At 38.7% G+C, this 72089-nt stretch overlaps 1 protein-coding gene and 1 non-coding gene across 2 annotated transcripts; one reads left to right on the top strand and one right to left on the bottom strand.

Moving 5' to 3' along the window:
• Positions 1 to 21806: 21806 nt before the first annotated feature.
• HSD17B5 (aldo-keto reductase family 1 member C3) lies at positions 21807 to 35281 on the bottom strand. Its single transcript, XM_045399485.2, has 9 exons — positions 35129 to 35281; positions 33164 to 33331; positions 32202 to 32318; positions 30863 to 30940; positions 30296 to 30418; positions 27535 to 27644; positions 27099 to 27264; positions 23818 to 23900; positions 21807 to 22032 (listed from the first exon to the last, which is right to left on the bottom strand). The coding sequence occupies exons 1-9, from the start codon at positions 35210 to 35212 to the stop codon at positions 21990 to 21992; spliced, it is 972 nt and encodes a 323-aa protein (XP_045255420.2). The 5' UTR covers positions 35213 to 35281; the 3' UTR covers positions 21807 to 21989.
• An 819-nt stretch (positions 35282 to 36100) lies between these two features.
• On the top strand, positions 36101 to 36235 carry LOC123566988 (U8 small nucleolar RNA). The gene has a single exon (XR_006689700.2). It is a non-coding gene; the product is annotated as a U8 small nucleolar RNA (small nucleolar RNA).
• The last annotated feature ends 35854 nt before the right edge of the window (positions 36236 to 72089 follow it).

Below are 72089 nucleotides of genomic sequence, written 5' to 3'. Positions count from 1 at the left end.
TCCAAGGTTCTAGGATTCACAGAAAGGCACTCATGTGATGAGGGCAAAACAAGTTATGTCACTGCTTGCAGTGGAGATATTAACAGTAATAGACTGGAGATAATGTATTAAAAAGGAAAAGCACAGCAGCACATCATAAGAACTCAAACATTTTTAGATATATCATCATTTATATCTTTTTTAGAAGAAAATAAAAAATAAAATAGGGAATCATGAAAAGGAAAGGGACAGTAGTAAACATAGGTAATTCTCACCATCAATTAATTATTTAATATTAACAATTTGTTTATTCATCACTATATTTTGTGTGGTTTCCACTTGAAGATTGCCCTTAGCATATTGTGGAGTTTAGGATATGGAATTCCATATCATATATGACATGTCTGAATCAAAATATTTTCCATATGGTAAACAGCTAGTCAGTAACGACTGCATCTTTTGAAAGGATGTGTGGTTGTTGCCAATATCAGTTAACGCTCAAAATTTTTGATTAGGCTGAACATATAGCTGACTTGCTTCTATTCAAAATAATGCAGAATGAGTTCTTGTTTTCATTGAGAATTTGAAATAGAAAAGGTCTGTTGCTCTGTTGACAGATATGGAGGAATATGTTTGAATGATTGACGCTGTGTAGTTTATGTGACAAATTCCAGGCAATAGAATATAATTTGAATAATTTATTGGTTTGAAAAAAGCCATATTAAAAAGTTATGTTCATAAAAGTAAGAAAGACAGATTCTACAACTTTCCAGAAAATAAACTTCTTAACGTTCACACGAATGGCTATTTCATAGAAATCGCTTCACTACCACTGTAGTGGTAGGGTCATTTCATCCATATTCTGCACTATTCTTTCTCTTTTCAGTCTTTCGGGCTACCCTAATTATCCATTTTTCAGATGAGTATTGACATGGAGGGCATTGCATGATGTATAGGAGAAGGCCCTGCCTGTGGATGGTGATGCCGAGGACGTCTCTGTGCTGGTGGCTGGGCACACCACTTATGTCCTGAATCCATCCTGCTTAGCAACTTCAATTAGCTAGATATAAATCCATAGGCCAGAAAGCAAAGACAATACATTTTTATGATCTTCAAATAATTGAATGTTTTTTCCTAAAGATTCTTTTCGTACTCCTTTTTCTGTTACTTGTGTGTTTGTTTTCCCTTTAGTTCACTAGGGCAAAAAAAAGGATTTGCATACAAGTTTAGGGTAGGGAGTGGATGATGATGACAACCATTGTATAGACATTTTTGAGGTGAGAGTGGGTGGAGTTTTTAGCCTCTAGAGGAGGAGCAAGTGACGGGTATTTGTCAGTCTGTGTTTAGCTCTTTTAGAAAGGAGAAAACACACAGCATAGAGTCTGGAAGGTGAGCCATATTGACAGTATGACCTTCCAGCGTCACAAGCATAGAGTCTGGAAGGTCAGCCATATTGACAGTATAACCTTCCAGCATCACAAGAATCAGAGATCCAGGAACCTGGGGAGGAAGCATCCCTATGAAATGACATTCAGGCAGGTGGGAGGGCACCCTCCCAGGATAATTAGAAGTCAGGTATGGTGGAGGTTAGGAGAAGGGAATTGAGCACATCTCTGCTTGGGAAATACAAACACACGTTCTTTTGTCAATTATGTCTTGGGCATAAAAGGAAACGTCCTACATTGTTTTAACAAACTCAGAGCTGAGAGCCAGGCTTGACCTCCTCTGTGTGCCCAGTATCAGCAGTGACCTTGTTGGGCTGTGGTGGAGCAGAACATCAAAGACGCCACTGACTGGCCACATTCTCCTGAATATCAACTCCACATACAGCAGATATTATTAGGTTCTAAAAATATACTATTAATTTGTTATACTCAGGCTTTTGAAATATTTCATACTTTAAAAAGCACACTTAACACATATAAACTGCAAAATATTCCAAAGCCATTGCATATTTTTTATCAAATTAATTTCGAAATGGTAAATAATGGCCGGGCGCGGTGGCTCAAGCCTGTAATCCCAGCACTTTGGGAGGCCGAGACGGGCGGATCACGAGGTCAGGAGATCGAGACCATCCTGGCTAACACGGTGAAACCCCGTCTCTACTAAAAAAAAGTACAAAAAACTAGCCGGGCGAGGTGGCGGGTGCCTGTAGTCCCAGCTACTCCAGAGGCTGAGGCAGGAGAGTGGCGTGAACCCAGGAGGCGGAGCTTGCAGTGAGCTGAGATCTGGCCACTGCACCGCAGCCTGGGTTACAGAGCGAAAAAAAAAAAAAAAAAAAAAAAAAAAGAAATGGTAAATAACATGTCTAATACATTCTCCAAAATTTCAAACATTTCTTGAAAACAGTATATTGTAAAACAACATGATGCTTTCAGACTTTGGTAACTTTTAGGAATACCTCTTACAAAGGTGTGTAACTATTTGTATAGTTTTTAGGGATATGAATTTAATCAGGTAGTCAAAAGGACATACATTTTCATTTAGACAACTTTTTTGAAAACCTAGGACAATGCCATGAGCCTAGGACAATGCCACTGTTCAAAGCAATTTGAGACTGACACGTGTTTATGACCTGGGGTTGCTTTCTAACACTTTTACCCTGCACTGTTCTTACTGTGGTGGTAACTTTAATCTCATCAAAGGGGCTTCCTTAAGCCATATCTTTTAGCTGAGACGTATCCTACCAAGTTTCATAGTCCACATCAGTTCCTGAAATTATTCATTTATTACAATTGGAAGAGGCCATAAGCTTTGGAGGATTCTTGGGCAATCTTTGGACTGTTTCCTGTCTTCACTCATTTCCTTGAAGATGTCAACTATTATGGCTTTAAATACAACCTCTAGGCCAATAAACCACAAATCAATATCTGTAACTCAGCTTCTCTTCCAAAACTCCAGAATGAAACATCATATTGTTTGCATCTCCACATTAGTGTCTAATGTGCATGCACACTTAACAAGATTGAAGCAGGAAGAAATTGGAATCCTGAACAGAACAGTAACAAGTTCTGAAATTGAATCAGGAATTTTAAAAACCTACCAAACAGAAAAAGCCCTGGGCCAGATGGATTCACAGCTGAATTCTATCAGATGTGTAAAGAAAAGCTGGTACTAATCCTACAGAAATTATTCCAAAAAAATCAAGAAGGAATGACCCCTTCCTAACTCGTTCTATGAGGCCAGTAACATTCTGATTCAGAACCTGGCAGAGGAACAATGAAAAATTAAAATTTCAGTCCAATATCCCTGATGAATATAGACCAAGATATCCTCAATAAAATACTAGCAAATTGAGTCCAGCAGCATAACAAGAAGTTCATCCACCATGACAAACTAGGCTTTATTCCTGGGATACAAGTTTGGTTCAATATACACAAATCATTAAATGTGATTCATCACATAAACAGAACTAAAAACAAAAACCAGATGATTATCTCAGTAGACGCAGAAAAGGCTTACAATAAAATTCAACATCTCTTTATATTAAACACCCTCAACAAACAAATATTCACAGGAACATGCCTCAACATAGTAAGAGCCATCTATGACAAACCTACAGCCAACATCACATTGAATTGGTAAAAACTAGAAGCATTCCCCATGAGAATCAGAACAAGACAAAGAAGTACACTCTCACCACGCGTATTCAACATAACACTGGCAGTCTTAGCCAGAGCAAGCCTGCGAGAGAAAAAAACAAAAGGCATCTAAATGGGAAGAGAGGAAGGCAAGCCATCTGTATTAACACATGATAGATATGATTCTATACCAAGAAAATCCATCTCTGCCCAAAGGTTCTGGAAACTTAAACACAACTTTAGTAAAGTTTCAATATACAAAATCAATGTACAAAATATCAGTAGCAGTTCTATACACAAGGTCCAAGCTGAGAGCTAAATCAAGAATACAATCTGGCCAGCGGCAGTGACTCAAACTTCTAATCCCAGCACTTTGGGAGGCCAATGCAGGTGGATCACTTGAGTTGTGTAGTTCAAGACTGGCCTGGCTGACATGGCAAAACCCTGGCTATACAAAAATATTTAAAAAATAGCCAAGCATGGTGGTGCAGGCCTATAGTCCCAGCTTCTTGGGAGGCTGAGGTGGGAGAATCACTGGAGCCTGGGTGGTTGCAGTGAGCCGAGATCGCACCACTGCTGCACTCCAGCCTAGGTCACAGAGACACCATCTTAGGAAAAAAAGAATAAAATTTCATTCACAATAGCCGAAAAATGAACAAAATACCCAGGGATACAGCTAATGAGGTAAGTGAAAGATCTCTGATGAGCATTACCAAACACAGCTGAAAGAAATCAGAGATGACACAAACAAACAGAAAAAATTCCTAGCTCATGGATAGGAAGATTCAACATTGTTAAAATGGCAATACTGCCCAAATAAGTTTACAGATTTAATGCTATTCCTGTCAAACTATCAACACCATTTTAAAAGAATTAGAAAAAAAAAAACTATTCCAAAATGTATATGGAACAAAAAAATGAGCCCGAATAGCCAAAGAACCCCTAAGGGGGAAAAAATGAACAAAGTCCGAGATATCACACTACCTGACTTCAGTCTATAATACAAGGCTACTACAACCAACACAGCCTGGTATTGGAACAAAAACAGACATATAGGCCAATGGAATAGGTTACAGAACCCAGAAATAAAGCTGTACAACTGTAACCATCTGATCTTCAACAAAGTTGAGAATATCAAATAGTGGGGAAAGGACTCCGTATTCACAAATGCTGCTGGGATAACTGCCTAGCCATATACAGAAGAGTGAAACTCAACTTCTTCCTTTCACCATATATAAAAATCAACTCAAGATGGATTAAAGACTTAAATATAAGACCCAAAACTACACAAAGCCCAGAAGAAATCCTAATACCTATCATGCTGGACATAGGCCTTGGCAAAGATTTAATGATGCACTCTCCAAAAGTAACTGCAAAAAAAAAAAAAAAAAAAAAATAGACAAGTGGGACCTAATTAAATTAAAGGGCTTATGCACAGCAAAAGAAGCTTGCAACAGAGTAAACAGACAACCTACAGGAAGTGAAAAAATATTTGCAAACTATGCATCTGACAAAGGTCTAATATCCAGAATCTATAAGGAACTTAAAAGTCAGAAAATAACAGATGTTGGCAAAGTTATGGAGAAAAGGGAACACTTCTACAATGCTGGTGGGAATGTAAATTTGTTTAGCCACTGTGGAAAGCAGCCTGGGGATTTCTCAAATAACTTAGAACTACCACTCAACTCAGGAATCCCATTACTTGATATGTACCCAAAGGAATATAAATTGTTCTACCAAAAAGACACATGCACCTATGTGTTCACTGCAGCCCTATTTGTAATCACAGAGACATGGAATCAACCAAAATTCCCATTTACAGTGGACCAAACAAATAAAATGTGGTACATATACATGAAGAAATACTATACATTCATAAAAAAATGAAATAATGCCCTTTGCAGCATCATGAATGCAGCTGGAAGCCATTATCTTAAGCAAATTAACATAGGGACAGAAAACCAAATATTACATGTTCTCACTTATAAGTGGGAGCTAAACATTGAGTACATATAGACATAAGGAGAGGAACAATACTCAATGGGGCCTATTTAGGGTGGATGGTGGAAGGAGGGTAAGGGTAAAAAAATCATCGAATACTTGAGCTCCATATCTGGGTGACAAAATCATTTGTTCACCAAACCCCAGTGACACACAATTTACCCAGGTAAAAAACCTGCACATGTATACTTTGAACCTAAAATAAAAGTTGAAATATTAACTTGTTGTATCAATATGCCAAGCGATGGGATTCAAAGGTATTTCAGAAGGTGCATAGAAAACTGATCAATCAGAAATATTTAGTACGTATGTCAATGTAGTATTACATATTCATTTAAAGCACTATTTAAATTTGCATGTGGTTATTGGCTCATTCTCATACATTTGGCCTTGGAATGTCAAATGTCATACAGGTGGAATGTCACCCTTACCTCACCAGAGTAAACACCTGAAGTTCTGCAAGTCCAAGGACATTGTTCCAGTTGCCTCCAGTGCTCTGGCTTCCCACAGAGACCCAAAGTGGTGGTAAGAGCATCAGAGTTAGCCTATGGCAGGAATTCTACTGATTATGAAAAATTCATATTAAACCTTGTGGGAAAGAGAGTTTCTGGGGTGACAGATGAGTTGGTGATGACAGGTGAGACGTCCATGGGGAGCCATAGGTGTCCTCTCAGGAGAAAAGTCTTCTTATTGCCTTCATGTCTTTATATCATGAGAGCATAACCACTCAGTGGCATTCCACAGGTTTCTCAGGGAGATAACACTTCCTTGAAGCAGTGGAGTATAATCAAACATCTTGGCTCCTGAAACCCTCTCCCACCCATTTCAGTCCCGATAAGTTAAAGATCTTAAGTAGTTTAGACACACGCCTTTGCTCAAGGAAATTCACAGAAACCGCCACTGCTATACATCTTACTGAATGACTCACGAGTTCTCCTTCACTGATTAATCCTTTCCCTCATCCCTTCCTACTCCTCCCATCTGAAACTCTCTTTCCCACAAAACTAAGTAGTTAAATTCTATTCTGGACAAAACGACAAAAAAGTAAAAACAACAGTGTAGTTGGTTTTCATGAAACACCTCTGAGCTTCAATGTCACCAACAGTCTTTCTTTCCTGTATCATCTAAATGTCTACTTACTCCCAACTCCACTCCAACTATGATTTTTAAAGTGATTTTAATGTAAAATTTGCATAAACTGTAATGCTGTACAATTTTGACAAATGGATGTACTCTATAACCCACACCCCTAACATGCTAAAGAAACTTTCTTTTTATTTCTTCTTCTTCTTCTTTTTTTTTTTTTTTTTTTTGAGAAAATATCTCACTCTCTGGTTCAGACTAGAGTGCAGTGGCACAATTACAGCTCACTGCAGCCTCAACCTTTCAGGCTCAAATGATCCTCCTGCCTCAGCCTCCCAAGTAGCTGGGGCCACAGGTGCATGCCACCACACCTCAGTCATTTTTAAATTTTATTTTATTTGTTGTAGAGACAGATCTTACTATGTCAGAAACCTTCTGTCACTCAAAAAAGTTATTTTTTCATTTCTTCTGAGACAATAATTCACCTCTAGGTGGCTATTTTTTTTTTTCATCTTAGATTAGTTTTGTCTGCTCTGAAATTTCATGTGAAAGATAATGTATATTATATTTCATTGGGCTTCTTTTGCTCACCATGTCTGTGAGATACATTATGTAGTTGCAATATCTGTAGTTCTTTTATTGCTGGGTAGTATTTCATTATATGGACAACTATACTACAAATTATCCATTCACCTGTTGATGGACAATTGTTTCCAGTTTGCTGTAATTATGAATGACTTTCTATGAAGATTTATGAAACTGTTTATAACCATACTACATTGTACCAGTTTCTCTCAATTCTCTGGAGGATTTCAGGAAAAGGGATAGCACACACTATATTTTCCATCCCCCATCCTTAACATCTGTGTGTATGTGTGTGTATGGATGTATTTTTTGGGCTGCATTGTGACAGTTCACATCTCTTGGAGGAGCCAATCTTGAAAGCCATTGCCAAGAAATGCAGTTGAAGCCCAGGTCAGGTCACCCAGCTTAGCAGGGTTGTTGGTTCTAGCCAAGAGCTGCTCTGAGAAGAGAATGCAAGGTGACCTTCAGGTATGGGTCCAGTGGTGTTGCTCCACATTGAGCCATGGGTGCTGTCCTGGTGACCTCTCTTGCATGGGAGTCTACACTGTGTCCCATTCATTCTCATGCTTCTCTCTGCTGTGTGCTAGGGATGGGGGCAGCTTGCAAAGGTGAGAAGAGACAGCACTTGACTCAGAGTCCCAACGTTTGTCACCTCTGTGCCTGGCTTTGCCACTTACTAAGTATGTGACACTAAGCAAATTTCAACTCTGTCATTTTAATCCATTTTAGGAGTTCTTCTACGTGGTAATGAATTTAAGGGCCCTGGTTTCTCCCATTCACCTTCTCTGCCCAACAAACTCCTATTTGTATTTTAAGATCAAACCCAAATAGGATAAGCTGCTTTGTTAAACCACTCAAACCACCTACCACATTTTTTTTCACCACAGTAATACATGAAATGACTCTGCTTAGTGAGATTTTTTTCTTATTGCACATTGTTTGCTAATATGTCAGTGTGCTCTCTGGATGGTGAGACTCCAAATGCAATGACTCTTTCTGGCTCATCCTGGCTCATCTTTTGTCACCTTTCTCCTGGTAGCGAGGAAACTAGGTATAAGTTCATAGCCTTACCAAATTAACATATACAATAAGTAAAGTTATTTCCTAAGCCTCTCCCCATATACACTCTGGGCCTTATATCAATCACAGGTCTTCAACTTATGTTGTTTAGAATCCCATAGGAATTTTGAAAAACTATGTAAGCTATTTTTCATTTTGAGATGACAGTTATAAATTTTATCACGAGTTTCATATTTACAAAATATGACATTTTAGACATATTCTTTATAATGTATTTACTTCAAAACGTTATAGATCAAGTATATTAAATTGTGGAAAAATACAATAGGTAAATCTAAATCTCATTGTTAAACCACACAGATTACATTTTAGTTTTCAATTAAACACATGTTAATAATCCCTGCTCCCATGACAACCATATCACTTCTGAAGCACTTTTTTTTTTTTTAGATGGAGTCTTGCTTTGTCGCCCAGGCTGGAGTGCTAAAGTACATTTTTTAAAAGAATAGTGGATAAACTGGTGGGTGGATATATATAAAATGAATGGACAGATATATACACACACACACACACACACACGTACACACACATATATACACACACACACACACACACATATATATAGAGAGAGAGATGATCATGATAATGGATGTATGGATAGATAGATTATAGATAGATAGATAATAGATAGGCAGATGATCTGAGTCTTTCAAGAAATTGTCTCCTGGATCACATAATTAACTTAATATTTTTTTACCAAATATCTCTCTGTTTTGCTATTAAAGGACTTCCCAACAGGGGCTATGTGTTGACAAATGAAAACCAACCTAGACTTAAGTAAGAGAAATTTATTCAAAGGGCAGAACTCTGAGCATAACATCTATGTGTTTCAAAGATCAATCAGAAAACATTTTTATGAGGACAAGCAAACACAGCTGCAAATAGACAGTATTCAGGGATCCTGAGGTGAGCAAGTAGAACAGTTGATCAGGAAATGCTTTTTCTGGGGCAAACAGATTCTTCAGTGGGATTGTTCCGTGTTTCAAGGCTTGCTCAGTCTAAGGCTGAATCAAGTTCCCAGGGAAGTGGGGAAACAAGAGCCTGACCAAGTGTGGTCAAGTCCAGGTGGCAGGTATTGTGTCCACACTTTCTTTTCCATTTTAAAACAAGTGATTTCCTTTTTCTGTCTCAAGCAATTCTCTAGAAATATTTTAGATTGATGAGCGCACATCTTTCTTTTGAGAAGTGGTGCAGAGTAGAAGAGGGGTGGGATGGAGAAGAGGCATAGCTCAGGTGGAAGAGGTCCCAGGCCAGGTGCACCTGGAAGCTGATGAGGATGGAAATGCCTTCCCTAATGCCATCCTTGCCTTTGCCCCTTGCAAAGTCCTTGGATTTCTAGGTAGAAGCTGCTGTCCTGGGGAAGGGTTAATGTGAGTATTGCCTGCCTTTCAGGTTTTTGTCTTTGAGTTGACTCCAGAAGACATGAAAAGCCATTGATGGCCTCAACAGAAATCTCTGACATGCTAAGTTACAATTGTAAGTGATGCTTGCAGATTCTTTCACAGACTGTTTTCTGCAGGACACACAGAAACAGAGGAACACATCTTTTCTACATCAGCAAGACAGGCCTGAATTCAGGCATGGGGTGAAACAGGAGCTTCACTGTAGCCCTCAGACCATAGGTTTCCTGCAGGGCTCAATTTCTGTCCCAACAGGAATGTCGGTCTGTGAGTAACACTGCCTATGTCTGCACCATTGTGAATCCACTTTTTTTTTTTTTTTTTTTTTTTGAGACGGAGTCTCGCTCTGTCACCCAGGCTGGAGTGCAGTGGCCGGATCTCAGCTCACTGCAAGCTCCGCCTCCCGGGCTTACGCCATTCTCCGGCCTCAGCCTCCCGAGTAGCTGGGACTACAGGCGCCCGCCACCTCGCCCGGCTAGTTTTTTGTATTTCTTAATAGAGACGGGGTTTCACCGTGTTAGCCAGGATGGTCTCGATCTCCTGACCTCGTGATCCACCCGTCTCGGCCTCCCAAAGTGCTGGGATTACAGGCTTGAGCCACCGCGCCCGGCCGAATCCACTTTTTTTAATGCCCTCACTGCCTGTGCCTGGGTCTTACATTTTGGATCCTCTTACCCATTAGACTAGAAGGCACAGGGCTATCTTAATTTATGTTAACAAAGAAAAATTAATACAATATTAACAAATATGTAATAGTGACTAAAACCTGGTCCACCTTCGTGTCTCCATCGAGGCAACATAAGACATAATTTTAATATTTTTATGGAGACAGGCCCAGGTAGGTAAATGTGCATAGGTCCTAGGGAAGTCACAGTGGGCCCTGCTTCCACGTCCTCCCCTGAGGGTCCAGTGGCATTTCTCTTAATGCGGCATTACCTTTTCAGGACACCCTTTATATCTCCCAAATTTATGTCTTCATTGGCTTTCTTTGCCTGTCATAACTCTCACTTCCTCAGATATATAAATCTCAGCAATCTGAATGATAAACGAATTATGAAACTAATAGACCCTCAGTGCTAGCGACTGAGGTGTCTCCTGTGGCCTCTACCAAGATAAGATCCTCTGGTGTTTCTCTGGATCCTCAAGGCAAGACTCTTACTCCAGTGTCATCTTTGTCCACCTGAAGCCCATCTCTGGGGAACCTAATATCCTTTGACTTTGGTTTGTTCACAAACATGACGTTCCATTGGATAAACTGTGGCAGGATCTCAGGATTGAGGAAAAAGAAGAAGAATCAAACACAAAGAAGTTTGGAGGGGAGTGTAGAAATAGGGGAAAAATGAAATTATTTTATGTGTGTTTGAACCCGACAGAGATTTTATATGCAAAAATCAAAGCCTCTATGTCTTTTCATGCTTTGCTTTAAAAAAAGAAAAAACAACACTTGGATTATTGTAGAGCATATTAACTTAAAATTCTATTTATAATCCCTTGATTCATTATATTACTTATACATTACATATATAATATAGAATATCTTAATTAGCATGACTTGGAAATATATGCTCATTTTGCTGCTTACCAATGTACTAGCATCATATTTTCCACTTTTACACTCCAAACTGGTAGAATAATTACCAACAAATAAAATACAAATATGACTATTTCAGAAATAGGGGAAAAATTTTAGTTATGAGAATATAAATTCAGTCCCCCCAAAAAATATGTGAATAGTCTCTTTTCTTTTGGTGAAACCATACCAGGATTCTGAAAGAAGACACTTTCGAATGAACAAAAATGTGGGAAGTGACTTTTATATACTGAAAAGCTTTAAGTAGAAATCTGTGGTTTCCCTCATGAGAGTGTTTAGCCTTGTCTTACTCATCCCTGTGACCCTATTCAATATCACAGCTCCTGGCACACTCACTGCTGAGAAGGTACTCATTATTGACATACAATTGGAAAGGACAAATTATAAAAATGAAAAAAAAAAAAACCCACAAGTAAAGGAAAACAAATACTACTACTACTTACTGAATAACAAGAATTCTTTTTTTGTTTTTTTTGTTTTTTTTTTTGAGACGGAGTCTTGTTCTGTCCCCCAGGCTGGAGCTCAGTGGCCCGATCTCGGCTCACTGCAAGCTCCGCCTCCCGGGTTCACGCCATTCTCCTGCCTCAGCCTCCCGAGTAGCTGGGACCACAGGCGCCGCCACCTCGCCCGGCTAGTTTTTTGTATTTTTAGTAGAGACGGGGTTTCACCATGTTAGCCGGGATGGTCTCGATCTCCTGACCTCGTGATCCACCCATCTTGGCCTCCCAAAGTGCTGGGATTACAGGCTTGAGCCACCGCGCCCGGCCAAGAATTCTTATAATTAACCAAACGGTAATCGCTTTTTGCCCAGACCAGCTTGGTCGTGGAGACTCTAACCCAGCAGCACTAGAGGAATTAAAGACACACAAACAGCAATATAGAGTGCAGAGTGGGAATCAGGGGGCTGACAGCCTTCAGCGCTGAGAGCCACAGACAGAGTTTTACCCATGTATTTATTGACAACAAGCCAGTGATAAGCATTGTTTCTATAGATTATAGATTAAAATGGGAAACAAAGGGATGGGCTCTGGCTAGTTATCTGCAGCAGGAACATGTCCTTAAGGCACAGATTGCTCATGCTATTGTTTGTTGTTTAAGAAGGCCTTAAGTGGTTTTCTGCCCAGGGTGGGCCAGCTGTTACTTGCCCTCATTCCGGTAAACCAGCAACCTTCAGTGTGGGCGTCATCGCCATCACGAGCCCGTCACAGTGCTGCAGAGATTTTGTTTATGGCCAGTTTTGGGGCCTGTCTATGGTCAGATTTGGAGGCGTGTTCCCAACAACTTTTTGCATGTCTGGATATTAGAGATACGTGTTATCCCCTCCTTAGATTAGACTATGTGTGCTGGGGTACAAGTAGGAACATAATTATAAATTATGGGATGGTAGCAAATCCTCACTGCACCTTCAGAAAAGCACTTGCATTCACAGAGTGGGAAAAGAATTATAAATTAATATTATTTTTTCTATTTCAATGCTGCTAATCACCTTTGTTATCTGTTTTCTGAAGAATATTCACCATGATCTATTTAGTGATACTAGCAGAATTTCTTCCTTTTAGGCATCTTGGAGAGGATGTCTGTATTTGGTGAGGGGATTAGAAAGTAGAATCTATAGTTTCTGTTTGCCTGCCTTTCACTTCTTCACTTTATGAAGTAAAGATTTGAATATGAGGATGTTTGTTTTTCTAATTATTAAAAAATGTGCACAAATAACATAAATATTTAGAAAATAGAAGAGAAAGGATAGAGAACAAAAATAATGTCTAATTCTTCCATTCCAGAATACTTTACATTTGGTGTATTTTTCTTCATAATTTTCCTATGCAAATATTCTTGTTTTGTGTGTTTTTACAATCGTGAAATCTTCAACACGCAGATTATGTACTTTTATATGTAACAGAAGTAACAACTATTTTTCCAAGCTATCAAATATTCAAAAATTTCAAAATTATATTTTACTGATTTTAAAGCAGTGCATCTCATTAATTTATTAAGGTTCTTAATCATCTACCCATATTCTGGCATTTTGTTAGTTCTTGCATATTGTGCCATTCATTTATTCATCTAGCAAAACTTTATTGAATATTCATTGTGTGCCAAACAGTGTTTTATCAATAAATAAAGTAGGCAAAAATGAAATAAAAATTTAAATGCCTTGAGTTTATAGTCTGGTAGAGGATGTAGATTATGAATGAAACAAACCCTGTAAGGAGTGTGTAATTGGTCAAAATTGGTAAATGCCTATTGAGAGACCATTCTGAAAGGTCTCTCACATTTCTGCACATTTGATAAGTAGGGAACATTGTCTTCCCTGCATTCCACACTTTTTTTTTTTTAAAGAAATTCATAGAGTGAACAGTGTTGGCATATAGAGATAGTACTTCTTTCCAAGGAAATGGAAGGCATGTTTACTGTCCAGTAATAGAAAGAAAAGAAAATATCTCCCTCCAGTCAAATGGCAGTTATAGGGGCCAAGGGAAGACTTCCCCTTTGCTCTCTGATGTTTCACTAAAAAATCAATTGATGAAAGGCAGATTAATAAGAGAACCAACATACACTTCTATTAATGCCAGGACTCAGCAAACAATGCCCCAAATAAAGGCTTCAGAAGCAAAAGTTTTTCTCTGAACTTCTCTCGCCCTCTTATATCTCAATCCTCTTTCTCCCTAAACTAGCTACAGAAACTAAAATCTTTCTTCCCCAAAGTAGGTCGTAGGAATCAGAATCCATTTTTCCCAAAGCCAGCCATAAAAACGAAACATACTACTCTAACTTTCCCTCCATCTTTCTGTGTGAATTATGGCCATAAACATAATTATCTGACCTATCTTGTTTGACTGTAGATCATAAGACTCCCATTTCACAGAAGGCCCTGCCCCACGGCCAGAAGGAAGGAATGCTACTTAGGTCAAGAAGAATCTAGACACATAGGCTGTACAAGACATAAAGTCAACAGAAATTGCCTTGAAGCTTTAAATTTAATGTCTGCTTTGCTGGAATTCTGATTTCCATGAGTCCTATTTCCCCTGTCCCTACCCCTGCCTTTTTTTGGTTAACTTCCCTTTCGAAAAAGGAATGTTTACTCACAACGGATAACATGGTTGTACTTTGAAAGTAAATAACTTTTTTTGACTTCATAGGCTCATAACTGGCAGGAAGTTGCATTGAGTCTGATATGAATTTTTGTACTTTGGAATTTTAAGTTGCTGCTAGACCAAGTCACAACCTTTGGGAACTATTGGGATGAAATGGCTACATTTTGCATGTAAGAAGAACATGAGGTTATGGATTGGGGGCAGAATGCTATGGTTGGCATATTTGACCCTCCTAACCATATGCTGAATTTTCAATGTAGGAGGTGGGGCCTAGTGAAGTCATTATAGTCATGGGGGTAGATCTTTCATGAATGGCTTGGTGCTCTCCCTGCAGTGGTAAGTGAATTCTAGCTTTATTACTTTTTTCATAGCTGCTTGTTAAAAAGAGCCTGGCACCTTACTTTCCTCTCTTGCTTTCCTCTCTCACTCGTGAACTCAGCACATGTTGGCTCTCCTTTCCTTTCTGCCATGAGGAGAAGCAGCCTGAAGCCCTCACCAAAGGCCTAAGAGATGCCAATGCTATACTTCTTGTACAGCCACCAGACTGTGAGCCAGGAAACCTCTTCTTTATAAATACTCAGCTTCAGGTATTCCTTTATAGCAAAACAATGGACTAAGACAGTTTCCAATTTCTCTACACACCTAGAACTAGCATGACCTGAGTGGGTGATCTTAATACCTGATCATCACAGACATACCATTTGTGACAAAGCTTTCCCAACTGGAGACAGTCTGGAGGGTATCAATCCTACCCAAGGTCCTGGCTTGCTTCAGGAATCCTCAACTGGGGGTGGCTATGTTTCTTCCCATATCTCCATGAACCAGTATCTTCTATAGTTGAAGACCGCCCTGGAGCCAAATGTACAAATAGGTTTTGTTATCTGAGGGCAGCTCATCTGCTCCCTCATTGTTTGCTCCTGAACCCTCATTTTGGCTCAGGAAGCTAACATTTAAAAGTGGTTAAGCAGTGAATTAAATGTGGCTATTTTGTAGACTGGTATTTAGGAAGCATCTTTTAACCCTTTTCCTGTTTAAAAAAAAAAAAAAAGCTCACTGCCAGTGCTCATTTAATTTTACATAAACACACTTTTTGAGGCTGAAGCAAATCTGACTTATTTTCAAAGTAAAAATAAAATATAAAAACTATTCTTGGAGTTATTTCTAAAGAGAACTAACATCAGAATTGTCGGAATCATCAGAATCATCTATTTTGGAAAGATTGGATTCATCTAATGAATCTTTGGCCAACAACTGCAGGAGAATGATGTTATCATGCATAGGAATGCTACGTTTTCTAGAATTTAACATTTCCAGCGATCAAGAATGACTATATTTTGTAAGTCATTCACAGATAGTTCTGCACGATATGCAGACGCCACCCAAAAGTGGACAGCTGCAGCACTTCAGCCTCTTTGTAGGACATCCCTGAAAGACAGCAGTGAAGGGAAATTTTCCCAGTGGGCAGAACTTCAAGCAGTGCACCTGATTGTGCTGCATGGAAGGAGAAATGACCAGGTGTGTGATTATATAGTGATTCATGGCCTGTATCCAATGTTTTAGCTGGACGGTTAGGGGCTTGGAAGAAACATGATTAGAAAGTTGGTGACAGTCCTGTGCAGGGATGGGGCAAAGTTCTCCATAAGGCTGTGTATGCCCTGAATCAGCGTCCAATGTATTGGTACTGTTTCTCTCATAGCCAGGATTCATGGTCCAGATATCAAGGAAGTGGAAGTGGCACCATTCAACATTACCCCTAGTGATCCACTAGCAAATTTTTTGTTTCCTGTTCTCGTGACATCACTTTCTGCTGGTCTAGAGATCTTAGTTCTAGAGGGAAGAACGCTGCCACCAGGAGACACAACGACGATTCCATTAAACTGGAAATGAAGATAGTCATCTGGACACTTTGGGCTCCTCCTACCGTTAAGTCAAGGGGTAAGAAGGGAGTTACAGTGTTGGCTGGGGTGATTGACCCAGGCTATCAAGATGAAATCAGTCTACTATTTCACAACAGAGGTAAGGAAGAGTATGCATGGAATATGGGAGTTCCATTAGGGCGTTGCTTAGTATTACCATGCCATGTGATTAAGGTCAATGGGAAATTACAATAGTCCAGTCCAGCAGGACTACAAGTGACCCAGACCCTTCAAAAATGAAGGTTTGATTCATTCCATCAGGAAAAAAACATGACCCGTTGAGGTGCTTGCATATCAGGTATACAAAGATATACATAATGGGTAGTAGAAGAAGGTAGTCATCAATACCAGCTACGACCATGTGACCAGCTGCAGAAACGAGGACTGTAATTGTCATGAGTATTTCCTCCTCCTTTTGTTAAAAACATATTTGTGTATGTATATGTCTGTACTAAAACAAATCTTCATTTTATTTGCTTTCTCCTTCATCATGTGACATAAGATTTATTGACTTCACATCAGCATTTAAGTATTGTTAACTTTATGTAACAGGATTTGGGGTGGGGATTGGTGCATTTCCGGTTGTAGGAAGGATACTTGCATTATGTTAGGTGTAATTATGATCTCATTATTGTATTTATTTGAATATTATGTATGATTTCAGGAGATGGGTTCAAGTTAACGAAAGGTGGATTTGGGATGGTTAATTCTGAGTGTCAACTTCATTGGATTGAAGAATACAAAGTATTGATCCTGGGTGTGTTTCTGAGGGTGTGGCCAAAAGAGATGAACATTTGAGTCAGTGGGCTGGGAAAGGCAGACCCACCCTTAATCTGGGTGGGCACAATCTGATCAGCTGCCAGCATGGCTAGAATATAAGAAGGCAGAAAAACATGAAAGGAGAGACTGGCCTAGCCTCACAGTCTACATCTTTCTCCTGTGCTGGATGCTTCCTTCCCTTGAACATCATACTCCAAGTTCTTCAGTTTTGGAACTCGGACTGGTTCTCTTGCTCCTCAGCCTGCAGATGGCCTATTGTGGGACCTTGTGATCATGTGAGTTCATACTTAGTAAACTCCCATATATATATATATATTCCACTAGTTCTGATCCCCTGGAGAATCCTAATACACTATTCTAGATGCCATTAAGAACATTCATGATTCATGAAAAGAGGGCAAAATATACAATAGAACAGGAGTTTGGAAGATGTTGATTCCAGCCCTCATAGATGGATGACTTTGAGGAATTCAAGACCAGTGGGGAAAGCAATTGCAGATGTGGTGAAAATAGCAAGAGAACTAGAATTAGAATTGAAGACTGAATATTACTGAATGGTTGCAATCTCATATAATTTTCACAAATGAGAAGTGACTTTTTATGGATGAACAAAGAAAGTGGTTTGGCGAAATGGATTTCACTTCTGATGAAGATGCTATGAAGAATGTTGAAATGAAAACAAAGGATTTAGAATATGACATAAAGATCGCTGATAAGATCATGACAAGGTTTGAGAGAATTATCTATACACTACGATGTCTGCCCAAGGACAAAATTACCTAACAAAGCCTTTCTCAAGAAGATAGCCCAGGCATTACATGACACATGACTGTCGTTAGTGACAGGAAAAGAGTTACTTTTGCCATTTTTAATTTTTTTCTCCATGTCTATAGCTTTTGTCCTTCATATCCATCATTGCTACCATTTTGTGAGATTGCGTAATTTTTAAATGACATTAGGATTCCCTTCTCACTTCCTCTTGAGTATATTCTACAGTCATTCCCTTTGTAGTTGCTGTGGGGATGACATACAACTTCATAGAGTTATAACAATTTACATTGAATCAACATCAACTTCCATTTCATATAAAAACTCTCCTTTTCCCAGGTTTTTTCCCCACTTCACATTATTTTTGTCACTCATTAGAACATTATATATTGTGTCCATATTAACATAGAATTATACTCATTTCTGTGTTTTATTTTAAATTCTGAAGAAAAATAGAATACAAACCAAAATTTCAAAAATACATATTTTCGCATTTTGCCATATATTTATTTATCACTCTATATGGCTTTAAGTTACTGTCTACTTCCTTTTATTCAGCCTGAAGTATACCTTCCAGCATTTCTTGTAGAGAAAACAGGACTGGTAGTTTCTGTAGAATTTTGTCACATTCCAAGGGTTCCTGAAGCCAGGCATTGAATTTTATGAAATTTTGAGTAACTGTCTTTTTTATTTTTTATACTTTAAGTTCTAGGGTACATGTGCATAACGTGCAGGTTTGTTACATATGTATACTTGTGCCATGTTGGTGTGCTGCACCCATCAACTCGTCATTTACATCAGGTATAACTCCCAGTGCAATCCCTCCCCGCTCCCCGCTCCTCGTGATAGGCCCCAGTGTGTGATGTTCCCCTTCCCGAGTCCAAGTGATCTCATTGTTCAGTTCCCACCTATGAGTGAGAACATGCGGTGTTTGGTTTTCTGTTCTTGCGATAGTTTGCTGAGAATGATGGTTTCCAGCTGCATCCATGTCCCTACAAAGGACACAAACTCATCCTTTTTTATGTCTGCATAGTATTCCATGGTGTATATGTGCCACATTGACTGGAGTAACTTTCTTTTAAAAATAAGAAGTGGAAATGGAGGGTGAAGAATTGGAATAAGCCTCTAACAAATTTAGTATTTACAAATAACCACCCTAATAATTATTTAACATCTTAAAAAAAGAAATGTTATGCGTGCTAAAGAAATTAAAAATTTCCTATGGCCTTATATGCTTGACTACTAAGTTGAAAAAAAGTCCATCTTTCTTTAATAACTATATAAATCAACTTTATTAGATGTGAAATCATCATTAGTTAAAGTAAGAAAGTTGACTTGGAACAGTATGACAATGGTTTACATCAATTGTATTTGAGGCATACCAAGGGTGAATGTTAGACACTAGTATAGGGATGTAGAGTAGACAATTTCATGTTCCATTCAGGAGTCTGGGGGAAAAAGCAGAGCTAAAGATACTGTTTGGGGGTTTCTCAGTCTATATGTGGTATGTAAAGCGAGAAAATATGTAAGGTTATCAATGGAATGACAATAGACAAAAAATCACCCAAAAATTGGCATAGGGAACTCCAAAGTGTAAGTCCTTTTCCAATTTTCCCGAATAAATAATTTAAGAAAAGATTGTGGTTCCTGTAAAACTTGATGGGATGCCTATCAGCTGAGAGACATGGCTTGAGAAAGCCTCTTTGATGGGGTTAAGGTGGCCAACAGCGTAAGAACAGTTGAGAGTGAATGTGTTAGAAAGTGTGCCCAGGTCAAAAGCACTGTTCTTCTCAAAATGCTGTAACCAGTAGGCCATGACATTGTCCCAAGTTTTCCAAAGAGTCATCTGAAATAAAAATTTGCATCCTCATGATTAGCTGATGAACTTTATACCCCTAAAAACTGCAAAATAGTTACATGTCTTTGTAAGAGGTGGTCCTAAAAGTTACCAAAGTTTATAAACAACATGCTATTTACCACATAATGTTTTCAAAAGATGTTTGAGATTTTTGAAAATTGGATTTATTAGATGTGTTACCTACCATTTTAATATTAATTTGGCAGTAATATGTAATGACTTTGGGATATTTTGTGTTTCATATTTGATAGTATAACTTATTTTATGTATAAAACATAAATATATACAAATGTATATATAAATATATGTAAATGTATATATACAATATATACAAATATATTATATATACATATATAATATATACGTATATATACATATATAATATATACAAATATATAATATATTGTATATATACATATATATTGTATATATACAAATATATAATATATTGTATATATACATATATATTGTATATATACAAATATATACATATGTATATGTATGCAAATATATACATATATACATGTATATATATTTGTATATATGTATATATATTTGTATATTTGTATAGCATATATTTAGAATATAATAAAATCTGCTAAATAAAGAGTCGGTGTTCAGAGGAATTAGTTCATTGTTTCTTTGATGTCCTGCCCCTCCACAGTCCCCCAAGGTCACTGGTGTTACAGGGCACACATAGGGGGTCAAGGCTGGACTCTCAGCTCTGGGGTTTTTAAAAACATTGTTGAAAGTTTTATTGACAACGTATGATTATCAAAAAAAGTGCCAATATTTTCCAAGCAGAGATGTGCCTGACTCCCTTCTCCTAACTTTCCCCGTAGCTTCTTTCAATTATTTCTCCTTGGTGGGTGCCCTTCCACCTCCCTGACCACCCCTCTCACAGGGATGCGTCCTTCCCAGGCTCCAGGAGCTCTGATCCTTGTGTTGCTATAGGGAGCCTGTGGATTGCTGGTCATCCTGTCAATATTGCTCACCTTCCAGAGTTCATGCTGTGTGTGTTCTTCCTAAAAGAGCTAGAGAGGCACTAACTGGTCCACACCTGTCACCTGCTCCTTCTCTAGAGGCTGAAAGCTCTACTGCAGTCCCACTACAGTATGTCTATAAATGGTTATTATTTCCCCACTCCCACTCCTAACTTAAAGGCAAATCATAGTTTTTGGTCCTACTGAGCCAGAAGAAAACACACACACACACACACACACACACACACACACACACACTTTCTTTTTTTTATTTTTATTTTTATTTTATTTTTATTTTTTTTTAATTAATTTATTATTATTATACTTTAAGTTGTAGGGTACATGTGCATAACGTGCAGGTTTGTTACATATGTATACTTGTGCCATGTTGGTGTGCTGCACCCATCAACTCGTCATTTACATCAGGTATAACTCCCAATGCAATCCCTCCCCCCTCCCCCCTCCCCATGATAGGCCCCAGTGTGTGATGTTCCCCTTCCTGAGTCCAAGTGATCTCATTGTTCAGTTCCCACCTATGAGTGAGAACATGCGGTGTTTGGTTTTCTGTTCTTGTGATAGATTGCTAAGAATGATGGTTTCCAGCTGCATCCATGTCCCTACAAAGGACACAAACTCATCCTTTTTTATGTCTGCATAGTATTCCATGGTGTATATGTGCCACATTTTCTTAATCCAATCTGTCACTGATGGACATTTGGGTTGATTCCAAGTCTTTGCTATTGTGAATAGTGCTGCAATAAACATACGTGTGCATGTGTCTTTATAGCAGCATAATTTATAATCCTTTGGGTATATACCCAGTAATGGGATGGCTGGGTCATATGGTACATCTAGTTCTAGATCCTTGAGGAATCGCCATACTGTTTTCCATAATGGTTGAACTAGTTTACAATCCCACCAACAGTGTAAAAGTGTTCCTATTTCTCCACATCCTCTCCAGCACCTGTTGTTTCCTGACTTTTTAATGATCGCCATTCTAACTGGTGTGAGATGGTATCTCATTGTGGTTTTGATTTGCATTTCTCTGATGGCCACTTTCTTAACAGAACAGAGTAGGTAAAGAATCTGTGGGAAAAAAAATTCAATTATTTCAACATGATAAAAATTTATTGTCTTTCTGGCCTGTGGATTTAGCTCTGGTTGACTGAAGTCGCTAAGCAGAATGGATTTAAGTAGAGGCGATGGGTCCAGTCACCAGCATACAGACATCCTCTGCATCACCATCCACACGCACGGCTTCTGGTAGACTTCAGGCAAAGCCCTCCATGTTAATATTCATCTGAATATGGATAATTAGGGTGGCTAGCGAGACTGAAAAGAGAATAATGTATAATATGAATGCAATGACTCCATTACTAGGGGAGTAGTAAAGTGATTTCTAGGAAGCTGTCATTAGTGTGAATGTGAAGAAGTTTATTTTCTGACTAGTTGTAGAATCTGCCTTTCTTCCCTTTATGAACATGGCTTCATAATATATGTATTTTCAAAATAATAAATTAATCATATTCCCTTCTCTGGAAGTTAACACGTAAAACACACAAAGTCAAATATTCAAGCATATTCCTGTACATCTGTCAGCAGAGCAAAGAGATACTCTGATTATATTTTCTTTACTTATTACCTCTCCAGCCTACTGTATGCAGTATATTTTGTAAGATTCAGAAATGGAAATTGTTGTATATGATATGAAGTCTAATATCCAAGGAGCTACAATGCATTAAAAAATTCTTATATAGAAATAACATGAAATATAAAGTAACAGATAAATGCCATCTTATTACATTTTTAATTGATAAGAATTACTGATGCTCGCTATTCTTCCTTTCTTTTATATCATTTCCTTTGTTATTCTTTATTTTCCTCTAAACCAAAAAAAATTAACAATCTACCAATTTTTAAGCACTTATGAAGGGCCATAGTGCTTAGGCTTTTTCAAACACTATCTCACCCTATCACTTGTTAAAATCTCCACTGCCAGCAGTTACATAGCTTCCTGCTTTTTTTTTTTTTTTTTTGAGATGGAGCCTCACTGTGTCACTCAGGCTGGAGTGCAGTGGTGTGATCTCAGCTCACTGCTACATCCTCTGCCTCCTGGGTTCAAGCGATTCTCCTGCCTCAGCCTTCCAAGTAGCTGGGATTACAGGTAAGTGTCACCATGCCTGGCTAATTTTTGTATATTTAGTAGAGACAGGGTTTCACCATGTTGGCCAGGCTGGTCTCAAACTCCTGACCTCAGTCAATCCACCCACCTCGGCCTCGCAAAGTGCGAGGATTATAGGCATGAGCCACTGTGCCCGGCCATAACTTCCTGCTTTTCCCTCATACATGAATGACCGTCTGTGAATCCTAGAACCTTAGACCATGAAGGAGTAGTAAAGATCTTTTATTGGCTACAAATTATATACAACAATGGAGCTTCTGCCTCCACACTTTTTTTTTGGTTTTAATTTTTAAAAAATTCTCTGCCTTGAGATCTCCATATTGCAGGAAGTCAAGGACAAGCGCTCCTATTCACTCCCTAAGGAAGCCTTTCTGGAGGCAAAAGCAGAGTTTCGGGCATGAACAAACATGCAAGGAGAAGGAGGAAAAACATTTGAAATAATAACAGATGCTGAATTGACAGGATCTAGCAAGCAATTCCATATGAAGGAGGTGGGAATTGGCACCTGGACCACAAAGTTGATGGAAATGGTTTTGGTTTGATAAGGAGCTGAGCAGGTTTGGGAGAATGTGATATGAGCACAGATTTGGAAACATCTCATGAGGTGACATGGGCAGTATCCACAGCATGTCCAGTGGTAGAAACACCAGGCCTGCACGGAAGGTGCAGATTTGGCAATGATGTGGGCTGCTCTGAAAAGTGCCATGGAATCAGGAGAGCAGAGGCACAGGTTGACCCACGCTGATCTCTGTCCACTCAGACTGCCAGAGAACAGAGCTCTGGAGTGAATCCAGCAGGAGAGTTCCAGAAAGCTCCTGTCTCACTTCTGACTCACATTGGCCTCCGTCCCTCTGGTATGGAGGTCACGCTCAACACCCATCCTACGTTTCTTCTCCAAAACTAAATTAGGTCACTCATTTACAAAGGAAACTTACCTATCACTGTTAAAATATCGGAGATTTCTGTTTAGGCCATCTATGGCTTTCATGTCCTCTGAAGTCAACTGGAATTCAAAAACCTATCACAGAAATAAAAAATTTTGATTATTTTTAGATTGCATAATTGCCAATTGTGAACCCACAAGTGTATTAGACAGTTGGGTGCAGAGACAATACTTAAAATATTGGTAAGTTTTAAACAGTTATAGAAGTCATCTCTAAACACTCAGGTGGTCAATGAATATCACATGAAAAATAAGCAGAAATCCATTCCTAGTTATTATATATTGAAACTGCACAACACTACAGACAAAGAGAAAATCTCAACAGAAAATGGAGAGGACACAGAGCTGACATTGTGCACACATGATAGGGTCATATACTTAGAAGACCCATAAGAATCTAGAGGCAAATTTTTAAATAACGTAAGATTATGTAGTAAGTTTGATAGACATTGTTGAATTTCTATATCTCTTTAATAAACAGGTATAATGCAAACAACATTTGTTTTCAACATAATTCAAGGCAGGAATTGTCTAAATACTAACAATTTCACGTTTAAAGGAAACAGATACAGGCTTGAAGTGTATCTCACTCTCTAAATTTGAGAGACTTTAAATATCAAGAAGATGTCACTAATTGCTAACACATTGAATTGAATAAATCTATAAATTGAATAAATCACTCTGTAATAGTGATACAGAGAATGAGAGAGAGAGAATAAAAAGCATTAACAAGTTAACAATTAATGAGTCCAGGTTAAAGGTGTTCACTACATTTTTCTTTTAACATTTTTATACATTAGAAAATCCACAAAAAAGGAAAACACTATCAAGAGATTCTAATAATTTTCAGTATTCTATGGATAAATATTTGAAAATATATACATATGGTTTAATGGAGAATGTTACAAAATTAATGAAATATATATTAAAAGGCCATTTAAATAGCTGGAAATTCATCATGGGTTGAAAGTCTCAATATTGTCACAAAGTCAGTTCTTTTCACATTGAGCTGCGGTTTCATTACAATATCAACCAAAGACTAAAGTATGTACTCTTTCATGGATGCTGATGTTTCAAAATTTCATAAAACAGAATAGTCAAGAATAATCAAAATATTATCAAATAAAATAAAGCGTTAGAATAAAAGTTGTACCATTCTGGTAGCAAGACCTTTCACTATTTAGACAGTACAGAAAAGTAAGTCAATTGAAGACAAAAGAGAGGCAGGATATTATTTGTGAATGTTTCATTTATGGTAGAGGTAAAAAATCAAGACGTGTGAGCAAATGTGAATGCTTTTCAATAATTGTTGGTGGGACGCTTTGATATCAATTTAGAAATTCCATGTGCATATTTGGATTTTTATTTTACATTGAAAAAGAAATTCATTTGAATTTACAACTAATTTATAAGTAAAGAGAAATACCAATTTTGCAAGATAACATTAAAAGATTGTCACGTTCCCAATATAAGAAAAGATATGCCACTCATCAACCACAGGAAAGAGGCATGAATAATTTAACTACACGAAATGTAGCGACGTTTGTCCATGAAAACGTAACGACATTTTACTTCAATAATACATCTATATCTCTAAAGGAGTAATACCTGAAATATATATATGTACATAGAGTATGTGTAATCTATCGTATATATCTTATTAAACTATAATATATGTATCATTCCATCATATAGATTAACCTATCACATATATAGTAATCCATCATATATTAATCAGTCATATATATGAGATAGATTAATAAGAAATACTCCCTCCAGTCACATGTCCCTGTATCCACTTGCTTGGTTATATGAATTTCTAGTGCCTTCCAGTAAGTGGTGGTGTCTATTTACCCATCCCTTGAGTCTGGCCTGTCCTGTAACTTGCATTAGTGGGTAAGATTTGCCAGAAGCAATGGTGTGGCAACCCTGAGCCTAGACATGAAAAGGCTTTTGCACATGTCCACTCACTGCCTTGGGATCATGCCATGCGGTGAGGTGAAGTCTGGACTGGATGGCTGGAGGTTGAACTATATGGAGGAGAAAATGGCACCCAGACAAATGTCCCATTGACATCTTGAAGCAGAGCTATGTGGTTGTCCTGCAAACACGTGAGAGAGAGCCCAGCCAAGAACAGAACTTGACTAAGTTCAGGCTGAGGCCATGCTAATTTTCTAACTAGAGAATCCTGAGCAAATAAGTGGTTTTCATCTTAAACCCCTATGTTGAGGGTGATTTGTTTAACAACTCTATTTAATAGTATAATTATGGTCTCCTAGACTTAAAAAAAAGACAAACAACTAATAGTCAAAGACTTAAACAGGCAGTACACAAACAGAAAACTTCAAGTGATGAAATATGTGACATTTTAACTGAGTGTACAAAGAAATGGAAATAAAAATTCCACAATGATTGGTAGACTAAAGAACACCTAATGCAACTCCTCATTTCAGAACATGAAGAGGAGGCCAGGAGAGGTGGCTCACGCCTGTAATACCACTTTGGGAGGCCAGGGCAGGTGGGTCGCCTGAGGTCAGGAGTTTGGAACCAGCCTGGCCAACATGGCGAAACACCGTCTCTACTAAAGTTACAAAAATTAGCCAGGCGTGGTGGTAGGCGCCTGTAATCCCAGCTACTCGGGAGGCTGAGGCAGGAGAATCATCCTGCTTGGGAGACAGAGAGATACTCTGTCTCAAAAAACCCCCCAAACCCCCATCCTGGCCAACACAGTGAAACCCCATATCTACTAAAAAAAACAAAAAACAAAAAACAAAAAACCAAAAAATTAGCCGGGCATGGTGGCGGGCGCCTGTAGTCCCAGCTACTCGGGAGGCTGAGGCAGGAGAATGGCGTGAACCTGGGAGGTGGAGGTTGCAGTGAGCCGAGATCGCGCCACCGCACTCCAGCCTGGGCGACAGAGCGAGACTCCGTCTCAAAACAAACAAACAAACAACAACAACAACAACAAACACCAAAACCAAACAACAACATGAAAAAATGATGTTCCTGGTGCAGGGATGCAGAGTAGATTGTCAACTTAATGCTGAAATTAAAAAAATCTCCATTTTTTTTTTTGGTTCCATCCTAATTCTCTCTACCTGTGCTGCATCTGCCGTGGTAGAGTAGAAGAAACCCTTATGATGCACACAAAGCGTTCATGTAGGAAATACAGGGAAATGGGGCTGGCCCAAGGGTGTCCTGAGAGCCTTACAAGAACCACACATGTGAACGACACTGTGCAGCAGCCCTGAGGGCCACAGCCCGGCTCCTCACCTGCACGTTCTCTCTGATCCGCTGCTCATTGTAGCTCTTGGCCAGGACCACAACCCCACGCTGCAGCTGGTAGCGCAGGGCAATCAGGGCTGGGGTTCGCTTGTGCTTTTTTGCCAAGGCACAAAGGACTGGGTCCTCCAAGAGAACCGGGGAGTTCTGGTCCACCCTGGAAGGAAAGGCGGAAATGCTGAAGCCCTGAGGCTGGGGATAGAGTTTGTTAAGCGGTTCCCTAAACAGACTACGTTGTCCACTCTGCACCAGAGCTGCTCAAGCGAGGCCCCCAAGCACCACCATTAGCATCATCTGAGATCTCATCAGAAATGCAGTTCTCTCCTCTCTCTGAGCCACTTGAGACTACAGGAAACGGAGGATGCTCTGCCTAAAACATTTTCTGCAAAATGGAGGTTTATGTAAAGGTCCCATTGTGTTTTATTACCATCGTTTGTCTCGCTGAGATCCCAGAGCACTATAGGCAACCAGAACAGTATCTTTTGACTTGCAGAAATCTAGCAATTTACTCTGGTTGAAATACGGATGACATTCTACCTGCAGTTGACCAAAAGAGAGAAGCATCAATTTATATGAAATAATTGTGTTAATATAAAAAAGGTGAAAGTGAAGAAGCTGAATAATAATCAGTATAGTATTATATCTGAGCTAAGGATATTATTGTCAAGTAATAATCTTTTTCATAGAAATACATTTTATATCCATATCTCCTAAAAGTATAAATAGAAATGCCATTTCTGAACAGAAGTTCATCTATGAAGCAGATCCTGGCTTCCAAAGACCTTTGATAACTAGAAGGAGATGTAACAAATTCCATATCTGGGATACAGTAAGATTCTTAGAGCCTTTGGCATCAGATTGTGCCAGAAAGCAAGAATTTGGTCAAGGACTCATGGGGGCAAGTCTGAAAGACAAAAGCACTACTTTCAAAGAAATGTCACTGGTGATGTTTAGATAGATTTCAGCATCAAGAAAAAAATTTACCCATTGGGTAAGAATAAGCACTAACAAAAATTAATAAAATTAATTAAAAATCTTAAGGAAAAATGTCCAAGTCCATAGTACTGAGGGAGATAATGAGAGAGCAAGAAAGAACAAAATAATTTGCCTCTACCATTGGTGGTTATTACAGTAATTTCTTTATCAGGAAATTGATATTTAGAGGAAAGTATTAAACTTGTACTTTGTCTTTGAGGAATATTTGTTCTTCATTTTGATTTGGTGAAAGATTTTTTTTCATAGTAAAACGTCACATACGAATAGTTAAATAAGTTTTTAAAATTGAAAATGATTATCTAAAAACTCCAAAAAATAATAAATACAATAATAACCATAAAATACAAAAATATTAGTGATATGTACACAATCGTATGTAAACATTTGTCATGGAATATGACTTCTTCTGTCGAGAATTATCACCCAGTGGATTATTAGTAATTGCTGAATGGAAAACATATGATTATAAAGAACAGATCATCTCACAACTCATTTCCATCCTGTTTTAAAAGGGAGTGCCATAAAAGACATTTCCATTAAACAATGGGAATTCAAATATAGACTGGATGTTAAACGACATGAGGGCATTGCAGTTAGTTTTCTTAGATACAATAATTATACTGTAACTGGAAGAATATCTTCAGTTCTGTGACATAATATTTAGGCCTGTAGAGGTGAATTGTCATCTTTCCAATTTATTTTGAAGAGGTTTTGAAAATATTATATGTATTTATGCAGATATACCCACATAAATATTTGCCATAAATATTTGGCAATGTGGCAAAGTGTTAACAATTTTGAATATAAATGATAATGTTGAATGGTGGATTATTTTTATCAAATTTTCTGAAAGTTTGAAAATTGTCATAAAAAAATTGAAGGAATAATATTAAAACCGCATTAATTTTCTTAATGTTTCTATTTTAATATAATGGAACTGTATCATTATGCCACGTTCACAAATTTTATATACTTCATATTTCAATTGTAGATCTTTACTCATTGGCTCTAGGTTGTATAAAAGTAAGAATACAAAAGTGTAAATTAGTAAAAAGGTAGAGTGACTTTACTTTTGAATTTTTTTGTGACATTTGGGGGAAGTCAATTTGATCAAGGAGCCCTGGAATCAACAATAACACAGGGGGAAAAAAAGGACTTATTCCTAAGCTATGAAAAAACCATGCATAGGATAGATGTGTTTAAACAATTGATTGGATGACAGACCCCAAAGAGAAGTAGCAGACTAAGATACAGGCAATGATAGGTCTGGTCTATGTTCTGCTAAAGTTCCTCAGTGTTGATTTCATCCACTGTGAACAGTTATTTCCATAAACAGGTAATTTTTCTTTCTTTTTTTTTTTTGAGACGGAGTGTCACTCTTGTTGCCCAGGCTGGAGTGCAATAGCATGACCTTGGCTCACCACAATCTCTGCCTCCCAGCTTCAAGCGATTCTCCTGCCTCAGCCTCCCAAGTACCTAGGATTACAGGTATGTGCCACCACACCTAGCTGATTTTTTGTATTTTTAGTAGAGAAGGGATTTCTCCATGTGGGTCAGGCAGGTCTCGAACTCCCAACCTCAGGTGATTCGCCTGCCTTGGCCTCCCAAAGTGCTGGGATTACAGGCGTGAGCCACCGCGCCCAGCCTAATTTTTCGCTTTCTGACATGGATGACCTTCATTGTCTGCAGCCAATTTTTAGTATATTTATGCCCCTGGTCAAGAATTCTTGAAATATCAAGAAGAGGCATTCAGGCATCCAAATTCCATGTAAACCCCTAGTACCTCTCTTCTCTTATTCTAACTCTATTTATGTACAGCTCATTTCATCTTTTCATAGCTTCATATCTATACACCATTCCCTCCAAATCACCTTCACCCTGGTCATCTTTCATAGCTTAGAGGTAAGTCCACCTTTCCTTGAGTTCTAATTGATGATTCCAGGCCTCCTTGATCAAATGGACCTCCCCTAAATATTACACACCATTCGACATTGAACTCATTCCAATTTTTCCCTAATACTTTTCTAAGCAGGGTACAAATAAGAAATCTTCATGCCTTTCTTGACAGAAGCTTTGCTCTCTAGAATCTTCTGCTTCACAAAGATAAGTGGGACAAAACAAACAGATATTTGGCAATAGGACAGGAAGAGGGGCATGAAGAACCGAAAGGAGAGGAGGCCAAGGGAGCTCACCTGGTTGCAGACGGGCTTGTACTTGAGTCCTGGCTTGTTGAGGATCATCTCCAGTTGCCTGTGGTTGAAGTTTGACACCCCGATGGACTTGGCCAAACCTGCATCCTTACACTTCTCCATGGCCTGGGGAGAAAGGGGTTGTGAGGAATTATTTGTGCAGCTGGCTTATCATGATAAATGCAAGACAGAAGTGTGAGAACAACAACTTTCAAAATATGACAATGAAAATAGCTAGCAGTGATTGTCAAGAAGAGAAAAATTCAAATAGCAAATAGGGGAAGAAGATAGTGGCAGCAAGAGTAAGAATTTCTATCTCTTCCTTACGAAACTGGATAGATTAACGCACAGGCAAGGAAAGAGATTCCTGTTCTCTTTTCCCCCAAGTCTTGTGCCCCACTCTCTAAACATTCCTCTTATGTGTTTTTCCCTTCATCTCACCAAAACTACTCTTGTAGTTTCTGAATTTCTAGATCTAATGGTGCCTATTCCATTCTCTCCTATTGAATCTGGGAAAGAGACTTTCTCTTTTTGTCATCCTTCTCTGTGTCCTCTCCGCCAAGCACTCACCTCCCAAGTGGTACAGAGATCCACTATGTCAAATATTAGTTTTCCATTTTCATCTGTTGGTGAAAGTTCCTCACCTGGCTGAAATAGAAGCAGTCATTTTAATGATGTCACAAATTAATTTCCCCACCCATAGCTGTGATCCCAGATACCTTTAAGGACACTCATCCTCCATGAGACAGGTGGTAGGTGGTACAATGCTCCAGAAAGTGATGTGTGCTATGTGTTTTACATATGAAGGTGTAAGGAATGTATTCAGGAGACAAGCTTCCTCTAATCTCTTACAAATGTTATATGTATGGAAAAGGACCATTTTCTACATCTTAATCAAGTTTCATAGTTGACTTATGTCATTTTATTCTGCCTTTATAATTTCCTCGGTTGAAGTACCTCTCTTTGATTTGGAAATACCTTGATATCCAAAAATAGTGGATAGTACTTTTGTACCTGGTGGGATTATCAGATCAACTGAAGATTTGATAGTCTATGGGCAGGACTGTGAATCACACAGGGTCAGCAGAAGTTGGGAGACCCAGAGGAGCTCTCTTAGGGTGATGACCATGAGCCTTGAACCGCTCCAAAGCCATAATCGCCACCAATGAAAAAGTTTGGGTCAACAATAATAAAAAAAAGTGTTGGAGTTTAGAGGTAAGAATAGACAAATGATACATTTTTGTAGACTATTTCATATCCTTAAATGTAGCCATGTCTTTGACTTCCCATTTTACATAACTCAGTAAACTCTTTCGCATTAACTAGCCTCAGTAGTTTCCTGTAACTTTAAATCAAAAGTTATACACTACACAGTAATTCATGGCTAAATACAGCTTCAAACTCTATTGTGAAAGAAGAGGCAGCAGAATAATAAAGCTTTGCAAGTCCACATTAAGGGTTTCTAATTTAAGAACCATGCATAGTGGCTTCTGCCAAATCTGCTTCAGCTTCAAATGGGGAGAGATGGTGGAAACTCATTGTGTACCACACGTGCAGCAGTTTTGTTGGGCATCACAACGCATGAAACTCTGTGTCTGTGACATCCCAAGAGATGGACTCAAAAGCCATAACTAAGACAGTGCCTTGAAAAAGACTATTGTAATTTCCTCAAGTTTTCGAAGAAGAGGCTTTGAGGTTGCTGTTCTCTCTTCTCTTGTAGGTGTGCATTAGAGAAGTAGGATTCAAAATTTACTCAAAAGAAAGGAAATTAGGTGTTATACTTACGGTTCTTCTTCCATGTAATAATCCCTACATCCTCCTAAGAAAAAGCTCTGTTCAACTATCCATATAAACAATGTTTATAATGACAGCAGAAGTGCAATTTTATGCTCATACTCAAACTGTATACCTTTAGAGACACTGGAGAATGAATGAGATAGAGGTCAACATAGTCCAATTGAGCTTTTTTCAGCGAGTTTTCCAAGGCTGGTCGGACCAACTCTGGTCGATGAAAAGTGGACCAAAGCTGCAGAGGTTAAAGAATGGAGGTGATTTTGAATGAATATTGAACAAATCTTATTAGTTTGTGCCATCTAATAATTAGACATTTTCCTACTGCTTCAAAATTTATGACCACTGGCAAACATATTCTCTTCCTTCTCATGATTCCTTTGGCTCTGATCTATTCTTATGAACTTTATTATATGTTGGATGTATAGTTTGTACATCTACTGAATAATAGGAGTAAATTCTTAAAATGTAAAAATTAACAACCATGCTGTTACCTGAATTATCTTCGGTAGAGTTTACAACTCATTTTAACAGTCTAATTCTTCTATCCATTCAACCCAATGCTTAAGAATAGCTATTTATGTTGCTTAGAAACTAAAGCAACCTAAAATGGGGGTAAAACAAGTTTTGAACATGTTCACTATGCTGGACATAATTTAGGACAATTTCAGTATCTATTATTTAATACTCCCACAGCATTCTTATTTTGCTTTCTATCTCACTGATAAAGATAGCAGTTGAGAGAATAATAAGAAATCTTAGAAAATTACCCAGGGGATAAGAAAAACCATAGCATGATTATCGTTCTCTGTGATTCTATACCGCATGTCAAATCACACTGATGGCAGCTGGAGCTCAAAAAAGTAAAGGGACTTTCAGGTCATAAATTGGAATGCAGTCAAAATGAAAAGTGATCATCATTCCCTGAGTTTGATTTCAGTTTTAATATGTGAATGTGTGTGAATACATTTGAACCCAGAAGCAAAATTCACCTGCAACTACTGATCCAGTCATAGAATTGTCATCTTCACATAATCACATTAAATACATGTGCACACAAGCTCATCATAGGCACAGTACCTTTGAAGTGTAGAATATGTCTTCTCTCTTCACAGTACCATCTGCAATCTTGCTTCGGATGGCCAGTCCAACCTGCTCCTCATTATTGTACAAATGAGCAGAATCTATATGGCGGAACCCAGCTTCTATTGCCAATTTTGTGACCTCTAAAGCTTTACTTCTGGGAACCTGGAGAAGCAACCAAAGGTAGTATCTGGTGATCAGTGTGGCTGAGAGGTAGTTCGGGCACAAGCATTGACTTTTACAAGAATCAGCTTTTCCTCCTGTCTGTATGTTGGGTGAAAATCCCATCTCAGTTTGCCTGAGTCTTTCCTGGTTAGTAATAAAGGTTGAGCATCCCAGAAACACCTTCAGTCCCAGGAAATCTCTGGTTGATCACTATTATGGAGGTACCAAACAACATCCTCAGATTCAGTGATTTGTTGGAAAAGTTAACAGGACTCAAATAGTCCTAATTATTTTTTAATATAGTGATATTATACATGGTAAAAATCACACAGAGTATGGAAGGGAAATAGTTCAAGCTCATATGAGTTCTCTCCCAGTGATATTACACAGAACGTTCACTCAGACTTCCTCCAACATCATATTTGGGAAATGCTGTCTACAAGAGATGTTATTTGGTGTCTCAGTTCTTGAGATTTTGACTGGATGCTAGTTACACCGACCCGACTAGGGTTCACATGGGAAATAATGCATCTGTGAATAGTAGTCTATTATGTTAAGTCTTTTCTGCACAGCCATTCTGGCTACACAACAGAACTGAACACTTATACTCTGAGGATATCGGTTTATACATTAAAAATTCACCGAAATCTGTAAGAATTTAGTAAGGTACCTTTCTGCCATAAAAAAATAAGGCTATTTCTTTCAGGAAAGATAGAATTCCAGTGAAATTTAAAATTACTGACTTATTGACCAAATTTGGATAAAGATTTGAAGGGTATTTTTTAATGACAAAAATATAAACTGTTTTCCATTTTTACATGTATTTAAGAAGCTTTCTTTTTTCGTTGAAATTACAAGGAACTAGATACTAACTCAAAGGTTTACCAAGGCTGCCGCTTCAGTGGTGTCCTTATTTTCACTTCCAGACCATGCCAATTTATATTAAAAATTAAACCATTTTTGTCAATGGTCTAGCAAATGTATCCTTGTAGATCATTACAACTTATTGATAAAGTGAGACTCAAATTTCGATAATTAGTCCCTATCACACATTTAGTAGCCTGAGGACAGTCTTGGGATACAAGTTTTCTTCCAGTAGTTCTATCTCGAAAATTAGGTATCCATTTTGTTCATTTTTGTGTCATAAGACCGCTCCTACCACTTTGATACAAATATGATGCATACAAAAAAGGACTAAGAATTTAGACTTTCCTTTGTTAGGTTCTAAATTTTACTTAAAATGAGGTTGTATTTTTTCTTTCAGGAAGTTTTTTTTTAAAGTGAAAGTAGTACAGTGGAAACTCTAGTCCAGGCCCAGTAATACTGGGTGGTGCTCACTAACGCCCATCGGAATAATGATACTCTGCCAACAGTTTTGTAAACACTATATCCAGTAATTTTTACTATAAATATTTCTCTGGATCGTATGTTCTTGGAAGAAGGAAAGATTTCTTCAGTTATAAAAACAGAGAAATCACTCCTATTGCAATTAATTTCCACCAGAGGGAGCTGACGGACACTGTTCTTCGATGCTGAGTTTGACATACTCTGCCAAGCTGGGAAGTAGACACGAACAGAAGAAACAGTGCACAAACTAAAAATAAGCAGTACGTGACCATAGGAACGGACCTCAGTGCTGAACAAGGATTGACTACTTGTTTTCTTCTAGCCTAGGAAACCTAGACCTGTGAGTCATTCAAAGTAAGGCAGGAACACGAACCTTACAACCCAAGATGGGTTTCATGTCTACTAGGTTTATTCTTTTGAAATCTCAAAACTAAAAGAAATTATTCTTACCTCTGGAGGTGCATAGGTGCCAAATCCCAATACAGGCATGAAGTGGCCATCATTTAGCTTCACACGCTGGTGTTTGGAATCCATTTCCTGTCACTTGTCTGACTAGCAAATGTTTGCTGCTTCTTCCCCTCAGAGATTACAAAAGCAATGAGCAGGAAATGGCCCCCTGCAAACGGACTAATGGTTAACCAATGACATGTAGGAGGAGGTACATAGGCAGTCTTATACGGTCTGTGGAGAAAATTTCATCCAGTTCACTTGTTTCTTATCAAAGATAATTCCTAAGTAAATTATTATAATATATGGTATTAAACATTAATTTTTATCTGAAGTATTTTCTATTTGAAATCTCTATATTACTTAAATTATTAAAAAATATTTATAGAACAAATAGCAACCATATGTTAGACTATAAAAACCTCCAGCTACAAATACTTCTTTTGTTTATGCCATGATAATGCCCCTTCTTTATATTGCATCTTTTGAAATAATTAACCATCTTACATCTTTCTCTCACATACACATAATTTAAAGGAATGACTAATGAAAATTTTAAAAATTGTTGGCCCTCAATAAAAACTTAAAGTTAAAACTGTAAAAATATTTCCCTTTTTACATTTTCAATCAGAAAATTTATTTTGATTTTTCTTTCTTTGCATTGTAAGAGAAAGATTCATTTCTGATAAAGGTGCAGTCCTGATAAAGCTGTAATCCTCATGAGGGTGCAAATAAAAAAGAAATTCTATGCAGTTTTTCTTGGAGTGTTAATTATTAACAGTGTTTGGAGTTTGGACATCATTTAATATATGCAAGCAGTGCCTTAATAGTATTTGTTCTTCAACCAGGTTTATTAGAGACTATCATGAAGTAACTAGCCAAAAAACTGATAACTATTTTACATAATTTTCCATCTTGTTAAACATTATTTGTAAAGAAAAACTGGAAATTAATTATATATAAATGCATGAATAATTTTCATATGGGATAGTTTTCACTTGTTCCTTCTTTGGAGGGCAGATTAGAACATGACGAATGTAGTTTGCACAATACATTATTAACATCTTGGAGCTGTCAGAACTTTCAATGCCCTGATTGCTTCTATTTACTTTTCCTCAAACAATAACCAAAAAGTAAGTTGAGAAATAGGTAAATGATTATACATTGATACAATATAATATAAAATCATTGAAAGCTTTTCAGCAACATGGTAGATCAAAAGGCCCCTACTTGTCTCATGGATGCATCAAGAAGTAATCTGAAATTGACTAAAATAAACTTATTTATTTATGGGGGGGCTGAGTAGAAATGTAGTTTGATGCCAAGGGCAAGAGATTAGGTGAAGAGACGTGGAATAGTCCATCTAACCCATTGAGGGGAAGCTGGGGTGTGAATTTTTGAAACAGTAAGCTATTCAAAAGCCAGTAGGTATTTGGGGAGCTAATAAAGGGCACACACAGTCCAGGCAGATACATGTTCAGAAAAGAGCAGACAAGGCCTTAGGGTTTTATGTTGGGCTTATGCTAAGACTAAGAACATACCAAGCATATTATTTGATAATCATCATGACACAGAACAAATCTATATAGAGTGGGAAAAATGTCTATTTTTTGAAATGCGCAATTAAATGAAATAACAAGGTATACAAAGAAGCTGGAAAACACAATCCATTATAAGAAAGAAAATGAATTAACAGAAATTATTCTTGAAGAGCACTGAAATTAGTAGAGAAAGGTTTTTAAAAAAGTGTCTTAAATATGATAAAAATTTCCAATTAAAATATGGAAATAGAACTACAGGAAATTGGGAAAAGCATATATGGAAAAATGAGTATATCAATAATGATGTAGAAATTACAAAAAGTAAACCAAACAAATTTTGGAGCTGAACAGTATAACTGAATTGAAAAACTCACTAGAGGATTTCAACAGCAATTTGAGCAGAATGAAGACATAATCTACATGTTTAGGGATAAGATATTTTACATCCTTGAGTCTAAGGCAAAAAAAAAAAATGAGTAAAGAGATGTGAACAGACCCTAAAGGGCTTATAGGACAACATTAAGCCAAGTAGTATACATGGCATTGGATTCTGAGAAGGAGAAACATGAGCCTATGGGGGTGGAGAGATTATGTGGTGAAAACAATCATCAAAAAGTTCTCAAATTGGCAGCAGACATGAATCTAAACATGTGAACAACTTAATTGGAGTTCAGATAGAGATGTAGGTCCACATCCATTAAAATAAAACTCTAAAAGCTAACAGCAAATAGACTATCTTAAAAGCAGCAGGAGAAACAAAACTTTGTATTATGTACAGAACAATAAATTCTGTTCAAGATGATCAATGGACTTTTTTTATTAGACAATTTGAAGAACATAATAGGTAATACATTTAATGTGGTAAAAATAAAACTGCCAACCAAGAGATCTATATTTGGCAAAAATTATTTTTTTAAATTAGAAAGTTATTAAGACAATGTGAGATAAAAGCTACAAGAGTCCATTGCCGTTATATTTGCTTTGCAAGAAATGGTAAAGGGACTAATTCAGCTTAAAATAAAATAATTTTAGACAGCAACCTGAAACCATATAGAAGTATGAAGCCCTTTAGTAAAGGTATACATATGGCAAAATGTGAAAATAAATATTTTTGAAAGTTTGGTTATATTCTACACTTCTTCAATATTTAAAATACAAATATGTACAAGTAAGCATAAATCTGTGTTAACATGTACACAATGTATAAATTTGTAATTCATGAAATCAATAATGTGAAGTGGAAACGAAGCTGTGGAACAAATTTTGTATAGGATTGCAGTTAAATTGGCATTGCTTTCAAAGTAGATTGTTATAACTATAGGGTGCTGTATATCATCCCAAGAGTAACTACAAAGAAAATAACTATAGAAAAAATGAAAGAGCAATTGAGAAAGGAATACAAATATTATTAAAAATCATACACAAAAACATTGTTAATTGAGGATATGAGGATATGAAGGACAAAAAGCTAAAGACATAAAAAAATGACAAAGTAATTGCAGTCATGTATTACTAACATTAGAGATATGTTCTGAAAAATAAATGTTTAGGCCTGTGGACACATTGATGTTAGCCCATTTAACCAGATTTTGGAATTCTAGTCTCCAGAACTTTGAGAAAATTAATTTGTGGTGTTTCAAGCCATCATTTTGTGGTAATTCATTACAGCAGGAACAGAAAACTAATTTGGATATAATTTCAGCAATTCTCATTCTCTCTCTCCTGCATCACCAATTGTTTTCTTATCTCTGCTAAGTTCTTCCTAAGAGCACACATGCATGCTATTTTTGCTGTCATCACAAAAATAACCCCATTTTACTCCATTTTCTTCTTGGGAAGTTGCTCAATTGCCTGGTCCCCTTTACAGCCAATTATTTGAACATGTTCTACCCTCTGTATCTAATTACTCTCATCCTACACTTTGTTGAATGCACACTATTCTGACTCTTGCCTCCATCGTACTATCAAAACATTCTTGACTTTGGAAAGGTCAATAGTCAATCCCAATGGTCAATGTTGAAACTCTATCTTACTTGTCCTATTAATAGCATTTGACTCTTTTCTTCTTAAAACAATTTCTTCATCTGACTTCTAGGACAGAACAGTCTTTCACTTTCTCTTGTAATTTCATCGCCACTCATCAGTCTTCTTTCCTCATACATGCATTCCATCGCCATGTAGGGGCCTGGGAAATGTGAAATTTGAAATTGGAAAATTGCCCAACCCAGTATAACAATGCTAGCATGTGATCACTTCCCTGTGGTCCTGAGACTAGGCTGACCCAACCAGCTGACACCAATATAGCTGATACCAACACAGAAGTGCTGAAAGGTGGAGCCCCTCCTGTTATCTCCATGAAGAAGCAGCATTACCACATCACACTACAGAAGAGCCACAAAGCTATCTGTATTGAACTGGGTGAAGAGGTTCAGCCCCAATAACACTTCCTTAGAGAGCTATGGGACAGTAGTTTTTTTTTTTTTTATGGCTCTCATCTACACTGTGACCTGGAGATAGACAGCAATGTGCATCTGAATTGAGAGTCACAAGGCCCAAGACAGGGATGTATTAGGGAAACAGATTGTGTTACTGACTACCCAGGTGGTTGATCCAGTGCAGTTTCCTAACCCCCACAGAGACCTTCATGCTTTACAACAGAAGTTTCTCTAGTTACCTCTCTTTGGGCTGGTGCCTGTGCTCATCACTGGGGTATTTGCAGGCAATTAAGCTACTCCAGCTCTACCCAGCTATGTCTCTGTCACACACTGAACAGGAAGCTCAGGGCACTGATCATTCCACTGTCCATTCCATCACTTGAAACAACAGAAAGCCCCACACAGTAAACAAAGATCAAGTATATACCCATCTGCTTTGGCACAGCTGGCTCTTACCCATAAGTACCATCTACTGGCCTGTGAATTGAACTGTGCAACTCAATGTAAAACCTGCCAACAGAAGTGCCATAAGGCTATCGAAGCAAAGCCAAAATACAGTACTCATGATACTCTACAATCATACCCTCAAGGGCGGAGGTATAAAGCAAAAATAGAGAAAAGAATTCCATTGGAATGAATGTAAATTCAAAACCAAGAACTCTCAGCTTCTCCAAATGAGAAAAAAATCCAGTACAAGAATTCTTGCACCATAAAAAATCTGAATGTTTGTTACCATCAAAAAATTACACTAAGTCTCCAGCAATGGACTCTAATCAAAATAAAACTGAGAAATGTCAGTTATAGAATTCAAAGTATGGATTATAAGAAAGCTCAATAAGATCCATGAGAAGGTCAAAAACAAACACAAAGAAACTACAAAAGCAGTCAAGGGAAGAAAAAAGAGATACCTATTTTGGGAAAAAATCAAAAATTTGAAAACAAAAAATTCACTGAAGGAATTTTAAAATACAGTTTAAAACTTTGAGAGTAGACTAGACCAGCAGAAGAAAGTATTTCGTATCTTGAAGACTAGTTTTTCAAATTAATCCAGTCAGAAATTTTAAAAAGAAAATAATTGTTATAAATGAACAAAGCCTTTGAGACATACGGGATTATATAAAGCCACCAAATCTGCAAGTAGTAAGCATTTCTAAGGAAGATGAATAGAAGTAAGAAGTTTGAAAAACATAGTAGAATAAATAATGCAGAAATATTTTCTTTATCCTGATAGACATTTAGAAATTGAGATTCAAAAATTCAGAGAATACCTGAAAGATACCATACAAAATGTATGTCAACAAGGCATATAGTCACCGGACCACCCAAGGTCAATAAGAAAGAACAAATTTTAAAAGCAGCTACACAGAAGCACAAATCACCTCTAAAGAAAATCCTGTACTAAACAGATTTAACAGCAGAAAACCTAAAAGTCAGAAGATATTGGGGGCCTATTTTTAGCCTTTTTAAAGGAAAGAAAATGGAGAAATCATCTTTCACAGACAAGCAAATTTTAAGGGAATTTGTCACCACTAGACTAGCCCTTCGGGAAATGCTCAGAGGAATCTTAAATATAAAAATAATATGATAATACCATCATAAAAGGACTTGTAAGTGCACAGGTCATAATTACTATAAAGTAATTGCACAATTGAGTCTCTAAAGTAACTGGATAACAAGACCATGACAGAAACAAAAGCTCACATATCTATGTTAACCTTGAGCATAAATTACCTAAATCCTCCACTTAAAAGAAACAGAGCAGCAAATTTGATAAAGGACAAGACCCAACAGCTTTTACCTGCAGGAGACCTACCATTAGGTCTAATGACACCTATAGATTTGTTTTCATTTACATGATATATCAATGTCAGCAAGCAGGACTAGCCATTCTTATATCAGATAAAACAGACTTTTATACTAATGATATTTTAAAAAGGCAAAGAAGAGCATTATATTATAAAGATTCCATACAGCAAGAAGATTTAACTATCTTAAATATAAATGTATTCAATATTGAAGCACAAAGATTCATAAAAGAAATACTACTACACCTAAGAAAACAGACTGGGAGAAGTACGACACTAGTAAATGACATCAGCACCCCACTTACAAACGTTGCAGATCATTGAGACAGAAAATCAGCCAAAAAACAAAACAAAACAAAAAAACCAAAAAAAAAACAACCCTCTGGACTTAAACTGGAACATGAATCAAATGGAAATCATAATCATTTACAGAACATTCTACCTAACAACTACAGAATACACATTTTTCTCATCTGCATGTGAACCATTCTCAAAAATTGACCACATGCTTGGTTACAAAGCAAGTCTCAATAAACTTAAAAAAAAAAATCAAAATTATATCAAGTATTTTTTCAGACCTCAGTTGAATAAAATTAGAAATCAATATCAAGAGGAACTCTCAAAGCTATACAAGTGCATGAAAAATTAAACAGTATGTCCCTGAACAACTTTTGGGTAAAGAACGAAATTCAGAATTCAAAAGATTTTTTGAAATGAATGAAAATAGACACACAAGATGCCAAAATCTCTGGGATATGGGAAAGCAGTGCTAAGAGATAAATTTATAGTGTTAAAGCTTCCCTGAAAAGATAGAAAGACCTCAAACTCACCACCTAAAGTCACTTCTAAGGAACTAGAAAAATAAGAGCAAACCAAACCCAAAGCTAGCAGAAGAAAAGAAATAAGAATGGTCACAACATAACTAAATGAAATTGAGACAAGAAAAAAAAACAGGTACAAAGGATCAATGAGACAAAAATTTGGTTCTTTGAAAGGAAAAACAAAATTGATAGTTAGCTAGCTAACAAAGATAAAAAAGAAAGAATGTCCAAATAAATACAATACAGAAATGACAAGGGTGAGACTGGGCACACCTATAATCCCAGCACTTTGGGAGGCTGAGGCAGGGTCACTTGAGGTCAAGAGTTTGAGACTTGCCTGGCCACCATGGTGAAACCCCACCTCTACTAAAAATACAAAAAACAGTAGCCAGTCATAGTGGTGTGTGCCTGTAAATCCCAGCTACTCAGAAGGCTGAGGCAGAAGAATCGCTTGAACCTGGGAGGTGAAGGTTTCAGAGAGCTGAGATTGCCCCACTGCACTCCAGCCTGGGCAACAGAGCAAGTCTCAAAAATAAATAAATAAATAAATAAGAAAAAATGATAAAGTTGACATTAAAACTGACATCAGGGAAATACAAGAGAGTATCAGTGACTCCTATAAACATTTCTATGTGCACAAACTGGAAAATACAGAGGAAATAGATAAATTCCTGGAAACATACAACCTCCCAACATTGAATCAGGAAGAAATAGAAATACAGAGCAGACCCATAATGAGTAATGAAAAATACTCAGTAATTAAATCAAATCAGTAATTAAAAATGTTCTAGTGAGAAATAGCATGGGACCAGAGGGATTCACAGCCCAATTCTGCCAAACATGCAAAAAAGAGCTGGTACCAACTTTATGGAATCTATTTTTAAAAATTGAGGAGGCATTCCTCCCTAATTGTTCTACTAAACTAGTATCATCCTGATACCAAAATCAGGCATGGAAAGAACAGAAAAATAAACTACAGGAACATACCCTTGGAAAACATGGTCACAAATATTCTTAACAAAATACTAGCAAACTAAATCCAATAGCACATCAAAAAGATAATCCATCATGACTGTGTGGATTTTATTCCAGGGATGAAGGATGATTAAATGTACACAAATCACTGAACAGAATTTACCATGATTCATCATATAAATATGATTAAAAACAAAAAAAAACCATGAGCATCTCAACAGATGCAGAGTTTTGATAAAATGCAACATAAAACTTTATGATAAAAACACTCAGTAAACTAGACATCAAGGGAACGTGACTCAAAATAATAAGGGACATCTAGGAGAAATTAACAGCCAGTGTCATATTGCATGGAGAAAACTTGAAAACCTTTCCCCTAAGAACTGGAACAAGACAAGGATGTCCACTCCACCACTCCCATTCAACACAAAATTGGAAGCACTATTCATGGCACTTAGGTAAGGAAAATAAATAAGAGGCATTTAAGTAGTAAAAATAAGAAGTCAGATTATTTTTGTTTGCTGATGACAGGATTGTATACCTAGAAAACCCCAAAGGTTCCTCAAAAAGACCCCTATATTTAATAAACAACCTCAGTAAAGTTTCAAGAGCAGTGGACTAAGGAACAGAAGATCAACCTAGACAGTAAAACTCCTTCTATTTAAGTCATAATCGTCCAGAGAATTGATAGAATGGAGATTGCTTTTTCCCCTTATCATAACGTATAATCATCCTTCTAAGACAAACAGTATGTGTCATGCAAGTAGGTTTAGGGTGAATGCCATGTAGCTTCTACTTCTCTCTTGCAACTTAGAGATATTAGAAAAAATACTGACAGAAAGAAGCCAGAAATCAGGAACTCACTGATTTCTTCTCTGTCCTCTTCTGCACAGAACTGAGGGCTCCTGATGAGTGATGAAATGCTAGGAGAGGATGAATGGTACCACATTATTACCAGTGCCCAGGACAGACGCTAAGCTGGGTGGTGATGCTTTGCAGAGAAGTCTCAGGGGAGAGACACAGGATAGGGGAGAAAATGGGGAGTAATTCTGCCTTTGAATTCACACCTGGAAAGGACGCAGAATCAGGATTAGTGAACAATATTCAGGATTTTGCTTAGTTGGTAGGCTTTATGTGAGTCCTGAGAATGTTGGCTGGTGCCAAAGTTGAACGATGTACTGAGAGAAATAGCCTTCCCTGAGTAAAGTAAAATTATATTGTCGTTAACCACAAAATGTATTTCTTATATACAATGAGTGTTTTTCAGAGACTGTCAAAATCAAGTGCTTATTTTGGAGGAATATTTTTATTCATGTGAAAGAAAGTTTTTGGTCAATGCAAGCATTTTGGCCACATAAGTCAGTGGCCACTGCATCCCAACTGTCCCTCAGAACAAATGTGTTTAATGAAGGTGACACCATCCTTATAAAATCAATAAAACTGAATGTCTAGGTTTTTAGCAAAATCTTAAGCTTTTGAGTAGAAGGGTGGTTAAACATTCACCAACTTGACCCACAGCCCACTTCCTTGTAGCTGCTTACAGCTTATAGCCTGTATTACAAGGCCCTAACTTCTATAGATAACTTCCGTAATGTGAAGAAGTTTCAAGTTTTCCATATTTTCCAGATCCTGCATTCCAATAGATCCACTGATGCCATCCTGTGTAAATACCCATTTTAAGGAACTGATTCGATCCTAGGATGCACTTACTATATCTTTGTGTTTTCATCCCCCACACCCTAACTAAGCAACCCCTCACTCCTCAGCCCTCTATCTGCCAAAAGTCCCTTGAAAACCCCATTCTAAAACTCCTTGAGGCAGTGCATTTGAGGTTGCGTCCTACCTCCTCCTTTGGCCATCATTTGATTATTAAACTCTTTGTCAGCGGCAACTCCCGCTATTTTGTTGTGTTGGTTTGTTCCTACACAATGAGTACAAACATGGTGGTCCAATACAGAGGCTCTTCCTGTCGGGTGTCAACGAAAAAGTTCATCTAATACTAAGAAGAAAGTGAGACACGGATGGTGGCTTCCTTAAGATCCTACCATGCTTCCTGAACACTACACATTCAATGGTAGGCTCTGTGAAATATATTTTTGTTTGTTTGTTTGAGACGGAGTCTCACTCTGTCACTTAGGCTGGAGTGGTGCAGTGGTACAATCTCGGCTCACTGCAACCTGCACCTTCTGGGTTCAAGCGATTCTTCTGCCTCAGCCTCATGAGTAGCTGGGACTACAGGTGCATGCCACCATGCCCAGCTACTTTTTGTATTTTTATTAAAAATAGGGTTTCACCACATTGGCCAGGCTGGTCATGAACTCCTGGCCTCCAACAATCCACTCGCCTTAGCCTTCCAAAGTTCTGGGATTACAGACATTACCCACTGCACCCAGCCAGGCTCTGAGAAATCTTATAATTACAAAACTAAAGGTGATAATTATGCAAGTAAATATACTAGCACAAGGAAAGATTTTTTTTCTCAACACGATTGTTAACGTTTTCACACACACTCATTGACATTCCCACACAGAGTTTCCCATTTCCACATCTTAAACAGATTCTTTTACTAAACCTTGGCCTATGTCCAGATGTATGCAGTAAGAGGGAAAGGAAGAAAAAAGACAAAGATCTTGGCACTTATGGACCTCAGCTGTGTAAATACCAATACAGAGGCCATGCATGATTCCTTCATTGCCATTGTCCAGGTCATGTTTGCTAATTCCCTGACTCTGATTCATTATTTCCCTTTAACTTTTCTGGTTTGCATACCATGCAGATACCCCTGCAGGTGCAAAGAGAATTTTCTTTCCTCGCCCTTCTGAAGTTTTGATGACTTGATTACATAAGACACACTGACAATGGAATAATTAACATAAAATGCATATAAATTTATATACATGTACATGGAGCAGCAATTATGAGACTCCAAGCAGGACCAGATGATTGAGGATTTCATCACATCCTGAGGCTACAGAGAGAATAGGGGCTTGGGGTCTCTCGGGGAGGTGGGGGTCTCAGGTAATGGGGGAGAGGGAGAGGTACTCATGGTGAGCCAAGGCTGTCCCCACACAGATGTGAGTCTCTCAGGGGCTCCCCAAGCTGCTCTCAGGAGGATAGGCAGTGGCCTATGGAGAAGTTTCTCAGTCAGACTTTTAAAGTGTGAGGATCTTAGTCTGTTTTTTCCTGGAAGTTAATCTTTCCTTGATCCAATTAGGCAGATTAAGGGGGACCTCAGAGAAAGGCTTTTAGCCTCTGTTCACTTCACTAAGGTACATTTCCTCAGCACTTGCAAATCTCTGCTGGAGAAGAAAGCTTTTCAGGGCTATTTATGTGTCTGCAGCCTCTCTGAGTTGTAGCCCCTCTTAATAGCAAGATCAAAATATACCAAAAAAGTACATTTTGGGTGGCACATGTTGTTTTACTGCACCCTGTATAACAAGTCTTAAAAACTAAGAGTGCACCATAAGCTCCTCAGCTGGGGGGCCCACTCCTGCCTCCTGGGAAGGCAGGTACCACCCTCAGACACACTGGACAAGAGCATCAATAAATGAAATGATTTTAAAACAAATGGCTCCATTTTATATGCCTCCTTCCAACCACCTGGCACAAAAGTAAAACACCTGTGCAACTCAGAACAAGTACAATAATCCAGGCTGGTGACTGGAAGGTCTAGCATGCCATCGAAGTCCTCGAGTCATCGTGAGTCAGCAAGACTCACAATGAGACTGGAGTTAACACTTTCAAGACACTTGTAGATGAACAATGTCTAGGAGTGTTAATGCCTTAAAGAAGGTGGAGGAGAAACGTCTGCACCTGACAGCAGAAGGGTCTGCTCTACTCTTCACTGCAGACCAGGCATCTGAAGCCCTTCTTGCCTTATTTAACCTTGAGGCAAACAGTCACTTGCTTCAATGGCAAATATTTTCAACTTCCACACTATTCGCAAAGCAAAGATAACAGCGTTTAAACCACATGTGCTCTTAATCTCTCCCGGCCCTGCCTCTATGTATGAACAAATTTAAGTTACTTGCCTATCCCCTAGTGAGATATCTATTCTATTTAAAAATCGTATTGAGGAATATGTTGGACTGGAGAGAAAATCAGCTCACAAACAGGTACTGTACTTTGCTGATGACCTGCCTTGCATTTAACCCTTTTCCCATTTACTTCGAGAATGCTCACCAGCGGCACTTGTGGCGGCAGTTTACCCTGAGAGAACTTTGTCACGAAATATCTCGCTTTTATGATTATGATTATTATTTGAGACAGATTTTTGGCCTGTCGCCCAGGCTGGAGTGCAGTGGTTCTATATCAGCTCACTGCAACCTCCACCTCCCAGGTTCAAATGATTCTACCTGCCTCAGCCTCCTGAGTAACTGGGACTATAGGCACATGCCACCATACCTGGCTAATTTTTGTGTTTTCATTAGAGACGAGATTTCACCACCATTCACTGGCCAGACGAGGTTGGCCAGACTGGTCTCGACTCCCAACCTCAAGTGATCCACCTGCCTCAGCCTCCCAAAGTGTTGGGATTAAAGGCGTGAGCCACCGCACCTGGCTTCTTATTATTTTTGAATCACTCTAGTATGCTGACTTTGGAAACAAAAGACATCATTCCGTTGATAGCTTTCTGTTTTTGTAGTGGTATTTCCACTTACAAAATACAGTAATCATATTTTCAGATCACTGACAATGTCACATCTTAGAAAATGTAGCTTTCTTACCTGTGATATTCACATCCTTCTTGAACAGTTGTTGCCTGAAGATTCATTTCATGAATCGATTTTTCAAAATAGACAATTCTGATGGTTCAAACAATTCTGATCTTAGTTCTGTTTAGAAATAACTCTGAGAACAGGTTTTATAGTTATTTTTACATTGAAAATCGGTCAGATTTGCTTCAGCCTCAAAGAACATGTTAATGTAAAACTAAATGAGCACTGGCAGTGAGCTGCACCTTTTTTTTTTTTTTTTTTTTTTTTTTTTTTCTCTCTAAAGGGAAAAGGATTAAATGTTTGGTTAGTTTCAATGGCAATCAAAACCATACTGCCATTTTATTATGGGGAATGTTTGGCAAAAACCAAACTGCTTGCCCAGACAGACAGGCAATTAAATGAACTTTAATGTTTTACCCATTGTCTTCAGAAATCCATCCAAAAGACAAACCTTGCATTTCCATAACAGGACAAAGTGATTTGGTGCCAGTCTCTTAAGAATAAAGTACTTAGCTAGGGTAGGGATTCAAGAAGAAGTGGGGATTGCAGAACTCCAGTTTCCCACAAGAACATCATTCTAACAAGCAACAGAAGGAAATGAAAACCTAGAGTCTTGGCATGACCCTTTAATTTCTGGGGAGATGTTTGTAGCTTCTTTGCTTATTGATTTTTCTCCCCTGGATGCCAAGAATATATAAAATCACATTTCCAGGTAACCATACACACCTTCTTTTCTCTATGAGAGAAAAGTACCCAGGACTTGTGGGGATACAAGGCCCCTTTGGCCAAGTGATTAGTTCTTTGCTCCTCAAAACTCAGTCCAAGGTGGTTTTTCCAACGTGGAGGTGGAAAGGAGGGGAATATTAACCTCATCATTAAACAACCACGAATGTTCTTTAGCAAAAACAAAGATTATCTTGCTTAACCAGGGAAATGGCTAGAGATTTCTATGAACATTTCAAGTTCATGTAAAGAATCTAATGAGTTTAATAATCCCAATGAGGTGCTGAAACAGGGAGCACAGTGGATGTGAGACTACCAAATACAAAGAGATCTTAATTTTATGCATGACTTCAAAAACCAGATTTTTCATTATGTGCCCCAAGTAGCCACATAATTCTGGCCATGACTGTTTAAAACAGGAATGTGCAAATAAAGCAAAGGCAGCACTCCTTTGGCTGTGTGATGGTGTAGCAGGTCAGGAGGGAGAACTTCCCCCGAACACAGCTTTATGCATGATAGTGAGGAATCAACTGAGTTTTATGATATGTCTTAGAGAGCCTAAAAATGAGACACATGAAAAGAGATGCTTACAGAAAAGCAACAGAAGGAAATAGAAGACATGAATTAATAGAGAGCATGTGATAGTGTAAGCCGTAAATGAGAGACAACAGGAAAATTTGTCCATCAGTAACAAGCAAAGAAACATGTAGATGAAGCTAGATCAAGGAAAAGCTGAACATTGGGAATTGCAACATTTTATAAAGTAGTGTCTTAGTCCATTTCCTGCTAATATAATGGAATACCTGAGACTGGGTAATTTATACAGAAAAGAGATTATTTTTTTTACAATTCTGGAGTCATGAGAGAGAGAGAGAGAGAACAAACTCATCTTTTTATCAGGATTTCAATCCCCGATAACTAACTTGCCTCTGAGAAAACAGCAATAATTCATGCATAAGGAAAATCCCTCATGACCTAAGTATCACGTAAAAGTCCCACCTCTCAACACTGTTGCCCTGAGGATGAAGTTTCCAACACATGGGCTTTGGAGAACACATCAGACCACAGCAACAGGTAACACAGAGTTTGAACCTCCTAGGATATAGCTACTAGAGTTGTTGCTGTGATTTGAGAACTATTGTTACAGCATCTTATTTGAGTGTGTTTTTTGTGTTTGCAACAACAAAAACAGGCTCTAATGCAAGTGTAAAGTGGTTGTTGAAAGGATCCTGGGTGACTCCAAAAATAAAGAAAAGGGTGAAACAACCGGGATTTGAATAGCTCAGAAACTAGTGCAGCTCAGGATATCTTAGCCCCAGCAACCTGTGGCTCCTCCATCTCTCTAGAGCCCCCATGACTCCCACATTCCTTGACTTTTTTTTTTTTTTTTTTGAGATGGAGTTTCACTCTTGTTGCCCAGGCTGGAGTGCAATGGCATGATCTCAGCTCACCGCAACTTGCGCTTCCCAGGTTCAAGCGATTCTCCTGCCTTAGCCTCCCAAGTAGCTGGGATTACAGGCATGTGCCACCACGCCTGGCTTATTTTGTATTTTTAGTAGAGACAGGGTTTCTCCATGTTGATCAGGCTGGTCTCGAACTCCCAACCTCGGGTGATTCGCCCACCTTGGCCTCCCAAAGTGCTGGGATTACAGGCATGAGCCAAAATGCCCGGCCATTTCTTGAGCTTTTTTCCACATGACAAATTCCCTTGGGAAAAGCTCTGATTGAGAATCAGGTGTCTATCAGTAGATCAATCCTTTATTGTCCAACAAGGTGTTAAAAAAAAACAAACTTATTTATGACATTTCCTAAAACATAGAAAGACTTCACTCAAGGGGCGCCATGGCATTAGATGTAGGGGACACTTCATTTGGGTCTTTCCGTGGGAGAGCAATCACACTGGTGGGGGTCAAGGGAAACATTTTTCTCAACCTTCTGAAGTTTACTAAAAATTCACCTAACAAAAGGCAGATTAGAAAGAGAGAAGGCATATGCAAACTTATGACTATGTGTAGGGGACAACCACAGAGCAACGTGTAAACCATCTAAGTTGATAGAAAAAAATGGAAGCGGGGTTTAAATCTTGGCAAAACAGATTGTAGTGGCAACACAGGTTATGGGAGGGAGAGAAGAGGAGGCCTGGCTAGCAGAGGTGGTCTTGTTACTGTCAATCAAAGAATGATGAGACAGGTCTCAGTAATTTTAGGAGATTTATTTGCCAAAGTTGAGGATGCACCCAGGAGACAGGTCTATGCCTTTCTCTGAAGATTATTTTGAGGGCTCCAAATTTAAAGGGGAAATGGCAGGATACTGAGAAGCGCACAGTTTTCACATAAACAACAGGGAGCAGGGGAAAACTGTGGGGAATCCGCATTTTACATAAGATAGCACAGACAAAATGGGGTAGGGGAGCAATCGGAAATGCATTTGTGTCTGGGGGTGACTGCACTGTAAAGATAAGCTATCGATTTGCATTGCCATGGTGAAGTTTCAGCAGCTCACCAGGAATTTCCTTGTGGACAAAATATGGGGGAGGTGGGTAGCCTTTCATCTTGTAGCCATCTTCTTTAGGAACCAAAAGGGGAAGGCAGATTTGTGTTATCGAGTTCCCAGCTTGACTCTTCCTTTTGGCTGAATGAATTTGGAGTCCCAACATTTAATTTTCTTGCACATTATGTCAATGAAACCTCACAGAGAGCAGCACTTAAGAGAAGAGATGGGAAATGTTTTCTTCAGACTTTTAAAGATGTCAGACCATCAGTTAATCTTTCCTAAATCCAAGGGAAAGCCTCAGAGAAAGCCTGGCTGCATCCAAGCAGAGTTTCTCTATAGGCACAAGCCTCTCCCATAAAAGACAGTTTTTAGCGATTCTTGTATTTCCCGGCCTTCTGAATAGCCATCTTGAAATCTGTCAAAAAACTTTTAGAGTACGAACCCCCAAAATCTACGAGAGGTCTCAGTTACTATAGAGAGTTTATTTTGCCAAGGTTGAGGACAAACGGCCATGACACACCCTCAGGAGGTCCTGGGGACATGTGTCCAACGTGGTCAGGGCACAGTTTGGTATCATATACTTTAGGGAGACATGAGACATCAATCAACACATGTATGATGAACAGTGGTTCAGTCCGGAAAGGTGGGACAACTTGAAGTGGGGAGGGGGCTTCCAGGTCATAGGTAGATGAGAGACAAATGGTTGCATTCTTTTGAGTTTCTGGTTAGCCTCTGCAAAGGAGGCAATCAAATATGCAACTATCTCAGTGAGCAGAGGGGTGACTTTGAATAGAGTGGGAGGCAAGTTTGTGCTGAGCAGTTCCCAGCTTGACTTTTTCCTTTAACTTAGTGATTTGGGGCCCCAAGATTTATCTTCCTTTCCTGAGAGTGAAATATTTTGGTTTCCTTCAAGCTCCACTCTGCCTTCAACCAAGATAAGTGGGGATTTATAACCATAGAACCAGGGCGAGGTCAAGGAGGAAGAATTCCTAACAAGAAGCACCAGAGGTGAGGGTGATGTTCTTGATAGCAGCGAGGCAGAAACTCTGGAATACCAAAATACTGTCATGGCAATGTTTTCATTTTTCTCATGTCTCCTTGGTACTCATCGAATATGTCCATGCTCTGCCCTTCGCCCTCTCGGGAAGGGGGGGTTTTCAGTTCCTCACATGGTTCTGTGATCTGGGCTGGAGCTGCTCCCTCAGTGAATCACATGGGTAAGATTGAGAGAGAAAGGGGTCCATGTGCTCCGGGCAGTGGATGTAATTGGGCTGTCCCACTGAGGAGACTGTGTAGGGGAGGGTTGTTCTATGTCTTCTATTATGTTACCAAAGGTAGAAATTATGGGCCTATGGGGGTCTCCAATCTCAATCTTTTACCTAATTTGGGACAACTGTCAAGTATGTTCTCCTTTCTATTGGAGAATAATGTTAAAAATGAAATCTCCTGCCAGTCTACAAAACTCCTCTCTATAGAGTAGAAAGAAAGAAAATAATTTTCTTATTAAAAAAGCATTAGGGCAGGGCGCGGTGGATCACGCCTGTAATCCCAGCACTTTGGAAGGCCGAGGCAGGTGGATTACAAGGTCAAGAGTTTGAGACCAGCTTGGCTAACATGGTGAAACCCCCGTCTCTACTAAGAATACAAAAATTAGCTTGGTGTGGTGGCGCATGCCTATAATCCCAGCTACTTGGGAGGCTAAGGCAGGAGAATCACTTGAATCTGGGAGGTGGGGTTTGCAGTGAGCCAAGACTGTGCCACTGCACTCTAGCCTGGGTGACAGAGCAAGACTCTGTCTTGAAAATAAATAAATAAATAAAATTAAATTAAAAAAGCATTAAACCAGGCTGCAATGTGCATCCTCGGTAATCTGCTAAAGAGATTACAAAGACAGAAAGAAATCTCACCCCTTTATATAGCCAAGAAATACAACCCTTACACGCATCTTCTCGAGATAAATGATAACTGGTCTTCATGTAATAAGGCCTAACACCACCATTTCTTATAACATTCTTTCAGGGCTCCATCCTAAATTCACCTGGTAATTGGGGTATCCTTCTGTGTTAGACAGTCACCTTTATCCCAAGGAAAAATAACATTTCTTTATGACAAGCAGGCAGTGGTAGCTTGGAGCAAGGGGCCCAGGGAGATAGGAAGTCATCTTTCTTGATGTTTTTGTTTCCAAACAGTTGTCTCTCTTACCCTTAACACGACACTGGCAGGTTGCAATTCTGGCAACAGGCTTAGTCAGCTTTTCAAACAATTGACATGCATTTTAAATAAAGGGACTAAGGAACAGTTTACAAACACAATTTTTTTCTTGAGAAAATAGTCTAAGAAATGAGCATAGAAGAAAAGGTCTGTGTCCTTATTGGCAGCAGGAAAAACTCAGCTTTTACAAATGACCCTTACATTTGCCCAGAAACTTGAAGTTCAAGCAAGCATGCTTTCTAAACAGAAGGCTTTAAAGATTATAATTGCAGTCACATACTCTCCTCCCTGAGGTGGATCATTATCTCGTCTTTTAGTGATCAAATATAAGCATTTATTTTGACGTATGCCAGGGTTTGGCAATAAATTAAACACATTTGTAAATCCCTAATACTGAAATTGCTGCTCAGTAGTACTAGAACCCAGAGATAAGTGTCATATAAGCTGGTCTTCATTCCCACCTGTCTGTAGCTATTAAATCACAAAAGCCAGAAAAAGCAAATTCTGCTACTGCTAAAGTCAAAGACAAAGAAAGTTGGGTACTGATTAACACGGGGAGGACAGGTTTTATCAATAACCTAACATTGCATGAGAGAAGAGGTCCAGCGCGAACTGAACTGAACTATGATTATACAAGGTGACTCAGCATTTTAAAAGGAAAATAGGGGAGCAGGGAAAGGCTGAGCAGCGACTGAGTGGAATCAGCCAAGTGGAAAATTACAAAAAGTAGGAAGGGGCTGCTTGGGCCATGTGATTAGTCCCTCTGGGTTTGATAACTGGAACTAATGGAAGTTGGACTCCTGCCCTTCTATGAGACTGGGAGACAGGCATTTCTTCAGACATTGCTGGAACAAATACTGAATTCTTTTGGAAGCTGTGAGTTTTCTCAGGCTGGCTCTTTAACAGGGTGTGGTTATCTATGGATGTAGCCTTGAACTGTTACAAATGATGTTGGAGTGTGTTCAGATCCTTACAGACCAAGGCGAGGCCTATTTAAAAAGAGACTCAGAGGAGCCTGGGGAAAGTCTGTTGAAGAAGAGAAGCTGTGCCACCATGTGGGGTGGTCTGTGCTTTACTCATTGTGAGTTGTGCAAAACTTGTCACAGGTGTTACCAGCACTGGCATGCCTCTAGAGGGTCTTTGTCGTATTTGATTCAGTCCTCATGCTCTTTGGATTTTACTCTCATTATGTAGAGAGGGAATAGACAGACCCATGAGACCAGGGAGAGTCTCTGCCTCTGATCTCCCTTGCTTTTTTATTCTCTTGCTCCTGATCTCTTACTCTCCTGCTTTGCACCACGGAACACCACAGCAGGAAGGCTCTCATCCGATGAGATCACTATGGCCTTGGACTTTCCAGCCTCTGGTGCCATTAGTCAAATATACCTCTATTGTTTAAGAACCAGCCAGTTATAGTTATTTTGTTATAGCAACATAAAGCACAGTAAGATATAGCCATATAATTCTCTGTAAATAAGTGGAAATCTATTGTGAGGCAACAAAAAGAAATGTTGCCAGAGTAGCTGGGACAATCCACTTCACCCCATCAATACCACCTCATAGAAGCAAAACACACACGAAGATCACGTATCAGGGCTCCTAAAATACCCCCAAAACACTGGTTAAGTCTATGCCTCCTTCTAACAGGCTCTCTTAGTTCATGACAGCTGCTATAACAAAAGACTGCAGACTGGTCAGTTATCAATATCAGACATGGATTTCTCACAAATCTGGAGACGAGAAGCTCAAGATCAAGTGCAGACAAATGTAGTGTCTAGTGAGGCTTCCTGACCCACAGACAGCTATCCTCTTTCTATCCTCATGTCGCAAAAGGGACAAGCACTCTCTCTTGAATCTCTTTAACAAGGACACTAATCCCATTTATTATGGTTCCACACTCAAGACCCAACTGAGGCAGAAAAATAGGGTCTGGAGACAGAGAACATAAGGCCAATTCACACTTCAGCTATGACAGGAAATAGCCTCTCCATAGGGCATATTCCAGGTAAATGACTTTATAACCTCACTTCATCCTCTTCATTTACACAGTGTGTACGCCAGGTAACCAGTGGAAGTCCCTAGAGGGTATTTAAACCCCCACAAATTCTGTAACAAGGCCCTTGAGCCACTATGCTCAGGCCCACTTCCCCAATGTGGAGTGTACTTTTATTTTCAGTAAATATCTACTTTTGTTGCTTCATTATTTCGTTGTTTGGTTTGTGTGTTTTGTCGAATTCTTTGTTCAAGAAGCTGGGAAACTGGACACCCTCGACTGGTAACATATTTTGCTGGGCCAGCCAGGAGAAGGTAGGTCCAAAGTTTAGGATTTATTTTTTTCCTTTCCCCTCTCCTTTCTGTTTCATACAGGGAAATCTCTTGCTCTCTCTCTTTTTTCTTTTCCAAGTTGGGACACTTGGTGGGCAGTGCCTAAACACAGAGAACACTGCAGGATTCTGGCTATGTCCAGTGAAAACTAAGGGTGTCCATGTGAAGGCACCTAACTGCCACCACCCAGTTTGCTTAAGGGACCTGGGTCTTTATTTTATTTTATTTTTTCCTTTCTTTCATTTTCAGCCTTTCAACAACTGCTTTGTAGTAGCTCCTTGAAAATTGAGAGCAATTGGCTGGAGTCACTCCCTGGTATTGCCTGAAGGCCTAGGAATGAATGGGACTCTTTGCCCTGCCCAGAAGCGGGAAGGGCTCTTTTTTTTTTTTAATTTGAGACGGAGTTTCACTCTTGTTGCCCAGGCTGGAGTGCAATGGTGTGATCTCAGCTCACCACAACCTCTGCCTCCCGGGTTTAAGCGATTCTCATGCCTCAGGCTCCCGAGCAGTTGGGACTACAGGCGCCTGCCACCACGCCAGTCTAATTTTTGTATTTTTAGTAGACAGGGGTTTTCACCATGTTTCCCAGGCTCACTTGAACTCTTGACCTCAAGTGATCCACCTATCTTGGCTTCTCAAAGTGCTGGAATTACAAGCATGAACCACCATGCCTGGCCAGGAATTCTTGCTTTTTAGGTAGGGTTTCACATAAGTTTTAGGTTGTAAGGAGAAGAATTCTAGTTAACACATAATTCTGTAGGCAAAATATGCCAGAAAAGATTGTTATTAGTGAGAAAAAAAAATTAATTTTGTCTAAATCAGAAGTTATCTAAAAGGTTAGTTCAAATTACAGATTTGAGAAGGTTATTTATGAAACAATGTATTAAGGAACCATTAAGTGGCGGAAAAGATATGGACAAAGTTTAAATAATAAAATATTTTGTAAACCTGACAGAGAATTGGAGACGTTTAGCTAACAAACATTTTCATAGTTAAGGCTGTTAGTCTTGATAAAGTAAAATAAGAATTATTGTAAAGAAATGCATCAGCAGTTTGACAATTCTTTTTCTGATATACTTAAGCATGAAGCTAGTGTGGAGCCAAATTTCACAAACATGCTTGCATTTCTTCACACTATGTCTATCATTTTGCATGGATAGTGCTAGAGTAATTATTGGCCTTGTGCCTAAAGTGAGTTTCTTGATGGCACACAATGTATAGTAATATTAGTGAACCTAAGGATATTAAATTGTGTATTAGGAACAATATATGCATTATGTGGAATTTTGGGGGCCCCTCAGTAACACTCTAGCCTCCAGGGTAAATTGAGTAGAAAAATTTAGAGTTGGTTTCCTGCTTATTTGTTTTTGCTTCTAGTTTTCATTTGTTTGCTGTTTTTTTTTTTTTTTTTTTTTTTTTTTTTTTTTTAGGCAGAGTTTTTCTCTTGTTGCCCAGGCTGGAGTGCAGTGGCATGATCTCAGCTCACTGCAACCTCCACCTCCCAGGTTCAAGTGATTCTCCTGCCTCAGCCTCCCAAGTAGCTGGGATTACAGGCATGCGCCACCACACCCAGCTACTTTTTGTATTTTTAGTAGAGATTGGGTTTCACCATTTTGGCCAGGCTGGTCTTGAACTCCTGACCTCGTGGATCCACCCACCTTGGCCTCCCAAAGTGCTGGGATTATAGGCATGAGCCACCGCACCCAGCCCGTTTGCTGTTTATTCTCCTCTGGCTTTGCTTGTTTATATATATAAAACCATGATGTCTTTTAGTTCCTAGTGGAAGGCTTTTATTTGGTTCTGTGAATAATTATTTTGTTTCCTATACATTCCTTGCAAGTCATCATTCGTTCCATTTGCCTGGAATTTCTAAGCTACCTTTGTGGAGCCTGCAGCAATTAATGGAGCACACTATCTTTCTATCCTTAAACTAACTTTTTGGATTTTAGGCTTCTTGACACTTTAAGCATGTTGAGTATACTTTCATAAATAGAATTTGAATTCTACTTCTCTCTCTGCCTAATTTCTTCAAAATTTGTAAACTATTTGTGAATATTCTTAATTCATGGCAATATGTTTGTCTGCATACAGTTGAGCAGGGTCCCTAGGGCCACTCAGGGAGAAAGAACCCAGAAACCAGACATGTTGGCAAAAGACTATTTCTTGCCGGTCAGTTTCTGGTCTCTTTTGCTCTGTGCAAACTAGTTAAACGAAGGGTAAAAGTCACTGTTTGTCCCTTCTGTAAAGTTTTAAATTAATTGGTTTAATAATCACATAAGAGCTTAAATCAAATATTTCATCAGAAAAGTGAAAAATGTAATGCTTTTTATTGAGTTCATGTGACTTGAGTAATCTTTAGGAAATAAACAGTTTTAAAGATTATCGGTAAAATATAGCTGTCTTGAAAATGTAAACATGTGGTATAAGTTATGTTCAAATGTTAGGTTTGCTAAATGCTTTAAGGTCATAAACTACTTCTTTGGCATTTGAAAATTATTTAACTTGCCTGCTTTCCAGTTAGGTAAGGCCTGAGGACAGCCCGCTCGGGATGGCCCTGGGGGCTTCTGGGATGAAAGAGGCCTCCTTGGGAGGCTCCCAGCATTCCCTGTGGTCTCGTCTCTTCTCCTCTCTGCCTGCCTGAACGTGCCCCTGAGTCCCTGCCACCTGCTCTCCATGGGGAGTTGGCCATGCCCCTAACTATGCTGGAAACAGCCTAATCGTATCAGAACACAACTTAACAGGTTTTACGTTACAATTAAAATTGCTAGGAGTCACCATTAACATGCAATTAAGATGATTAGAAACAGTTTTATATGCAAGATGTGTAAGAATAGTAAAATGTGTAAAAGGTTATAAAGGGTTTTTGCTTCTTTAAAATTTCTGAGTCATCATTTTGGCAAAATAAGTAATTTAGGGCAATCTGGAATTCCAAAATCAAACTTCAGTTTCAAAATTGTCTTTTCTAATGCCTGGCTTTTTGGATGGATCAGATGGCCCCTGAAAACATCCAGAAAAGAGGTAAACAGGATTATTTAACATATTTAGGTATATGGGATCACCAAAATGATGTTCAATCTTCTTTAGGTTATATTTTGTGAATAATACTAATATATGTTCCAAGATTATATGGAATTTCTAAAATTCAAATGTTTAATTATATGCCATCAACTATAATTATGATTATTATGTTACTATAAACCATAGCAATAACCAAATTTTCTGGTATACAGCTACTAATCCAAGCAAAACAACAACAACAAAAAATCAAATACCAAGAAAATACTTTGTCAGATTTTCATGTTAAACAAGCTAATACTAAAACTGTTTAAATATACAATTGGAATAAACTCCTTGGTCTGAGTTAATCACCCATGGCAACTCATCAGCTATCAGTACAATGTACCTAATTTGGAGAATGAACTGGTATCCAAGAGGATATAAGTCTAATATTAATCAAGTTTAGACTCATGGAGAACCAGGATGGCCAGATTGTCCTTCCTGAGTCCTTAAAGCATTTATTATTAAAAGTTCTACATTCCATGACTCACCATGGGAAAGATAAAATAATCCAATTTGAATACCTTGGTGTGGTAACTTACAAATTACTAAAATAGTTTATAACTATTGTTTGGCCCCATATTGCTGGGAAAGCAAAGCTTCAGGTACATTTGGTCACCTGGTGGGCCATTTAGACATTTTATAAAAGGGTGTCATTCGATTGTTATTTTCAATGCATGTTTTCTGGTTGTATAAAAACTTCCCCAAGCAAGAGGGCTCATGTTATAACAGTAGATTATTATGCTACAGTATATTTTCACCAGGTAAAAAAAGCTTTTAATTGGATCTTCTGAGAATATCCAAAGATCTAGCCACCCACACTACAACAAAACTTTGGACCTTGAACTTTGGGTTCATGATCTCACAACTGAGAAAGGTCCCTCCACACTCTTGGAACTGTACACACATTGGAGCCCTTAAGGTCAAACTAACCAGGGAAATTTCTCCCAAAATGAAGATGGCATCCTTGATGTGAATATCTTTTCCCAAGTTCACAGATTAAGACTTCTGTCATGAAATTATTATCTTTTAATGTTTTTACTTGATTATGCCTCTGTGAACAACAGAAACGGAAAAGGGATCTGTTATGTGCACTTATGGGGTGTACTTTTATTTGTTAAGGAGTTTGCAGGCAGCTTTATACATGGATAACCTTATACTTTGACAGATAAAGGATAAAGGCCCAAGGTAAGTAAGAAACTTAAATGGTACATATGTTGCCTAATAATCATTCAAAACAAACAAATCATTCAAAAACAAACAAACAAACATTGGTTCACTCCTCTTAATCCACATAATGGGTTAAAGAGAACATTGCCAGGATGCCTTTACTCTTCTAGAAGGGCATCATTTGTTAAGTGCTTTTTCCATGGTTTAGAGTACAGAAGCAATGAATAGAAATGTATCCTCCATTATACACTCTATAGCAAATTTTACTGTAAAGGCTACAGTTAAAACAACAGACTTTAAATTCTTCTGTGAAAATTATAATAGAATTGGATGAACAGAAAAGTATCTATGCTGCTGCTGGCACTTATGACTTATGGAAAAATACATTAAATGAAGATTATAGAAATTCAGTGAAGGAGATGAGACTGCTAAGTTACATGAGTAGACTCTTTATCTAGCTCATTCTTTAATCTATTTTATTTTAGGAGGTTTGGCTTGTGGGGACCTTGGGTGAGGAGCATACTCCAAACTCTTGGTATTATCCTCCCAATAGTCATAATAATAGTCTCCTTGGTGCACTATATTCTCTCAAAGAAAGGTTTTAAATTCTTACATGCAACCATCTCTAGGATGTCATATGGTCTCTCTTCGATTGGAATGACAGGAGTTGAAAGAAATGTGCAAACATGAGAACACTGTAACCTATCAATGACATGCTGAGATGGGAAACCCAAAATGATGGTAACTGAGAGTGGCACTAAGGCCCTAAGTTTTGGTCACACTCTTACCTAAGTGAGAACCTGATCAAAAAGTGGAAAGTTTTTAAACAAAATTATAGGAGGCCATTGTTTTGGACTGGGCTTATGCATGCACTAAGCCTCAACAGACCAAAGCAATCCAAAATGGAGTTGCTAGTTCTAAGACTTTAAGGAAACACACAGATCCTAGAACACATTACAAACAAATTTTTTTTTTTCTCTTGCAAATCTCGATAACAAACATTCTCGACAGCATAGGTATCCACCCCTGAAGTTCCCATTAAATGTTTTAATAAAATTCATTTCCTCTCACCTAGAGACCATCTAGTTTCAGATGACCATGCAACAAAGGCTCCAGCCAATTCCAGGTAAAGACACCACCCCTGGCCATCAAGGAGCTACCCTGCCTCCACTAGACAGAGCAGAGTGAGAGTTCTGTGATCCTCAGTAGGTAGGGACTGCACCCCAAGCCAGCATGAAGCAGCTACAGAAGAAAGACCATCTGTCCCCCCGCCTCCCATAAAGATTTATGAGGATCACATCTCTCAGTGGGGAAATGAGTCAAGAAAATAGTGTCTGGAGGCAGGTAACATAAGGCCAATTCACACTTCAGCTATGACAGGAAATATCCTTTCCATAGGGTGTACGCCGAGTAAATGACTTTGTAACTTTACTTCGTCCTCTTCATTTACATAGAGCATACAACAAGTAACCAATGGAAACCCCTACCCACAAATTCTGTAATGGGGCCCTGTGCTCATGCCCACTCCCACACTGTGAAGTGTACTTTCATTTTGAATAAATATCTCCTTTTGCTGCTTCATTCTTTCCTTGCTTTTTTTGTACATTTTGTCCAATTCTTTGTTCAAGACGCTAAGAACCTGTACACCCTCTTCTGGTAACACAATCAGCTCCTAAGTACCAACCTCCTAATATCATCATCTTGGAGGTGAAGGTGTGGTATATAAATTTTGTGAGAATGTAAACATTTCTTTATCCAGTCTGGTGTTGACGGGCATTTAGTTTGATTCCATGACTATGCTAATTGTGAACAGTGTTACAATGAACATATGCATGCACGTGTCTTTATGATAGAATGATTTATATTCTTTTAGTTATATGCCCACTAAAGGGATTGCTGGGTTGAATAGTGATTCTAAGTTCTTTGGGAAATTGCCACGCTGCTTTCTACAATGGTTGAACTAATACACCAGCAGTGTATAAGTATTCTCTTTCTGTTAGAACCTTAGCAGCACCTGTTATTTTTTGACTTTTTAGTAATAGCCATTCTGACTGGTATGAAATGGTATCTCATTGTGGTTTTTGATTTACATTTCTCTAATGATCAGTGATGTTGAGCATTTTTTTCATATGCTTGTTTGTCACAAGTATGTCTTCTTTTAGAAAGCGTCTCTTCATGTATTTTGCCCACTTTTTAATGCGGTTGTTTTTCTTTTTCTTTTTTGCTTGTTACTTTGTTTAAGTTTCCTGTTGATTCTGGATATTAGACCTTCATCAGATGCACAGTGTGTGGGCATTTTCTTCCATTCTTCAGGTTGTCTGTTTATTCTGTTGATAGTGTCTTTTGCTGTGTAGAAGCTGTTCAGTTTATTAGGTCCACTTGTCTTTTCTGTTTTTGTTGCAATTGCTTTGGGTGCCTTCATGAAATGTTTGCCAGGGCTTATTTCAGATTGGTATTTCCTGGGTTGTCTTCAAGGGTTTTTCATAGTTTTAGGTTTAAAACTTAAGGTTTTAATATATTTTGAGTTGATTTTGTAGTATGGTGTAAGGAAGGCATTCCAGTTTCAATCTTCTGCACACAGCTAGCTAGTTATCACAGCATCACTCATTGAATGACTGCAGGTGTGCAGCATTATTTCTGAGATTTCTGTTCTGTTCCCTTGGTCCATGGGCCTGTTTATGTACTAGAACCCTCATGGATGACTTTGAGGAAGTCAAGACTTCAGTGGAGAAAATAACTGCAGACACAGTGGAAGTAGTAAGAGAACTATAGTTAAAATTGGAGCTTGAATATTACTGAATGATTGCAATCTTATGATAATCTTATCAAATGAGAAGCTACTTTTATGGATGAGCAAAGAAACTGGTTTGGTGAAATGGATTCCACTTCTGCTGAAGATACTATAAACATTCCTGAAACGACAGCAACAAAGGATTTATAATATGACATAAACGAAGTTGATGAGGCAATGACCTCATTTGAGAGAATTTTCTCTTCACGCTTTCATGTCCCCACAGTGACAGAGCTGCGTAACAGAGCCTTTCTCAGAAGATAGCCCAGGCATTACACGACATATGACTGTCATTTTTGACAGGGAAAGAGTTGTTTGTGCCATTTTCTTTTTCTTTTTCTGTTTTTTTTTTTTTTTGCTGAGTCAGAGACTACTTCTGTTCTCCAGGGTGGATTGCAGTGGCACAATCTTGGCTTGCTGCAACCTCTGCCTCCGGGGCTTCTGAGTACCTGGGGTTACAGGCTTGCACCACCACCCCTGGGTTAATTTTGTGTTTTTAGTAGAGATGAGGTTTCACCATGTTGGCCTCAAACTCCTGGCCTCAAGTGATCTGCCTGCTTCAGCCTCCCAGAGTGCTGGGATAACAGGTGTGAGCCACTGCGCCCGGCTACTTGTGCCATTTTCAATGTTTCCCACTGTCTATAGCTTTTTGTCCTTAATATTCACTGTTACTACCATTTTGTAAGGTTGTGTGATTTTTTTTAAATGACATTTGTATTCCTTTCTCATTCCTTGTGGAGTATATCCCAACACAGTTATTCTCTGTGATTACTGTGGGAATGACATACAATTTAGTAAAATTACAGCAATTTACTTTGAATTGATGTCAATGTAACTTAAATTTTACATAAAAACTCTCCCTTTCCCCAGGTTTTTACTCCACTTCACATTGTTTTGTCACTAATTACAGCTTTCTACATGGTGTACATGTTAACTTAGAATTATACTTATTTGTACACATTCATATTTTAAATCTTAAAGAACAATAGAGTACAATTCCAAAATTTCAAAAATACATGTTTTCATATTTTGCCACATATTCACATCGACTAGACACCTTTATAGGTCTAAATGGCTGCCAGTTTCTTTGTATTTCCTTTCCTTCATCCTGAATTATTTGCTTCAGCATTTCTGTAGAGAAAAAAATAATGAATCAGGGATTGGAGGTCCCTATACAATTTTGTTACGTTCCCAATTGTTCCTGAAAAACCAAGTGTTGAGCTTTAAGAAATTAGAAGTTTGTTTTTTTTTTTTTTTCCACTAAGAGTTTTGTGGAAATAGAGAGCTAAGTGAAGAACTGGCTGGAATAAGCCTGTAGCAGATTTGGTATTTACAAATAACTGCCCTAATGATTATTCACATCTGGAAAAACATGTTATTCCTGCTAAAGAAATTGGACATTTAAAATTTTTCTTAGGAGTTACACACTTGACTAGTAAGTGTTGAGAAAATGTCACTCTTTTCTTGGTAATTACATCAATCAACCTTATGAGGTGCAAAATAATTATTTCTTAAAATAAGACAGTTGAGGTGGAACAGGATGGCAGTGGTTTACATGGTTTGTTTGAGGCATGCTAAGGGTGAATGTCTACTAGACACTAACACGGAGATGTAGAGCACACATTGTTACGTTCCATTCTGGAGTTTGGAGGGAAAAGCTCAGCTACAAATATTTTTGGAGTATTTCTCAACCTAGAGGTGGTATTTAAAGCCAGAGATCATCAAGGGAATGAGAGTAGATGGAAAACAGTCCAAGAAATTGGCCTAGGGCACTCCAAAGTTTAGAGCCTCCCTCAATTTTAAGGAACAAACACTTTAAGGAAAGACTGTGGGCTGCAAGATGTGCTGGGAGACCTGGCTTGAGAAAGCCTCTTTGATGGGGTTAATGTGGCCGCCAGAGTAAGAACGGTTGAGAGTGAAAGTGTTAGCGTGTCCAGGTCAAGAACCACTGTCCTCAAAATGCTTTCACCAGGGTACCCCAAGTTTTCAAAAGAGTTTTCTGAAATGCAAATTTATGTCATGATTAGCTGATTTACTTCATACCCCTAAAAGCTATGTAAAAGAATTACATGTCTTTGTAAGAGTTGTTCCTAACATTTACTAAAGTTTGAAGACATTGTGCAATTTTGCAGACACTGTTTCCAAGAGATTTTTGGGATTTTGGAGAGTTTGCTTTATTAGATGTATTATACATCATTTTGATCTTAATTTGAGAGTAATATGTAATGGCTTTAAGGCATTTTGTCTTTTATACCTATAAGCATGCCTTATTTTATGTATGAAACATTTAAAAAGATCAAGTATAATAAATTAATAGCATATTTTTGGAATCTAAGAACATTCTCTAGAGATGGGGTTGGTATTTAGGGGAATCCGATCAGTCAATGGTGTCCTCAATGTCCTGTCCCACCACAGCCCAATAGGGTCAGTGCTGTAACTGGGCACACATCAGAGGTCCAGGCCTGACTCTCAGCTCTAGCATTTCTTAAAACATTGTGGAGAGAGTTTCCTTTTATATACAACATATAATTATCCAAAAAATGGTGCCAATGTGTTTTTCCAAGCATACATATACTCAACCCCCTCCTTCTAAACCTCTTCCATATCCCATGTCTAATCATTTCTCCTGGGTGGGTGCCCTCCCTCCTCACTGAACACCCCTCCCACAGGGATGCCTCATTCCTAGGCTCTGGAAAGGAGCCTAGGAATCTGATCCCCACACTGCTGGAGGAAGTTCATGGATTCCTAGTCATCCTGTCAGTATCCCTCACCCTCCAGACTCCATGCTGTGTGTGTTCTTGTTCCTCAAATAGCTAAAGTTGCGCTGATCTATACCTGTCACCAGCTCATTATTCAGAAGTTGGAAATCATCCATGCCCACCTAAAAATGTCTATAAAGTGGTTGTCATCATCTCCCACCCCCTGATCCTAACTTATAAGCAAATCATCATTTTGAGCTAATGAGTCAGAAAGAAAGAAAACATACAATAATGGAGACCTAAGTAGGTAAAGAATCTTTAGAAGAGAGCACTGAATTTTTTCCAAGAGAAAACAAATTTATTGTCTTTCCCTTCTGGCCTATGGACTTATATTCTGCTAACTGAAGTCTCTAAGCAGGGTAGATTTAGCCAGTCACCAGCATAAAAACGTCCTCTGTGTCACCATCCACACACAGGGGTTCTGGTAGGGGAACTCATGCAAGTCCTCCATGTTAATATTCATCTGAAAATGGATAATCAGGGTGGCCAGCAAGACTGAAGAAAGAAAGAATAATGCATGATATAAATCGCAATGATTCCATTACTGGGATGTGCACAGTGATTTCTAGGAAGCTGCCATTAGTTTGGATGTTAAGAAATTCATATTCTGATTGCTGGAGAATCTGCATTATTTTTTGAGCATGACTTTATAGTATCTGTATTACCAAAATAATGAATTATTCAATTCTACTCCCCTTCCTGGAACTTAACACATGAAACACAAAGTCAGTCAGGTGCAGTGGTTCACGCCTGTAATCCCAGCACTTCGGGAGGCCAAGGTGACTGGATCCCCTGAGGTCAGGAGTTTGAGACCAGCCTGACTAACATGGTGAAACCCCGTCTCTACTAAAAAATACAAAAATTAGGCAAGTATGGTGGCGGGCATCTGTGATCCCAGCTACTTGGGAGGCTGAGGCACGAGAATCATTTGAACGCAGGAGGAAGAGGTTGCAGTTAGCTGAGAACACACCATTGTACTCCAGCCTGGGCAACAAGAGCGAAACTCTGTCTCAAAACAAACAAACAAACAAACAAACAAAAACACACACACAGTTAAATGTTCAAACACATTCCTGTACTTCTGCCTAGAGAGCAAAAAGTCATTCTGACCTTTTCTATTTCAAATTCTCAATTAAAGTAAGAACTCTTTCTGCCCTACTTTGAAGAAGAGGTAACTTATATGCTCATCACTAATAAATAATTTTGAGTGTGAATGGCTACTGGTAGCAATTAGGCTGTCCTTTATTACTTTATTTATTACCTAGTGCCTGCCTACCATATGAAATATATTTGGTTAGTTTCAGAAATGTAAATACCCAATACCAAAATACCCAATGTTCTGAGTTTAACTATTTAATAGATTATGAAGAGAAAGGCTGGCAGTCCTACAAAAAGAGGGAATGGGTATCTCCTTACCCATTCAAATGGTTGGACAAGGGCATCGTTCCTCCTAGACCAAATATGATTCATCCTATAGTTACCCCGGAACATCCTGAATTGTAGAGGTCGGCTGCAGCCATGTCCTGAATCAGCTTATGGAATGTAGTTTATCAAAAAATTCTCACAAATACCAAAATAAACACGTATAAGATCACTTTAATGTCTGAAAAGGTGGTACCCACTAGGAGCTGTGTTAAGCCACCATATATGTTGTTGGTTGGAAACATAATTATCACCCCTGATAGTCAAACTATTGAATGCAATAATTGCAAATTGTTTATGTGCATTGATGCTACATTTGATCCAAAAACAAATGTTCTCCTGGTCAGGGTCAGGGAATGGGTATGGATACCAGTTTCTTTACACTGCCCCTGGGAATCCTTTCCTTCTATTCATATAGTCAATGAAGTCCTTAAAGGGATTCTTAAAAGAACTAGAAGATTCATTTTTACTCTCATTACCATGATTGCAGGTTTAATTGCTGTTACTACAACAGCGGGTACTGCTGGAGTAGCCATTCACAACTTGATCCAGACCACTCATTATATGGAAACAAGGCAAAAAAAAATTCCACCAGACTTTGGAATTCTCAGGCTCAGATTGATCAAAAACTGGCCAATCAAATTAATGATCTCCGCCAGAGTGTCATCTGGTTGGGAGACAGAATGATGAATTTAGAACACTGAATGCAACTACAATGTGATTGGAATACTTCTGATCATTGCATAATGCCTTATGCTTACAAGGAAGATCAACATAGTTGGGAAAAAGTCTAAAGGCATCTAAAAGCCTGGGATGATCATTTAACCCTAGACATTTCAACACTGAAGGAGCAAATTTTTGAGGTTTCCCAGGCTCACTTAACTACCGTTTCTTGTTCTGACATATTTGAAAGAATTACAAAAGGACTCTCTGATCTAAATCCTTTCAAGTGGATCAAACCCATTGAAGGTTCACTTTTGTTATTGGCATTACTAATACTGGTGTGTTTATGTTGTTTACTTTTAGTCTGCAGGTGTCTCCACAGAGTCTGACAAAAAGCTCAAAGCCAGCGACAAGCAATGATGGCAATGCCAATCCTAATCAATAAAAAGGGGGGAGATGTGGGTGAAGGATTACCCAGGTGCTGAGGCAAGAGACTGAAGGCACAAACTGTTTCAGTGTAATAAAGAAAATAGTTAGAATAAGAATAGTTATAATACAAATTAGATACAGAAAGGATCATGGACATTATCAATAATTAGTATAAACATTATTAATCATTAGCTTTTAATTTTACTCTTTGTTGTATTAACCAAGGAATAACCAGCGGGTATAGGGTCAGGTGCTGAAGGGACACTGTGAGAAGTAACCTAGAAGGCAAGAGGTGAGCCCTCTGTCATGCCTGCATAAGGTCTGCTTGAGGGCTCCTTGGTCAAGCAGTAATGCCAGTGTCTTGGAAGACACCCATTACTTACCAGACCAGGAAAGGGTGTCTCCTTTCCTTGGGGGAGTCAGGGAACACTCTGCTCCACCAGCTTCTTGTGGAAGGCTGGATATTATCCAGGCCTGCCCACAGTCATCCGAAGGCTAAACCCCTCCCTGTGGTGCTGTGCTTCAGTGGTCACACTCCTTGTCCACTTTCATGTTCCTCCCGTACTCCTGGTTCCTCTTTGAAGTTCTTAGTAGATAATGGTAGAAGAAATAGTGAAAGACTTAAAGTCGTTGATATTTCTTATAAGTGCATAGAAGAAAACATTGACCTGTGCTGCCTTCCCTCTCTACTTCGGCTACTTAAAAGGGAAGGGCCCCCTGTCCCATGATCACATGACTTGCTTGACCTTATCAATCACTTGGATGACTCACCCTCCTTACTCTGCCCCTTGTCTTGTATGCAATAAATATCAGTGCGCCTAGCCATTCGGGACCACTACAGGTCTCCGCATCTTGGCGGTAGTGGTACCCCAGGCCCAGCTTTTTTCTCTTTATCTCTTTGTTTTGTGTCTTTATTACTTACAATCTCTCATCTCCACACATGGGGAGAACATCCGCAAAGCCCCATAGGGCTGGACCCCACACTATATACACACAGATGGCAAGAGATTAAGGGAAGAGACACACAGTAGGCCATCTAAGCTACAGAAGAGAAACTAGAATGTGGATTTTTGAAATAGTAAGGTATTTAAAAACCATTGGCTATTTGGGAAAATAAAAAAAGTGTACACACAGTAACAGTAAGTGCATGTTCAGAAAAGAACTGAGAAGGCCTTACGGTTTTATGTAGGGCTGATACCAAGACTGAACATGGCAAGCAAAACGACTGGTGATAGTCATGACACAGAACAAATCCATATGGAGTGAAAAAGATGTTTATTTGTTCAAATACCTGTTGGGGTGATCAGACCCAACACCAGGTTGTGGGGCTAATGAAGTCCGGTGGAGTCAAAGGAATGAGAAAAAGACAGTTTGAGAGAGAAAGTGGGACCGGGGGGCCATTGTGAGTGTGGAGGCTGCAAAGGCCCTGAGCTCTTGGACCCCATGCTATTTATTGGTGCTCAAACAAACAAACAAACAAACAAACAGATGGTGAGGATGCGGGGGTTGAAAAGAAACAGTGTATCAAGTGAATGAGAAACATATGACTGCTTGAGATAACGGGAGTGCTAGAAGCAAGGTGCCAGCAAGTCTAGCAGACCTGCAAGCCCCGGCTCAGCTTCTCTCCAAACACTCAGCTTTTCTCCCAACATGCCCCCCTTCTCTTTTTTGTAAAAACTGCTATAGCTATCATTATTATTACCATAAGGTGGCCTCTTTTTTTAAATTAACTGAGCAAGGCAATTGCAGGCTGTGCAGCACTTAATTGCTGGTTAGTGATCCAGCTTCATTTTTCTTAGGCCTTATTTAAAATAGAGTTGCTCTGGGTTGAAGGCTTCTCACATATCTCCCCTTTCCCTTTTACAAGAGGACCCTTAATCCTAGGGGTTGCAGAAGGATGAAGGTCCGTCTTCTGCAACATCTTCATGCTGAGTAGGGGTAATGATACTCCTGCCTAACTATTAGGGTCTCTTGTATTCAGGATAGAGAGGAGTTCAGTCAGAAAGCACTGGTCCTTTAAGCATCTATAGGTAAAACCTTGGCAATCCAGCAGTCTCTCAGCATGGCTTATACTGGGGCAACCCAGTCCATGGTTGTACACATCTTGAGGGTACCTACATGGTTTGTTCATCTCCTGCAAAAATACAAGCATACCTTCACCTCCATGTTGGTAAATCTACTGAAACAGAATCAAAAACTTCTGTGGCTGTAGCTGGGAGGCATGCTATTGCTGAAGCATTGGTAACTCAGCTTCTGCCTCTTTGCTTAATTACTGTGGGGTAAAACTTACGATTGATAACGAGAAAAAGGCCGCTTCTAACAGAAGGCACAGAGAGAGCAAATCGATGCTTAAAAGTAATCCTTAACCCTTCAATTTGCACTGTACAGGTGGGTCCAGTAGATGCTGTGGTTCATAATAGATCTTCAGATGTTTGGTGGGCACCCACACAGGTAGCTGATTGTCACCTGGAGAGACACAAACAAATCATCTTCCCCATAAAATTATCTTTCCTTTTTCCCAGCCCTTTGTATGTGCATCCCTCCCCCATATATCTTGTTCAGGCTTTTTATTTTCCTTTTGTCCTGTCAGGTGTTGTTCAGCTGCAGGTCATGGGTTGAATCACAGGATTAACAGCCCTTAAATCTGTTAGCATTCTCCATTTCCCTGATTTTTTCTTAATGACAAATAAAGGAGAATTCCAAGGGGAGAAAGTAGGCTCTGTATGTCCCTTTTGCAATTGTTCCTGCACCAGTTCTTTTAAAGCCTCCAGGTTTTCCCGTTTCAGTTGCCATTGCTCCACCCAAACCGGTTTGGCAGTTAGCCAAACAAGAGGAATGGGAGCCAGAGGCTCAACAATGGCCGCTCCTAAAAATGACACCCCAATCTGGTCCGATCTGTTTGCCCTTGTAATTCTAAAGGTTCTGATTGGCCTTTTTTGTCTTTTCCTAGTCCTTTTCCCAGGTGATATCCCGTAGTTTTCATCATTTGTCTACTATTATTACTATATTGATCTGTAGGAATAGATATTTCAGCATCCCATTGTTGCAATAAGTCTCTACCCTATAAATTGACAGGAATAGGTGTAATGATTGGCCAAATTGTCCCTTCCTGACAATCCCACCCTTGACATAGTAAAATCAAGGAACTTTGAAAAACTTCCGAGGCAGCTCCTACTCCAACAATAACAATGGATGTCTTTCGCTTAGGCCAGTGCTGGGGCCATTGATTTATAGTAATAATAGAGACATCAGCTCCAAATATCTACCAGTCCTTCAAAACATTTTCCCTGAATAGTTACTGTGCAAATAGGTCTTTTTTCAGTCACTTGATTAACTCAATACACAGCCTTTCCTGCTGGATTAGTACTACCAAAGCCTCCTGTTCTTTTCATTGTGCTGCTTCCTAGTTTTATGTAAGGTAACAGCCACAACTGAGCAACTCTTTCTCCTGCGGAGGCAGACCATGGAGGGACTAATAAAAAATTGAATTTATCCAGTATAACAAGAGTCAATTATTCCCGTATGCACAGTGACACCTTTTAAATTTAGACTAGACCTTCCAAGTAATAAACCAACTGTTCCTGAGGGTAAGGGTCCCCTAACTCCCGTGGGGACCTTCTTTGGTGACTCTCCAGGAAGTAAGCAAATGGGAATTGTGCTGTAGAGATCTACAGAGCACTTCCTGCTAAGGTGGGAGATAATTGTACATTTGTAAAGGCATTTGCTGTGATGGGTGTGCCTTGGTTTGTTGAGGGGCCCAAGGCAGGCCCTTCTTCCCATTTCCTGAAAGAGGTTGTCCATCTTTGCCAAATTTAGAATGACACCGACTTGCCCAGTGATTGCCTTTCTTACACCGGGGACATATACTGGGATTTTTCCATTGATTGATGGTACTAGTTCTTGCCTTTTGATTTCCTTTTCTACATTCCTTTCTTGTGTGTCCAAGTTCCCCACAATTAATGCAAAAGCCTGAGAAATGGGGCATATTCTTTCCTACTCTTAATCCAGCCATAGCCTGAGCTAAAAGAGTAGACTTATGTAAGTTACCTCCAATGCCACTGCAAGCCTTAATACATTCAGCTAAATGAGCCTTCCCTCTCAGGGGTCTAATAGCAGTTTGACACCCTGCATTAGCATTATCATATGCAAGAAGTTGTACTACAACATCCAGAGTCGTTTTATCAGTTATGGCTTTCTACACAGCCTCTTGGAGCTGAGCAATAAAATCAGCATATGGTTCTTTAGGTCCTTGTCAGAACTGAAAGAAGGATATTGTTCACCTGTAACATTTATCCTTTCCCATGCCCATAAGCACACGAAGTGCAGCTGAACAATGGCAACATCCTCCATTACTGCTTGATTCTCCAATTGACCCCAATTAGGGATGTGTTTCAAAAAAGTTAGACATTTTCAATATTGTGTCTATTTCCAAATTGCTTGGCAAGGTTTTAAAACGACTCAAAATAAATTAAAGTTTTAAATGTAAGAACTGAAACTAAAGAGCTATAAGAAAATGTAAGGAAAATTCTTTGGGTAAAAATTATAACAAATTTAGGGAAATAATTCAGGAGTATGACCTCAAGAACACAAACCAGAGAATAAAAACAGATACATGGCTTAATTAAA

This window comes from Macaca fascicularis, chromosome 9 (assembly GCF_037993035.2).
Source record: "Macaca fascicularis isolate 582-1 chromosome 9, T2T-MFA8v1.1".
Taxonomy (NCBI): Eukaryota; Metazoa; Chordata; class Mammalia; order Primates; family Cercopithecidae; genus Macaca; species Macaca fascicularis.
Note: the sequence above shows the minus strand (reverse complement) of the source record. Positions and strands in the feature narration are given on the sequence as shown.

Coding starts and splice junctions, on each gene's coding strand:
- HSD17B5 (XM_045399485.2), bottom strand. CDS start 35,212: ATGGATTCCAAACACCAGCGTGTGAAGCTAAATGATGGCCACTTCATG. Junction 32,319..33,163: donor ACATATTCTACACTTCAAAG/GTACTGTGCCTA, acceptor TAACCTCTGCAG/CTTTGGTCCACTTTTCATCG. Junction 30,419..30,862: donor ATCTCTGTACCACTTGGGAG/GTGAGTGCTTGG, acceptor CTTTCTCCCCAG/GCCATGGAGAAGTGTAAGGA.